At 47.2% G+C, this 70,624-nt stretch overlaps 2 protein-coding genes across 2 annotated transcripts in view; one reads left to right on the top strand and one right to left on the bottom strand.

The window, feature by feature from the left end:
* DUOX2 (dual oxidase 2) overlaps window positions 1–13,972 on the top strand; it is a 17,753-nt gene extending 3,781 nt beyond the window's left edge. The window contains exons 10-33 of the mRNA XM_012649199.1: window positions 1–101; window positions 671–834; window positions 1,429–1,604; window positions 1,846–1,964; window positions 2,269–2,406; window positions 2,611–2,724; window positions 2,877–3,076; window positions 3,359–3,532; window positions 4,814–5,039; window positions 5,123–5,216; window positions 6,881–7,070; window positions 7,580–7,674; window positions 8,015–8,083; window positions 8,563–8,741; window positions 8,901–9,131; window positions 9,302–9,401; window positions 10,091–10,140; window positions 10,418–10,545; window positions 10,797–10,950; window positions 12,069–12,301; window positions 12,531–12,689; window positions 13,028–13,183; window positions 13,430–13,558; window positions 13,850–13,972. The exon at window positions 1–101 is cut by the window's left edge and continues 2 nt beyond it. Of these exons, the coding sequence (XP_012504653.1) occupies window positions 1–101; window positions 671–834; window positions 1,429–1,604; window positions 1,846–1,964; window positions 2,269–2,406; window positions 2,611–2,724; window positions 2,877–3,076; window positions 3,359–3,532; window positions 4,814–5,039; window positions 5,123–5,216; window positions 6,881–7,070; window positions 7,580–7,674; window positions 8,015–8,083; window positions 8,563–8,741; window positions 8,901–9,131; window positions 9,302–9,401; window positions 10,091–10,140; window positions 10,418–10,545; window positions 10,797–10,950; window positions 12,069–12,301; window positions 12,531–12,689; window positions 13,028–13,183; window positions 13,430–13,558; window positions 13,850–13,972 (3,502 nt within the window). The remainder of the gene's footprint in view (window positions 102–670; window positions 835–1,428; window positions 1,605–1,845; window positions 1,965–2,268; window positions 2,407–2,610; window positions 2,725–2,876; window positions 3,077–3,358; window positions 3,533–4,813; window positions 5,040–5,122; window positions 5,217–6,880; window positions 7,071–7,579; window positions 7,675–8,014; window positions 8,084–8,562; window positions 8,742–8,900; window positions 9,132–9,301; window positions 9,402–10,090; window positions 10,141–10,417; window positions 10,546–10,796; window positions 10,951–12,068; window positions 12,302–12,530; window positions 12,690–13,027; window positions 13,184–13,429; window positions 13,559–13,849) is intronic.
* Window positions 13,973–30,769: 16,797 nt separating this feature from the next.
* Window positions 30,770–66,766, bottom strand: SORD (sorbitol dehydrogenase). The gene is made up of 9 exons (XM_012649434.1): window positions 66,572–66,766; window positions 54,211–54,244; window positions 51,128–51,292; window positions 43,148–43,307; window positions 39,155–39,273; window positions 37,033–37,098; window positions 36,197–36,372; window positions 33,147–33,268; window positions 30,770–32,219 (listed from the first exon to the last, which is right to left on the bottom strand). The coding sequence occupies exons 1-9, from the start codon at window positions 66,635–66,637 to the stop codon at window positions 32,054–32,056; spliced, it is 1,074 nt and encodes a 357-aa protein (XP_012504888.1). The 5' UTR covers window positions 66,638–66,766; the 3' UTR covers window positions 30,770–32,053.
* Between the last annotated feature and the right edge of the window lie 3,858 nt (window positions 66,767–70,624).

The raw sequence follows: 70,624 nt of genomic DNA, 5'->3' as shown, positions 1-70,624 counted from the left end.
CCCCAATCTGAACAGCACCCAGGAGGTGACTCAGCTGCTGCTGGGAATGGCCTCCCAGATTTCGGAGCTGGAAGACAGGATAGTGGTCGAAGATCTGAGGGGTGAGTTCAGAGCCAGAAATCCTGGGGTCCAGAGGCCAGGGAACGCAGGGATCCTTCCAGGTTAATCAACAGGCAGACCTGGGTTACTCAAGATGCAGGAACACAGGTACACACACAGACTTAAGGTAGCCATTAGAAGAAAATGATTTTTTTCTTTTTGCTTAATTTACAGTTTTGTGTTACTTTTATTTCAAATTAACTATGTCTGAGTATGGTGTGTGTTGGGAGGGTGGGGATGGCACCACAATCTCTCTGGTGCTTTGTTAGGTGTCTAAAGGTTTTCATCCAGCCCTGTCTTGAAGTTAGGGAGGCATAGGACAGGGAATTTACTGCTTGGTGACTAGAACAACCTTGAGTACTAGAGGAAGTATCTTATCAAAAAAACTGCCCCTGATCACACAGGGTGACATTGGCTCCACACCAAGACAAGGTCAATATGGGGTGCAGGTCTCATGTAGAGGAGTGCTGGGGGCCGGAGGAGGGAAGGGCTACAGTGCCAACAGCTGGATGCAAGGCTTCAGGGCAAACAAGGGTTGGGAGGACTGAGCCTGGTCTTCTCTCCTCCTCAGATTACTGGCCTGGTCCTGGCAAGTTCTCCCGCACAGACTACATAGCCAACAGCATCCAACGTGGCCGAGATATGGGGCTGCCCAGCTACAGCCAGGCCCTGCTGGCACTGGGGCTCAAGACCCCAAAGAACTGGAGTGATCTCAACCCTAATGCGGACCCCCAGGTCAGGAACAGTAATGATAATAATAGCAGCTAAAGCTTTTCTTTGATAATACTGCTCCAAATCCTTTGCATATGTTGACTTAATCTACATAATGTTATAAGATAGATACTGTCATTGTCCCCATTTTACTGATGACACAGTTGATAAATTGTAGAGGCAGGATTTAAATTCAGCCATCTGACTCCAGAGTATGTTCCTAACAACTACCTTTTACCATTCCTGCAGGGTGGCCCCTGGGTTGGGTGCCATTGTCCTATTCCTGCAGCATCCCACCCCATGGGTTGGGTACCTCTGAAGCTGATAGTCATTGAGGCCAGGCAGTCTGGGTAGAGATGGTCACAGGATATAGTCCTCAGATACCTCATAATGGTCTCACCATGTGTAGGGACACACTGGTCCTTCCACCAGACTTGTCACTCCCTGAGGGGGGCTTTCTAGGAAGAAGAGACCAGGCTTGAGCAATAGCTGCTGGGGTCCTATGTCTGAGGGATGGGGCAGCAGTGGCTGCCTTCACCAACGCCAAGACACACACACACACACACACACACACACACACACACACAGAGTCACTCCTTGCTTCCTGTGGTGCCCCAGGTGCTGGAGGCCACAGCCGCCTTGTATAACCAGGACCTGTCCCGGCTGGAGCTGCTCCTGGGGGGGCTCCTGGAGAGCCATGGGGACCCTGGACCCCTGTTCAGCACCATTGTCCTCGATCAGTTTGTGCGGCTACGGGATGGTGACCGTTATTGGTTTGAGAACACCAGGAATGGGTGAGGCCTGCCTGGGCCGCTGCCCGGGCCCCTGCCCCCACCTCAGACTCCACCTCGGCCCAGGCCCAGACCCTCGGTCTGGCCTTAGACAGACCCAAGGGGCCCTTGATTCTCTGCCCATCCTCACTACCCCTCCCCAATCCCTCTGGATCTCTTTTCTCATCTGGGTCCTTGGGCCTAGGATTGCTGGAGGACTGCATCCCCTTCCAATCCCAACATCTCCTACCTTTCCCCATCTTAGGCTGTTCTCCAAGGAGGAGATTGCGGAAATCAGAAATACCACCCTGCGGGACGTGCTGGTAGCTGTCACTGACATCAACGCCAGTGCCCTGCAGCCCAATGTCTTTGTCTGGCATGAAGGTGAATGGCCTGGGAGAACATAAGTGGCAGTGGCCAGAGAAGGATCACTCGGTGCTGTCCAGGGAGCCAGGCACCTTCTGCAGGGAGGCCCGAGTTAGGCTGGCTCCCACAGTAGGGACTGAACTGGCACACAGGCTGCACCCTCTGGTCAAGCGGGGGGGATGCTAAGAGACGGGATATGGAAGGGGACTTTTTGAGGGGAACAAGCTCCAGGGAAGTGGGCCTGGGAAGGATGGAGGGGAGGGAGGCCTGGCCAAGGAGTGGGATCTTCAGACTCTGAGGTCTTCTGTGCACTCCCCTGCAGGTGCACCCTGCCCCCAGCCCCGGCAGCTCACAACTGAAGGCTTGCCCCCCTGTGTGCCCCTTATCGTGCTCGACTTCTTCGAGGGCAGCGGTCCTGGCTTTGGCATCACCATCGTGGCCCTCTGCTGCTTTCCGTTAGGTGAGCTCTTCATCCCCCATCTCTCTTCAGTCTCCCACAGACTAGCCCTGCCTGGCATTACCTGCTGGCCTGCAGGGCTAGCTCCTGGTGCAGTTTGAGGCTGGGTGCAGGGAGGCTTGTGCAGGCAAGGGGCGGCAGCCCAGGCCTCAGTGAAGCTGCAGGTGAGGGGCTCCCTGCCCATCAGCCCCCTCTGATCCCCTTCAGTGAGTCTGCTTTTCTCTGGGGTGGTGGCCCATCTCCGGGGACGAGAGCGCAAGAAACTACAAAAGAAAGGCAAAGAGAGTATGAAGAAGGAAGCAGCCAAAGACGGAATGTCAGGTGAGATGGGGCTGGTGGGAGGAGGGGGGGCAATGGTGACCCTGGGAGAAAGCCAGGCTTCAGGGCGCCTGCTCAGACTGAGTGGAACTGGCTGGAGGGTGAGGGCCTGGGGACTTCTGCTGAACCACTGTGCCCAATCTTCCCTTCCCCAGCGATGGAGTGGCCAGGCCCCAAGGAAAGGAACTACCCTGTCAGCATCCAGCTGTTCCCAGACAGGCTGCAGGTCCTGGACAGGTGTCTCACTGTGCTCCGCACGGTCCAGCTGCGGCCCTCGCAACAGGTCAACCTCATCCTGTCCAGCAACCGAGGCTGCCGCATGCTGCTGCTCAAGATCCCCAAGGAATATGACCTGGTGCGGCTCACCCTGTCCCCCTGCCTGGGCTGCCCTCTTGCACCTCCCCTCTCATGAGTGAGCGCTTTCAGGCCACCCTGCCCTCAGCTGCACAGCTTACCTGTGAAGGCTGCTGCTGGGGCAAGGGACTCCTTTCAGAGGCCCCCAGACTCACCCTGAACCCTTCAGGCCACTCACCTGGCCCCAGCCAGGATGGACAGAGGTGGAGGGCAGCTCTTTTCTCCTTCCCTCACCCCAAGGTCCTTTGAGGGGAGGCTGAACAGCAGCCTTCCTCCCAACCAGGTGCTGCTATTTAACTCAGAAGAGGAGCGAGGCATCTTTGTGCAGCAACTGAAGGGCTGGGCTCCAGGCCTCCATGTGGCTGAGATGGGCGAGAAGGAGCTATTCAGGAAGGCTGTGACCAAGCAGCAGCGGGGACGCATCCTGGAGATCTTCTTCAGACACCTTTTTGCTCAGGTGCCATAACCTGTGCCTTTTAGAGATGGGCCCGGCCCAGGGGATAGAGGAAACCTGGGCTGGAGAGAACCCCCAGTGGGTGAACTTAAGCTTCCACTCTGTGGCCTGGAGACACACAGCCTTGTTTGAATCCTGGCTTTGCCACTTACTTAGCTGTGTGACCTTAGGCAAGTCACATCGTCTCTGCTTTGTATCTCCATTTCCTCATCTATAAAACAGTGATTAAAATTGTACCCATCCCATTGCATTGTCCTGGGTGTTCAGTGAGATAGTCTACATGAGTGGTTCTCAAAGATTGGCCCCTGGACCCAGAGCATTGGCTTCACCTGGGAACTTGTTAGAAATATAAATTGTTCTTTTTTTTTTTGAGACAGAGTCTCACTCTGTCACCCAGGCTAGAGTGCTGTGGTGTCAGCCTAGCTCACAGCAACCTCAAACTCCTGGGCTCAAGCGATCCTCCTGCCTCAGCCTCCCAAGTAACTGGGACTACAGGCATGCACCATGACACCCAGCTAATTTTTCTATTTTTAGTAGAGATGAGGTCTTGCTCTTGCTCAGGCTGGTCTCAAACTCCTGACCTCAAGCGATCCTCCCACCTCAGCCTCCCAGAGTACTAGGATTACAGGCGTGGGCCACCACACCTGGCCTAGAAACATAAATTCTAGGCCCCTCCCTAGACAGACTAAATCAGGAACTCTGGGGGTGAGGCCCAGCCGTCTGTGTTTTAAGCCCTGATTCTGATGCACTCTAATGTTTGAAAAACATTGTTTTATGTACAGTGTTTAGCCTAAGTGCTCGGTACATCGTAGACACTTAACAAATGGTAATTCCATATGACTTTTAAACTCTTTGCACAACAGGTAGAAACCAAATCATAGGTACATGGCAGCCCTATCTGAGTTGGCAAGAGAGCATAGCCCTAGCTCCTTCCTGCCTGTCCACTGTGTCTACTACATCTTCTGTCCCCAGTGTAAGTTCTTTCACTTTGCATTTCCCAACTTTGCCCCTCTCCTTACTCTCCCCTTCCCCACCCCAGCACCATTCCTACTGCATAAAACTCTTGGTTCTTTGGGTCCAGGGAGAAATGGGCCAGCTGCTAGAGATTCCATTCATCCCCTCTATAGGAGAGCACAGGCTCCAGTCAGTGTAGCTAAGGATCAGGAGCAGCCACCAGGCCTCGACCTTTCTGATTTGGATTTTGGGGAGGTGTAAAGGGTCACTGAACTGCTTCTACCCAAGGCCTCACCTCATTTTTCTCCCTCTGCTGCTGCCCAAGTGCAGGTGCTGGACATCAACCAGGCGGAGGCAGGGACTCTGCCCCTGGACTCATCCCAGAAAGTGCGGGAGGCCCTGACGTGCGAGCTGAGCAGGGCTGAGTTTGCCGAGTCCCTGGGCCTCAAGCCCCAGGACATGTTTGTGGAGTCCATGTTCTCTCTGGCTGATAAGGATGGCAATGGCTACCTGTCCTTCCGGGAGTTCCTGGACATCCTGGTGGTCTTCATGAAAGGTAGGGGCTGGAAGGTGGTGGGCCATCAGGGAACCAGGAGTCTTTCAACAGGAAGGTGACCTGCATCCCTTTCCTATTCCCAGGCTCCCCAGAAGATAAGTCCCGCCTGATGTTTACCATGTATGACCTGGATGAGAATGGCTTCCTCTCCAAGGACGAATTCTTCACCATGATGCGGTATGGTGTGGGCCCTTCCAATCCTCAGAAGTCCTGATGTTTTAAACAAGAAAACAGGTCAGGTCAGAGGAGGGTTGGTGAGGAGGCTTTGTGGCCATCTGTGTTGAGAAAAGGCCTAGACACTGCATCCTAGACCCTTAGAGCATCCAGCTTCAAAAGTTTACCTGCCCAGGCCCCTGCCTCAAGGAAGGTCTATATCTGCACTGTCAACACCAGCCAGAAAAGTCTCCCAAGTTAAAAAACAAAAACAAAAATATAAAAAAAATAAAGACACCCCGACACCAATATGACTACAGAAAAGTCCACCCTTTTTGGATGTCTTTGGACCTTTGTAAGCTCTCTCACAGCACGCCTAGCCTAACACTGTGCTTCCACAAAGAAACAATGGATGGATGACGTTGGTTGATCTTCCAATATCAATCACAATAACAGTCAGGAGGAGAAACATGGAAAGTTTCTCTATATTTCAACCCTTCTATCATCTTGCTTCTTAAGCCATTACTGGTTTTGGTGTGCCAATAAAGACCAGCTTTGGCATCATAGACTTCTTGTTCCTGAAGATAATGCTAACACCACCCCCTTTTATGCCATAAGGCAGGGCTCATGTCTCTCTTTGTTCCCTGTTGAATCTACCTCCTCCGCACTGTGATTGGCAGCACATAGTGGACATTCGATATGTAGCTAACTGAATAAGACAAAATGAAATAAATGAGCAAATGAATACACAGAGTGAATGAAACAGCCCAGTTTCTTTTAACTTATCTGTCCCTGTAAGCCTTTCCATTGCATTAAGTGTGTCCCTTAACTGCCACATCCCTCTTATAGCCCAGATACCCCAACTGGACATGGGCTTCCAAATGGGCAAAGCTGATTACAGTCCGTACCTGACTAGGGGTGTCATTATAGGCCCAGCCCTGGGGGTTCTGTAGGGGATCTAGGAGAGGGTCCATGCCACCAAGGGCTGAGCTCCCTCCTTCCCACCCTATAACTCTGTGGATCTTGCTTAGTCTTGCTGGGATGATGTTTTCAATGTGATGGCTGTGCTTGCTGTGCCATATGGGTCCGGGTTTTTTTCTGCTAGCCTCACGCAGATTTGCATGGTCTGTTTATTTTTGTCCCAAAGCACAGTCTAAGAAAAGAGTTTGGCCACTGTAGCTGCCACTGTGGGTGCCATCAGATTGGGCGTGGAGACACTCCTGCCTGTGCCCCAGGGTGTTGGCACAAGGAAACAACAGCAGTGCAGCTACACCCCCTCCCCACCACCCTGCTGTCTGGTACCCCCGCCAGACTGTGAAAGTGGGACCCGAGGGGTGGCCTGGAAGGCATCAACAGAAGAGAGTAGGCAGAGAGCCTGCCACAAGAGAGAGCCTGGCATACCGAGGACATATCCTTGCACTAGGTGGATATTCGTCCCAGTTGTAGATGCCCCCCTGTTTGAGGGCTGCTTTCTCTAATTGGTCAAGGTCACTTTCAGTTCTATTCTGCCTTTTGAGCCCATGGCCACCCCACCCAGCTTAGTGTCAGCTGCAGGCTGGATGAACACCCTCTCAGTGACATTTCCCAGGTCACTGGTAACCACATTAGATAATCTGGGGCCTGCCCCACCCTGCATCTGCCCGAGCCTGACCTCACCACAGGCTGCTCTGCCTCTGGTCCTCTCCCAGATCCTTCATCGAGATCTCCAACAACTGCCTGTCCAAGGCCCAGCTGGCCGAGGTGGTGGAGTCCATGTTCCGGGAGTCGGGCTTCCAGGACAAGGAGGAGCTAACGTGGGAGGACTTCCACTTCATGCTGCGGGACCATGACAGTGAACTCCGAAGCACACAGCTCTGTGTCAAAGGTGGACGTGGAGGTGTGCGAGTGTGTAAGGAAGGCTGGAGCCAGGGAGGGGTGTGTCTTCAAAATGAGAGTTCCTGGTGGACAAGACCCAGGTCTCATTCTTCTGAGTCCTTGGTGCTGGGTACAGAGCCAGGCATGTGTAATCGGGGCAGCATGTACAGGTATGCAAGTTGTGTACTGAACAAAGATGACCTGAAGTTAAGGAGCAGGCTGCAGTTCAGCCTACCCACTGCTCAGAGCCATGGGCATTGGTCTGGGATGTATCTGGCCAGAGGAAGAGGCATTATTTTCTTTACACAAAGGACCTGCAGGGTTGAATCTACCTGGAGGGCTCCCCTTTCCTAATTGCACAAAGTTGCCACATTGTCTGCCCTGTGTACAGTGGGTGCTTAGCGTGGGGAGGGTGGGGAATAAGGCTGGAACCAAAAATCTGGACAAGACCAAGCCACTGTCAAGTGCCCCGCAGCCTTCTCACAAGTGGGGCAGCCTCCCATCCCACCCCACTGCCCTGATGGGAACGCCAGTCTAGCCACTTGTTCTCCTCTCCAGGTTCTGGAGACATCTTTAAACAAAACATCAGCAGTCGAGTTTCATTCATCACTCGGACTCCTGAGGGACGGTGAGCAGGCAGGAATGGGGCATTGTGAGATCTTCTTGGATAGGTCCCCTGCGGAGAAATGAAGGAAGATGTTTGCCCTCTGAAATGAGCTCTTAGCCCATGTTCAGATCTAGCCCAAATTTCACCCCGTGCTGTTCTAGAGCCTGGCTCTCTCCCTGTCACTCCAGGCCGGACTCATTCTAAAAAACAGATGACCAGATCATATTCATTCATTCTGCTTTGCCCCCTGCCTGGTTGCAGAGGCAACCCCCTACCCCTCACCCCACCCCAAGCTCTGACCTGGCAGTTCTCCTGGCTGCAAAGACAAGGGGGAGAATAGGCTCCATTTTCCTTTTCTCAGCTCCTGTCCCGAGGGACTGGGGCTCCCTGCCTCAGAAGCCCCTGTGCTGAAGAAGAGGTTTGGCAAAAAGTGAGTGTTTCCCAGATCCCTGGGCCCAAGGAAACACCGAGAGAAGCCTCACGGTCTCTAGGCCCCACCCATACCTCCTCAACTTATAAGGAACCATCTTGAGTCTCATTCTATTTGTCCCTGAGCCAACTAGGGGACTATAATGTCGAATGATTTTCATCCTCTCCCAACCTCTGCACCCCATTCTCCAAGCACGGGACCTGGCTCAGAAGCAACACCAGGATGGTAGTAAGGGGTCCCCTGGCTCCTGCTGCTTTGGCCACAGCAGTGAGGCCTGTGTAGGGCGCAAGAAGAGGGAAGGACAGAACAACCAGGAGGAGGCGGAGTAGTGGGAGAGAGAGGAGGGGGTGGGCAGAGCAAGTAAAGATGGAGGTAAAGGAAGGGATGCGAGGCCCCCCTCATCCTGGCCCCACTCCACCCCCAGATCACCAGGTCACCTTTCGTGGGCTGGCATTTAGGGAGCCCTTCCCTTGCTGCAGGGTGGTGGGGCCCCCTTCCCGGCTGTACACAGAGGCGCTGCAGGAGAAGATGCAGGGGGGCCTCCTGGCCCGGAAGCTGCAGCAGTTCAAGCGCTTCGTGGAGAACTACCGGAGGCACATCGTGTGCGTGGCCGTGTTCTCAGCCATCTGTGTCGGCCTGTTTGCAGAGCGTGCTTACTGTAAGAGTTCCAGATCATGGGCAGTGGGCAGGGAGCAGGCCTCGACCCTCAGGGAGGAGTGGAGAGCCCTCTGATTGCTCTTCCCATCCTCGGCACGTGACGTGGGCTCAGCACTCAGGCCTGTCGTGCCATGCTGATCAACCCCGACTCCGGCCCCAGACTATGCCTTTGCCTCGCCGCCCACGGAGATTGCAGAGACCACCTACGTGGGCATCATCCTGTCACGGGGCACGGCGGCCAGCATCTCCTTCATGTACTCCTACATCCTGCTTACCATGTGCCGCAACCTCATCACCTTCCTGCGAGAGACCTTCTTCAACCACTATATACCCTTTGACGCCGCCGTGGACTTCCACCGCTGGATCGCCATGGCTGCTGTCATCCTGGCCAGTACGTGGCTCCTGGGCATCCTCCCCTTTGCTGCAGCCCCCTGGGTCTAGCTCCTTGGGTTCTTACACTTCCTCACACTTCCATCTCGCTTCCCCATGCCTCCTCCTTCCCTTGGGCTGGAGGTAGACTGGGCTCTGGTTGGCATCTCCAACAAGGTCTGTCTCTTTCAGTTTTGCACAGTGCTGGTCACGCAGTCAATATCTACATCTTCTCCGTCAGCCCCCTCAGCCTGCTGGCCTGCGTATTCCCCAACGTCTTTGTGAATGATGGGTCAGTTCTGGGGAAGGTCTCTCCCGGGACTCCTGGGGTGGGCCTGGGTGTAATAGAAAAGTAGATTGCCGCAGACACTCAGCTCCTCACTGAGTGAAGGCACAAAGCTAGTGCCCTCGGCGAAGCTGAAAGGTGACCTCTTGCCCTTAGGAAAGAAGCTGGCTGTGATTTGCCAGAAAAGGCATTTGGGAGATGAAGTCAGAGACTCTTTTACACAGCTCATGGTCTCCACCTTCCATCTGTTCACTGGGCACTTACAGAGCGTGTCCCATGTGTCCATCCAGATGCCAGAGAGTGGAGATGTCAAGATACATGCAGTCATTCAACAACTGCTTATTGAGCCTTTACTATGGGCCTGGTATTTTTCTAAACCTAGGGAAAGAACAGTGAACAAAACAAAAATCCCTGCGCTCATGGAGCTTACAGAATAATGAGCCGAGCACTCAGGGAAGCAAGGGCCAACTATAGCGAGAGAGTTCAGGGTAACACAGGAGAAAGATTGCTGAGAGTGCAGAGGATAGAACCGTGGGAGGCTGTGTGCTGTGTTCCTGGGAAGGGTTTCTGGCCACCTGGGTGGAGGCCCGGTAACCTCAGCAGTCAGGGCCAGCAGAAATGGTGTCATCCTGTGGAAGACAGAGGCAGAGCCCCTCCTGCCACAGCCAGAGGCTCAATGTGTCTTTGCCCCACAGGTCTAAGCTTCCCTGGAAGTTCTATGTGTGGTTCTTCGAGACCGTCCCAGGTAGGGAGTGGGGCCGTGTGTGGGATCTGGGGGTTCTGTCTGAGGACTTCTGCTTTTATCTCCATCTCGCCACAAGTACACGGTTGTCTACAGTGGCCATGGGATTCCTTTCTAGCCTGCAGGACAAGCCATGGCTCTAGCACCTCCAGGAAAGCTGTTCTGGGGGCCCCAGAGGGATGATAGAGGAAGGAGGACAGAGTAAGGGGATGCTCTGTTATGTTTTCAGCCTGGGCTGAACTCCTAAGACTACTCGCTGACTCTGTCCTCCTGCCCCCAGGTACGTCAGGGGTGCTGCTGCTCCTGGTCCTGGCCATCATGTACGTCTTCGCCTCCCACCATTTCCGCCGCCGCAGCTTCCGGGGCTTCTGGCTGACTCACCACCTCTACGTCGTGCTCTACATCCTAGTGAGGGACTTCTTTGGGCGTGGCCAGCCTGTGGAGCAGGGCACTCAGGATGTGGGCAGGAGTGGGGGCAGTGAAGGAGGGAGCAGGGAGAATTGGACCCAAGATCTCAGACTGAGACCCTGAGATCTGACACCCAGACCCTGGAGCCTATGCCAGCCAAATCCACCCCGCCCAGGCCTAATGCCTCGGCAAGGGGGTGCAGGGTGGAGGCCTGGCTGGGTCTGAGCGGTACTGACTGACCATGTCTCTAGCTCATCATCCACGGCAGCTACGCCCTGATCCAGCTTCCATCTTTCCACATCTACTTCCTGGTCCCGGCGCTCATCTATGGGGGGGACAAGCTGGTGAGCCTGAGCCGGAAGAAGGTGGAGATCAGCGTGGTGAAGGCCGAGTTGCTGCCTTCAGGTATCAGCCTGGCCCAGCTGGGGAGCATGAGAGGTAGACCCCTCAGATGCGGGAGATAGCTCACCAGGCCTTCTGAGCCCCCTCATTGCCTCTGACACCCACTCAGGGACTCCTGGAGCTTTGCTGATGGAAATGCAGACCCAGGAAGGGTTATGCTTGGCTCCCAGGAGACTTGGAGACTAAGAAGAGGCAGCTGAAAGTGCATTCAGAGGGTTTGAGGATGAGAAAGACCCCCACATGTGTGGCCTGGGGGCAGGGGAAGTGCAGGGCAGGAGGCCATATATCTCTCTCCCATCCCTTCTCTCAGAGACAGGCAAATGGCCTAGATTGCCAGTCTGTGGTTGAGAATCAGTGTTGGCCAAAATGTGGATTGGTCTCACCATGGAGAGTGGCAAACATGATTTGAGGTGTTGCAAGACTCACATTGTAAGAAAACTCATCTCATGTCAGTTTTATTTCAATCAAGATTACTTAAGAACAAGGTCTCAGAGTGGCGTTGGGATGCCTTTCTACGCTCCAGCATTTGCTAATCTTTTTCAACAAAGAGAGAGCGGGCTGAGGCCAAGCAAGCTGTGGCCAGGCAATAAACAGGATCTGGCTAAAATTTGGTGACAAAACATGTTGCTTTCCACTTAGAGCACATGAAAACTGGCTTTCTACTTACATTAGTGATAAAGCTTTCTGTCAAGATAAATTGAATTTAAAAAGTAAGTCAATTTAGAGAAAAACATTAGCTAAGTGATAGTGCAAGAGGTGTGCAGATATGACCCATCACAACAGTGACCCTCAAATGGTGGCGGTTTGGTGAGCCCTGAGATGGTCCCTGGGGAGCCAAAGGCCCCTTCATCCAGGAGGTTGGTATTCAGGGCAGTGGAATGAGGCCTGGACCTTTGGTGGGAAGAGGAAGGAGAGACGAGGAAAGGGGCTGGAACAGGGGAGCAGAGAAGCCCAGCTCCTGTGTTACCCAGGAAAAGGGAAAGGGACCCTCCTACTCCCAGCCCCAGGGGCCCCACTTGGTCAGACCATGTGACCACTCCTGGGCCTCAGGAGTGTGGAGAGTCCTCAGGTCCCAGGAGCAGGCCTTCTGATCTGTGCTGTTCCCTGCCCATGACCCCCAGGAGTGACCCACCTGCAGTTCCAGCGGCCCCAGGGCTTTGAATACAAGTCAGGGCAGTGGGTGCGGATCGCCTGCCTGGCTCTGGGGACCACTGAGTACCATCCCTTCACGCTGACCTCCGCACCCCATGAGGACACTCTCAGCCTGCACATCCGGGCAGTGGGGCCCTGGACCATTCGCCTCAGAGAGACCTACTCAAACCTGCAGGGCAACGGCTATGCCACATACCCAAAGGTGCCCATCACTGGGAACCCATTTTGGGGCCTCTGACATTGGCAGAGGGTCCCTGCCTTCCTCCATCCTGAGACTAGAAGCTCCAGGCACTCCAGGGGCAGGCTAGGAAAGGGCTGGGGTGCTCAGAAGAGGCTAGAGTGCTCTGTATCCTCCCTCTGCCAGTCCCCCCATTTCTGACCTCAAAACTGGGGCAGGGCTGTGCTCATCTCATCTCTCCCTCTCTTGGCAGCTGTACCTCGATGGACCATTTGGAGAGGGCCACCAGGAGTGGCATAAGTTTGAGGTGTCAGTCCTGGTGGGAGGGGGCATTGGGGTCACCCCCTTTGCCTCTATCCTCAAAGACCTGGTCTTCAAGTCATCCTTAGGCAGCCAAATGCTCTGTAAAAAGGTGAGTGTCCCTCCTCTATTCTTGAAATGGGGGACAGGCAGCCTAGCTGTGGAGCAAAGGAGGTTGAGAGGAAGCTCCTGGCTCCAGGCCTGGGTCTGAAGGGGCCATTCACATGCAGTGGTTGAGAGGTCAAACTTTGAGGGAGGGTTGGAGGTGTAGCCAGAAGAGCCTCTGCTTTGGGACCTGCCAGTTGGAAGCCTGGGGTCAGGCTGGCAGGTCCTGCCAGAGCTTTGGTGTCTGTGGGTGGTCTGGGGCTTCCCAGCGTCTCAGGTGAAGGCACCTGGGATGTAGGGAGCGTGAGCTGAGCTGGGTCTCGAGCTCCAGCTGTGTGTCCCCAGATCTACTTCATCTGGGTGACGCGGACCCAGCGGCAGTTTGAGTGGCTGGCTGACATCATCCGAGAGGTGGAGGAGAATGACCACCAGGACCTGGTGTCTGTGCACATCTACATCACCCAGCTGGCCGAGAAGTTTGACCTCAGGACCACCATGCTGGTACGTCGGGGCTGGCCAGGCAGGGCAGGTTGGCAGGTAGGCGGGTTGGCAGAGTAAGGCCAGTTGGCCAGGGCGGGTGAGTGGACAGCCAGGCTCAGCTGGCAGGAAGCACAGAGCTGGTTGCCCTGACCCTCAGCCTCCAGCTCCAAGCCGATCCTAGTCTCTGTCTTCTGGGCTATGTGTGGGATGGCTCGGGCTGGGCACTGCCCCTCATGGTCCTGGGCCTGACCTGCCCTATGCCCTCAGTATATCTGCGAGCGGCACTTCCAGAAGGTGCTGAACCGGAGTCTGTTCACGGGCCTGCGCTCTGTCACCCACTTTGGCCGCCCCCCTTTTGAGCTCTTCTTCAACTCCCTGCAGGAGGTCCACCCACAGGTCAGTCCCACCCCTCCCACCCCAGGACTCTTGCCTTCCCCCACCAGGACGTCCTAACTCTCAAGCACCCTGCATCTCTCTCCTGGGCAGAGAGCCCCCACCCCCACGCTGGCCCAGGCTGGGGTAGAGTGTTGGAGGTAGACATCAACGTCCCCCACCACAGCTCAAGCCTCCTTCTCAGGGCCTGGACGGGAAGCCCTGGTCATTCCAGCCAGGCTCCAGAAGCAGCTTTTGCCCAGAGAGTGAGCGTCCCAAGGCGGCAGGCCTCTCCTCACTCCAATCCCCTGACAGGTGCGCAAGATCGGGGTGTTCAGCTGTGGCCCGCCAGGAATGACCAAGAACGTAGAGAAGGCCTGTCAGCTCATCAACAAACAGGACCAAGCCCACTTCATGCACCACTACGAGAACTTCTGAGCCTGCCCTCCTCGACTCCTGCTTGCAGCCTCCTGCCTTGTCCCCTGTGGCCCTGAGTCGCCCAGCCCTGCTGGCAATTTCCCTGTCAGAATCCACCTAGGGCCTTAGCTAGAGGACTGGAGAGCCCCTCCCTCATTGCCCCATCTGTCCCTGCTCTGAGAAGATAGAGCAGGCCATCCCCCACCCCCAGCTCAAGCCATGGCAGCTGTGGGGAGGGGACAGGGACAGTGCCTGCTTGTGACCACTGTGAGGGTGGAGAGATACACTGGTGTTTGTGTTCAGTAGGTCCTCATGTCTCCATTTGACTTCCATGAAATCAATGTATTGCTTTGGTATTTTCTTGGATCAGGCATTTTAGGAAGGATGGGGTGGGGATACTGCTGAGTGAGAATCTCCTCAGAGCCCAGCACAGAAGCTGTGACGCTTAGAACCTCAATGTCCCAACTGCCTCAACTCAGTCTCTGAGCCTTTTCCCTCCAGCTCCAAGGAGGAGCAGCACTACTCCTACCCCTTGCTGCTCCTAGAGGGTCAGGAACCTTGAGGGGGGCACCAGGGGCCAAAGTAGCCTCCCCAGCCCTGATGTTCTTGAGGTCAGTGATGCCCTGATCCCTTGGCAGGCCCCTGTCTGACCCCACTGGAGCAGTTCCCGGGCTCTGGGACTAAGGCAGTCCAGCCCCTCTGCCAGACAGTCAAAGTTCCCTCTCAGTTCCCCACTTCCACAGGAGTTGGGTGGCCAGCTGCCCCAGTTTGACCAGCACTCTCCCAGTTTTAGCACTGAAGTCTCCGGTCCCAGGAAACCCCTCAGTTCCAGGCAGATCAGGACAACTGGCCACCTTACACAGGAGCCATGCTGGGCCGTCACCTCTGTACTTGGCTCTTTAAGACCCTTCCTTTTCCTTCTTCATCTGGCTCTTTCCTAAAAAGCTGAGCTGTAGGCTGGGCGCGGTGGCTCACGCCTGTAATCCTAGCACTCTCGGAGGCCGAGGCGGGTGGATCGTTTGAGCTCAGGAGTTCGAACCCAGCCTGAGCAAGAGGGAGACCCCGTCTCTACCAAAAATAGAAAGAAATTGACAGCTAAAAATATATAGAAAAGCACTACCCGAAGGATGGACATATTTGAAACACGGACTTGGTGGGGGGAACCAAGGGCAACACACGTAACCTAAACATCTGAACCCCATAATATGCTGAAATAAAAAAAATATATATATATAGAAAAAATTAGCCGGGCATGGTGACACGTGCCTGTAGTCCCAGCTACTTGGGAAGCTGAGGCAGGAGGATCACTTGAGCCCAGGAGTTTGAGGTTGCTGTAAGCTAGGCTGATGCCACGGCACTCTAGCCCGGGCAACAGTGTGAGACTATGTCTCAAAAAAAAAAAAAAAAAAAAAAAAGCTGAGCTGTAAAGTATTTTAAATTGAGGTACAATTTGTATACAGTAAAGTGTACAGATGTTAAAGTCATCATGTATATGTTTTACCACCACCCAGGTAGAGACATAGAACATTTTAACATATCCATCACCCCAAAGACTTCCCTTGTACCCCCTTCCAGCCAGTGTCCCCCAACTCCTAGAAGCAACCACTGATGTGATTTCCATCACTCCAGTTTTGGTCACACTGAATGTGTCTTTTTAAGACTGGCCTTTTTCATTCACCATAACGCCTTTGTGATTCATCCGTGCTGCTGTGTGTGTCAGTAGTTCCTTGTTATTGCTGAGTAGTATTCACTGTGGAGATGTACCATAGTGTATCATTTCTTCTGTTGATGATCATTTGGGGTGTTTCTAGTTCTGGGTGAATATCAATAAAAATGCAATGAACATTCTTGTGCCTATCTTTTGATGGCCATAATGCACTCATTTCTCTTGGGTATATATCTAGGAGTGGAATTGCTAGGTCTGCAGTCCCCAACCCCTGGGCCGTGGACCAGTACCCCCAGGCTGTGGCCTGTTAGGAACTGGGCCACACAACAGGAGGTGAGCAGTGCGCAAGTGAGTGAAGCTTCATCTGTATTTACAGCTGCTCCCCATTGCTCGCATCACTGCCTGAACTCCACCTCCTGTCAGAGCAGCAGTGGCATTGGATTCTCACAGGAACATAAACCCTACTGTAAATTGCCTATGTGAGGGATCAGGTTGCGCACTGCTTATGAGAATCTAATGCCTGATGATCTGAGGTGGAGCTGAGGCGGTGATGCTAGCACTGGGGAGTGGCTGCAAATATAGATTGTCATTAGCAGAGAGGTTTGACTGCACAGAGACCATAATAAATAAATTGCTTGAAGACTCATCTCAAAACCCTATCAGTGAGTGGCAAGTGACAACATAATAATAATAGAAATAAAGTGCACAATAAATGTAATGTGCTTGAATCATCCCAAACCACCCCCCCCACTCCAGTTTGTGGAAAAATTATCTTCCATGAAACCTGTCTCTGGTGCCAAAATGTTGGGGACCGCTGTGCTAGGTCATAGAGTTCTTTCTCTAGTAGGACCTGTGGAGGGAGAGTTTCAGGCCATCTCCACATCCCTGCACCAGGCTCCTCTCCTCATTGGGCCTACCCTACCTCTTCAGCAGGCTAAATGCCTCTGGGTCCCAACCCTCTATGTTGAAGGTATCCCTCTGACAAAGTTGGAAGAACACCAAATTAGGAGCTAAGAGACCTGGATTCTAGTACCAATTTTACCATAAATAGCCACAGATGAAAATCCCTTAACTTCTCTGAGCCTTATTCAAATGTCTGTGAAGGTATTGAGAAGTGAGGTAGTGATATGGGCCCAGACAATTATACAGATGAAAAAAGGTATGAGAATGGAGTTCTACTCAGCCACAAACAACAATGGTGATATAAAACCTCTTGTATTATCCTGGATGGAGCTGGAACCCATTCTACCAAGTGAAGTATCCCAAGAATGGAAAAACAAGCACCACATGTACTCACCATCAAATTGGTATTAACTGATCAGCACTTAACTGCACATATAGTAATAATGTTCATCGGGTGTCGGGCAGACGGGAAGGGGAGGAGGGGATGGGTATATACACACCTAATGGGTGCAGTGTGCACAGTCTGGGGGATGGACATGCTTGAAGCTCTGACTCAGGTGGGGCAAGGGCAATATATGTAACCTAAACATTTTTACCCCCATAATATGCTGAAATAAATAAAAAAAAAAGTGAGTTATGGAGGAGAAAGTAACATCCTCTAGGCTGATAAATAGAACAGTGAGATCTCTGTTGGCTCCCTGCTCTTGCTGTGGAATAGGCTCCTCAGTCAGCCTATCTGGATGCTCCAGAGCCTTTCTGCTGGAAGGATCTCCCTTGTCCTTTGACTGCCGCCATGCTTAAGGATGGTCAGAAGACTTCCTCTGTGGGGTTTTTACTGCGTTAGCAACCCACTTTCTGTTCTGGGGACTTGGAGGGCCACCTCAAGAACTGAACAATCGTAATCTTTGTTTGCTGAGGGAGCAATAAAGTTTGCTTGAAAAAAAAAAGAAAAAAGGTATGAGAATGCATTATACAATTGCAGCGTGCAGTGAGTATTAGTCCACTTATTTACCAATAGCTTCAGGCTTCCAGGCTTCCAGTCCTCCTACCCCTCACCAAGTACACAATCAGTGATTAATCCTGAATTCCAGCCCCTTCGGTCTTAGCCTTAGGTTTATTCCCAAATCTGACCCATCAGTGCCTTCCTATTCTTTTCTAAAAACTGCTCAAAATATTTATCTGTCCCATCCTAATCCGTCTATCCTTGCTAGACTGGAGAATGGCATTCATATTGCTGTCATGATTTTCCATGGCACTCCCTTCCCAACCCTGACCTCCCTGCCCCAGTAGGGCCCAAGTGAGGGTCTCCTGAAGACTGTGTGATCACTGAAGATATATCTCCAGCTAACTCTTGCCCAGACTCCAGGCAATGCCACGCTGGACAGAGGAACATGCCGTCATGATCTTGAGTAGCCTCGGGTAGCACTCAGCCTGCCTGGCCTCAGCCCTGACTCCACACCCCTGCCAGGTTCTAGGTGTCAGCCCTAGGCACGTATTCGCGTGATCTGGCTGCTTTGTTCAACCCTGTACAGATTCCCAGAGAGCCACTGAATGAGGGGGATAAAAGTCAAGGACTTGCAGAGAGGGCAACATTGTCTTTAGCATGGGCATTTGCTACCCTATACTGGTCCCACCTTTCCTGCGGCCTTGTGACCAACTCTCTCAGGGAAGTGGGCTGGAAGGCAGGATCATGCAGCCATCAGGCAACACGCCCTTGGGTTGAGAAAGTGAGGTCATCAAGTGCTTAAGTGTGTGCTGGTTAGAGATTAGACTCTACAAAATATGTAAACAAGGGAGGCTGCAAAAATGTTCCAGAGAAAGAGGACTGGGGGAAGATGACTCAGGAAACTAGTGGAAATTTTTATGTGAACAGTGCAAAAGAAAGTAAACCTTCTCTACTCTGGGTCACAGAGACGTTGGTCTTAGGCCCTGGGACGAAGCCCAATACAAGCCCTACTGCACAGGGAGAAGGGTGAGGATGAGAATGAAACAAGATTATAGAAGAAATCAGGTGGGACTGATGCTTATGGGGCTGGGGATGGAGAAGATGAGGATGAAGATGAGATTGGATGAACGGGCTTTGGGGCCAGGCAGGAAAGGAATGGATCAGGATAGGAGGTGAGCTCTGCAGAAGAGGAACAAAGGCTGGACCATCGTCTTTTTTTCTATTACAACTTTCCAGCCCCAACTTCTGCTCCGACTGAGAGGGAGAAAGTTGACGAGATGTGGCATCCTTCCCACCTACTTACTTAAGAGCGAGGGCTCTTGGGTGAAATTGGGTTTGAGTCCTGGCTGGGTGACCTTGAACAAAGAAAGAAAACTTGATGCCTCAGCTCGTTCCTCCATAAAATAAGGATAACATGAGTATCTGCTTCATAGGGTTTGGGAAGATCCAGTGATGCAATTCAATTCAACAACTGTGTGCTGAGCATCTATTATGTCCCAGGCACAGGCACAGTTCCTGTGGAACGTACATGTTAGTGGAAGCAAATAGACAATAAACAAGTTAGAAGGAGAAAGAGGAGGAAGAGGAGGAGAAGGAGGTCTCAGATCATAAGTATTTTGAAAATAATAAACAATCAAATAATAGTGAGTGACTAAGGGGGACTTTTTAGATACAACGATTAAGGGAAGGCCCCTAAGAAGATGACAACAAGATTATAACAACTAACACACACAGAGCTTGCTGTGTGTCCAGTGCTATTGTGTTCAAAACATATTAACTCACGTAATCCTGAGAATAACCACTATCCCCATTTTACAGATAAGGAAACTGAAGCACAAAGAACTTAAACAACTTGCTCAAAGTTACCCAGATTGTAAGTCAGAAGACTAGATTTGAACACAGAAAGTTTAACCAGAGGCCATGCCCTTAACTACCACTTTATCCTGCCTCTCAAAAGCAGGTTGCAAGGGTTCCGGCAAAGTTAACGTATGGAGAGCCTTGAACTGTGCCTGGCACCTAGTAATATTGTTATTAGTGTTACTGTTGGTAAGAGAAGTTGAGGCTCTGAAGGGAAAGCTCCATATTCTGAGGAGTTTGGGCTTGAGAGATAATAAGTGACTTGTTCCTAGTCCAGGCCTGTCCCCTGTCTGACTCCTCACCACGATCTTCTCAGGGATAAGCCCTGCCCTACCCACACCCCCAGAAAAACCCCCTCCCCCAACCACCACAATCATCTGGAAGTCAACCCATCCCAGCCTTGCCTGGAATGGGATGTGATAAGATGAGCTGACCACCTCCCCATCTAGTCTCCAGGAAGCTGGAAAGGGATTGGGAATCTCTCCAGTTGACTTCACCTATCTTCCCTGGACAGTGGCCGCAGATGAACTGTAACATGAGGGTTCTCCCTTTTTGAGAGGGAAAGTCTGGGAGTGAGATTCTAGGAATGGCTGCCCAAAAAAATGCACTGGATGCTGGAATCAGGGGACTTGGGTTCTGTTTCCAGCCCTGCTACTAAAATCACTGTGTGTCCTGAGGGAAGTCACCAGAGTTTTCTGGGCCTCAATTTTCTCACCAAGAAAATAAAGGGATTAGGCTAATACCCCTTCCAGACCTGAAATTTCACAGGTCCCCTCTGTACTCATTGTCTCAAATGGGTGGAAGTCCTATATTTGGAAAACAGCGTCCTTGGCCTTCCAAGGTTAAATGGTCTGGGGAAAGGGAACTAACATTTATAGGTTTACTTTGTATTAGGTCCTACAACGCATTTACATAAACTGCCTCGCTTAATCCTCACAACTCTTTGGAGCAGATATTTCCTCCATTTTATAGAGGTGGCACATGAGACTCAGAGTGAATGGCCCACAGGCATCCAGGCAGTAACAGGCAAAGTCAGGGTTTGAACTCAGGTCCTGTGGTATCTCCGAATCCCTGCTCTTTCCATCCTGATGCCCATGAAGGTATAAAAAGGGAAGGAGAAAAAGAAGCAATCAGGTATTTTCATAGTTTATTTCCATTGTTGATTGTTCTGAGGATATTTATTGAACAACTGCTACGAACACAGATGATACGAGGTCCATTTCTCCACTGCCTAGTATGGAGCCAGGCATCATCATAGCTCACTGCAGTCTCAAACTCCTGGACTTGAGTGGTCCTCCTGCCTCCCCCAGCTTCCTGAGTAGCTGGGACTACAGGACTACAGGCTCTTGCCACCATGCCTGGCTAATTTTTTTTTTTTTTTGTAGAGATTGGGTCTCCCTATGTTGCCCAGGGTGATCTTAAACTCCTGGGCTCAAGTGAAATTCCTGCCTCAGACTCCTGAGTAACTGGGACTATAGGCATTTGCCATCATGCCAGCCTAACTTTTCTCTTTTTTGCTATGTTGCCCAGGCTGGTCTTGAACTCCTGGCCTCAAGTGATCCTCCCACCTTGGCTTCCCAAAGTGCTGAGATTGTATAAGTGTGAGCTACTGCACCTAGCCTAAAAGTAGAGATATTATATATAATTATAGCAATAATTACACATGTACAAGGATTAGAGACCATCACAGAAAAATCCAAAGTTGATGTGTTACAGTGGTGACTGCTGTCAAATTCAATATTTTATTACTTTTTAATTATGGCTGATTGTGTCGAAACTTTTTTTTTTTTATTTAGAGTCTGGCTCTGTTGCCCTGGCTTGAGTGCCGTGGTGTCAGCCTAGCTCACAGCAACCTCAAACACCTGGGCTCAAGCGATCCTCCTGCCTCAGCCTCCTGAGTAACTGGGACTATAGGCACGCGCCACCAAGCCTGGCTAATTTCTGTCTGTTTTTAGTAGAGACAGGGTCTTCTCGTTCTTGCTGAGGCTGATCTTGAACTCCTGACATCAAGTGATCCTCCCGACTTGGCCTTCCTGAGTGCTAGGATTATAGGCATGAGCCACCACGCTTGGCGAAAACTTTTAAAAATTTAAAAAAATCAATATTTTGCCACCAAAAGAAAAAAGGTGATTAAAAGGAACCCGAAGAAGGAAGAAACAGTGGGAGAGATACTGAAGAATTACAGATATCCACTGATTTAATAGCATTTACTCTGAAAGAAAAAGAGAAAAATATTTTTGCTCCCCTACCAAGAGATCATAAGAGTGATGCTGGTAATTGTGTTAATAGCCTTCAGCATGGTATTCCTACTTTTAAGAATTCTACAGAAATATTTGCACTTATACAGAAAGATATATGTATAATGTTATATTTATATTAATAAATACAATGAATTCTTTCAAAATATTGGAAGAAACTGAAACAATAACAGGAGAATGATAAATGATATATGGTGCATCCATACAATGGATGACATGTTATGTGCAGTGGATGTTATGTACATCCATTCAGTGGATGTTAGGATAATATGTCACCATTAAAAAGAATAAACATGATGTACATGCGCTGACATGGAAATATATATAGTCATCCCTTAGTATCCATGGGGGATTCCTTCTAGGACCCCTCAAGGACACTAAAATCTGTGAATGCTCAAGTCCCCGATACAAAATGGCATAGTATTTGCATATAACCTGCACACATCCTCCAGTATACTTTATATTATCTGTAGATTACTTATAATACTTCATACAATGCCTACGCATCACTTCATTTGCATGGATTCAATGTAGTACTTGGTGCATGGCAAATTCTAGTTTTGCTTTTTGGAACTTTGTGGAATTTTTTTTTCCTATTTTCAATCCTCAGTTGGTTGAACCCATGGATGTGGAACCCACAGACATAGAGGGCTGACTGTGTAACTAGGATATGATCCCATTTTTGTAAAATTAAATCTATGTGTATGTATATGTGTGTGCGTGTTGTGTTTGTGTGTGTATACACACATAGTGTTTGGCATATATAGCTGCAAGGATATACTCCAGATTGTTGACAGCAGAGGCCTCTAGGAAAATGGGGGTTGAGGTAAGGTAGGGATGTTTTATTTTTCAGCTGACTTAAAACTCCATTAGAGAGAAGAGCAAATAATTGACAATGCCAAGAATACTAGCACAGAAGATCTCAATAGAGCCAAATTCAACAAAAAGTTGATCATAATGTAAAAATATAAAAGCCCTGATGAGTCTAGCAACTACACAAAGAGAATGACAAGGTACACAAGGTGTGTGACAGCATCACAATAGAGTGATGCTGAATATCATGAAGAAAATACAGTGTCATCGTGGTTGAGGGAATGGCCTTTGGAGCCAGCAGCCTGGAGCTCAGATCCTGATGTGCCGATTATCTTTATTTAGGTCCCATTTCTGCCCCGAGCCTCAATTTCCTACCAAATGTGAGGGTAAAACAAAATGATGTTTGTAAAGCTCAGGAACCAATATGATCCTTCATGACACTTCTCTACATACCCACTTACCAACTCTGAGAATTCAGAGGTGAGATCAAATAGTACCATGTAAATGTGAGTCTAGTACTTATTGAGCAGTTACAGGGGCTGGAAAGAGACCTTTTAAGAGGCTAGAATAAAATGTCTTTAGACATCACTTCTCAAGCCTTGGAAACGAGAGTAGTGTGAAAGAAAAGCCCATAACCTGAAGGAAAAGAAGCGAGCAACATAAGGTAAGTACCTGTGTTGATTTTTCCCCTTTGGAAGAATACATGAAGAAACACAAGCCTTGAAAGAATTCATCAACAAAAGTCTGCAGGTGCAGGAATCATCATTAGGAAAAGTGGGGTCAAGAGCACAGAGAAGTGATTGGAAAGACTAGCTGAGGGCTTGTCTCATGGTGTGAGGTCGAATTAAATGGCGGATCAGATGCAAGGCTGCGATGACTACTACAGGAGCAAACAGGCAGCGCCCATAGGTCGTTAGACGGGTTAACCCCAAAGGGTGAGTAAGGCTGGAGGAGGGAATGCTTAAATCCATATTTCCCTAAAACACGCCTAAAAGATAATTGTGAGTAGAAATTCATAGTAGAAATGATAAAAGATATTGTTAAAGCTTCTTATGGTAAAAACCAGTTCAAACACTAGAAAGAAAAAAAATCGATAAAAAATAAAAATAAAACCTAGAGGCCGGGAGTGGTGGCTCACGCCTGTAATCCTAGCACTCTGGGAGGCCGAGGCGGGTGGATCACTTGAGCTCTGGAGTTTGAGACCAGCCTAAGCAAGAGCGAGACCCCGTCTCTACTAAAAATAGAAAGAAATTGGCTGGACAACTAAAAATATATAGAAAAAATTAGCCGGGCATGGTGGTGCATGCCTGTAGTCCCAGTTACTTGGGAAGCTGAAGCAGGAGGATTGCTTGAGCCCAGGAGTTTGAGGTTGCTGTGAGCTAGGCTGATGCCACAGCACTCTAGCCCAGGCAACAGAGTGAGACTCTGTCTCAAAAACAAAAAAGAAAAAAGAAAAGAAAAACTAGAAAGATGATGTAATGTTTTCTTCTGACCTAATTTAAAAGGACCCAGCAAAGAAAGTTCTCTACAGAAATCACATACAGGGGAAAGAAGGCAAAATAAGGAAGTAACAAAAACCAGTCGAAGAGTTGGTAGAGGTACAGATATCAGAATAACAGCCTTAAACGAGTACCGGCTGAATTCCTCTGGCTTGATTCAAAAACAAAACTCACTGACACAGAGTCCACAAAACACGGCTAAGACTCACAATGCAGACACACTAACCTCAAGGGAGGTGCCAAGGTCTGCCCTGCTGTGGGTATTAATAGTTTACCTGCTGGTCATCGGGTAAAGTGGAGGACTGGGTAAAAAGGCCGAGAGCTAGTGAGAGGATGCAGCTGACTTCTCGGAAGCAGTGTTTGCAGGGTCTGTTTTACTGTCCCCCGACGGTCCTTGAGGCCTCACAAGGGTCCTGTGAGGTCCATGATCTAACAGAGCGCCCTGTCCAGGCATTGTAATTGTGAGCAGGTGGGTCCCTCCCTCCCACTGTTCCTGGGAAGTGGCTACACGCAAAGGCTTTCTGGGAATGAAAAGTGTCCTCTGCCTTGGGAGTCGGTGTCACCAATTATAGTTTTCTGCATTCGAGCCTCAAAGCCACAGCGAGTTGTGACTTCCTTATTAATTTTCTTAACTTATAAAAGTGACACATGATCATGGTAAAAAAAATAATTTTGAACGGTAGAGGAATTTATATTGTAAAAAATGAAAGTCTTCCTGTTTCCCTCCCCTCAAACATGAAACTTCCAAATCCTTTCCTCCAGAGTTAACCATCATTAACACTTTGGTGTCCATCCTTCTAGACATGATCTTCCATGCATTTTCAAACATATGTATGTGCGTGTGGAGGGGTGGTATCTGGGGCACATTTTTAATACCTTTGTACCTCAGTTTTCTCAGCCTTAAAATAGGAGCAATGACATTACTCTCACAGGGTTACTGGGAGGGTTAAATGAGGTAAGACGTCTACATTCTCACAAGCGTGTCTGGCCCATAGTAGGCACTTGGGGTTAGCTGTTATGACTGTTCCCTCATTCTGTCCCACAGAAGATTGGTATTCTACTGTGTAGACAGATGACAACAATTCTGAGAGAGGTTTTACTGACTCCCAATATGGATGCTGAAGAACATACACAAATTAAATGGCTCCCCTGAAACTAATGGGTAGGTGGGTGGGGAGCAGCCTGGCCCAGAATTCAGAACTCTGCCTCTGGCCCGGCATTATTCTTACCACATCCCGGGGTCCCCCACAATTTGCCTCACAAGCCAAAGAGGTGTCAGGGGAGCAGCTGGCCCCACTCCTTGCTCCCCAGGGAGATCCAGCTCGGTTGTCCCATCTTATTTGGCCCTGGGCCATCTCTGATGGGCTTCTGGGGTGGGGGCTCTAGGCCCAGGTGACCCCTCCTCTTGCTGCAGTCTCTGAACATGCCCCTCCTGGTCCTTGAGGATTGCCTTCCCCTTCCACACAGTAAGTCAACAGGTATAGAGACAGCTCCCTGAGGACTCCCAGCCACTCTGGGGTTAGCTCAGGTTGATGGGCAGGATGGGAATGGTTCGGCTGAGAGCGAGGTCTGGTCGTTTATCAGGCTACAGACATTTCCAGAGTTCCTTCTATGTGTGCCAGGCACAGTGCCAGCCAGTGAGGGCTATTTCCATAATGTAGGTGTGAGGCTTCGCCATGGCTTCTGGGAGTTCCCATCCATTGGGAAACAACCACCAGGGCTCCTAGGTCCAGGGGCTTCTCCGGGTGGCCACAGGGGGCAGAGCAAAGCAGGCAGGTAAGAGGCAGCTCCTGAGTGCGGTTACCTGGCTCCTCTCCTCCCCGCTGCCTGGCCTCCAGGTCTGGTGCCATCTCTCTTGCCCTGGTGGGGTTTATGGAAGAGCTGGGATATTGGGCCATGGCCAGGCTGAGGCCTTTTCTGCCACCCTGACAACTTCCCACATACTTTCAAGCACCTTTGTAGACTCAGGGCTCAAAGATGGAAAAGTCTTAGGGATCATCTATCCTATTTACTTAACAGGCAGAAAGATAAAGTCTGGTGAGGGAAGAGCAGGGCATGAGCACTTAATAAGCACACTCGGAGTGCCATTTGCCATACTAAGAACTTCAGAATTCTTTCATTCTGTCGTGACAACCCTGAGGTAGGCATTATTTTTCCCATGTGAAGCATAAGGAATCTGGGGCTTGAAGGAGTCAAGTGAGTTGCTCAAGGTTGTAGTGAAGTGGCATAGCCTGATGTGGACCCACCTCTTTCTTACTGTGGGGAGCCCAGGACAGCCAACATCCCACTGCTGCCTCCTTTATAGCGCCTTTTCCAAATGCAGGTGAGCTTTTCCTCCAGTCAGCCCCTGGCGGTGGCAAAACACAAATTGATGACAGAAACTTCCCAGCCGACCACCCCAGCAACACCTGTCTTCCCCTTGGAAACATCACTCCCTCAGGAGCTCCCGTTCTGGGAGAAAGCAGCATGGCCAGAGCAAGAGCCTTCTTGAGGTCCTAGGTTTTTTTTTTTTTTAATTTTTTAAATTTCGGAATATTACGGTGGTCCAAACGCTTTGGTTATATATATTGCCTTTGCACCGCCCAAGGCAGAGCTACCAGATCCTACTTTTGCCGGGTGTGCAGCAAGGTGTGGGCATTTAGTATGTGGTACAGGGGAAGCCAAGTTGGGGTTGGCCGGGAGAGCTCTGGCGAGAGCCGTCAGTCCTCGTGCTGCATTGAACGCCTGCCTCGCTGCTTCTCGGAACAAGCAGCCCGAGTTCCCAGAGGCCACGGCTGAGTCATTTTCTTTACTCTGCCCTAGATTACTAGTTTCTTGCCTCAGCTTTTTCCTCATTCACTCTCCCTCATATCATGTGTTATCTTCCTTCTACTTACTGATAACAGGTTTTTGATAATAGAAGTTCCTGGGAACGATTATATGGGAACTATATATGCTGACAGACCCATACCATCACCAAGCAGATAGCATAAATATGCAAGCACACTCAAAAATCTATACAGTATAGGGCCGGGCACAGTGGCTCACCCCTGTAACCCCGACACTTTGGGAGGCCCAGGCTGGACGATAGCTTGAGCCCAGGAGTTCGAGACCAGCCTGGGCAACATAGCCCAGTAAGTTGAGGCTACAGTGAACTATGGGCCACTACATTCCAGTCTGAGCAACAGAGTGAGACCCTGTCTCCTTAAAAAAAATATATATATATACATACATATATTAAATATATATAGTATTGTTAGGCTATATAAGCACAGCAGTAAATATATGTATGTGGCGAGACAATAAAATAGCAACATGACAATTGCATTTGAATTGCTCAGAAGACAAAATCCCTTAAGGGTCCTACAAATTGCCAGTTATGTGTCTCTTGGGGTCTGAGAATCCAAGATTTGCACATTAATACCTGCTATGGTTTGAGTTTATCCCCACCATGTCTCATGTTGATACTTGATCCCCAGTGTGGCAATGTTGGGAGTGGGGCCTAATAGGAGGTCTTTGGGTCATGAGGACAGATCCCACATGAATGGCTTGGTGTCGTTCTCATGGCAGTGAGTGAGTTCTTGCTCTGACAAGACTGGATTGTTCTTGGGAACGGATTAGTTCCACAAATGTGTTGTTATAAATCCAGGACGTCTCTTGAGTTTTACCCCTTTGCACGTGTCTACTTCCCCTGTGACCTCTGCCATGTTATGGTGCAGCACAAAATTCCTTGCCAGAAGCCAGGGCCATGCCCTAGAACTTTCTAGTCTGCAGAACTGTGAGTTAAATAAACCTCTTTTCTTATAAATAGCTCAGTCTCGGGTATTCTGTTATAGCAATACGAAATGGACTAAGACAATATCTAATCCAATTTTTTATATGCCACATGGATTTGTACCTATTTAACAGCGGCCAGAGCCAAAAGGGCACATTTCACACACACCATCCTTACTTCTTCCTGGTGCTTACTAAAGTTTGGTGAAGAGCACTCAGCATCCCCTGGCACTGAAGTGCAGGGAGGCGTCCAGCACAGGTCCACCGATGGGGGCCCACTGCTTCCCAGGAGCTGGGCCACAATGCCCTAGGATGTCCATGCCAGCCCTTTACAGGGGTGTTTTTTGGTCATATCCTAGAAGTAGTCCCAGAGCTGAAAGGGACAACCAATTTTACTAATAAGGAAACTGAGGCCTGGAAAATTTGTGACCTGCTGTCCCAAGGTTGGCCTGAAGGCAGAGAGACAGCGGCTTCATGGCCTCATCTTCAGCAGTCGCTGAGAACTCCCCTGACCCCAGAGTCCTCCCACGTGATACGTGGCCTGGGGCCCTCCTGGAGATTTTCTTAGTAGATTTTCTCAGTATCAATATTTGTCTCACCAGTCACACTTAAAATGTATATACCCTTTAACCCAGCTATTTTCATTCTAAAACAGAACTTCAGGAAATAAGCCAGGAGCACAAAAATGTATGTGCAAGGGTAGTCATTGCAACGTCATTGTAAGTGCAAAACACTGTAAACTACCCAAATATCCAAAATATTTTGATGTGCTTTATAAATGATAGTATATCCATACAATGGGATATGGTGTTTTAAAGTAATGATGTGTATAATCATTGACACAGAAACAAATTTAGCCACTTATTAAATGAAAACAAGCAGCATTGCAAAACAGTATCTACAAGACAAAGAACTCAGTTTCTTCAACATAATAAAGGCACTTAAACCAAAATGGAGGGGACCTATAATAGATTTAAAGAGGCTTAGGAGACATATCAACCACATGCAATGTGTTTAGATCCCGATTCCAGCAAACTGGGAGTAAAAAAGTAAACTTTTCTTTTTTTTTTTTTTTTAGATAATTAAAGAAAATTTGACATAGATTGATTAGGTGTCAGATGATATGAAGGAATTATTAGTTTTGTTGGGTATAATAATGGCAATTATTTAATAATTGTGATTTTTAAAAAAAGTCCTTATCTGGCCGGGCGCGGTGGCTCACGCCTGTAATCCTAGCTCTCTGGGAGGCCGAGGCGGGCGGATTGTTTGAGCTCAGGAGTTCGAGACCAGCCTGAGCAAGAGCGCGAGACCCCGTCTCTACTAAAAATAGAAAGAAATTAATCAGACAACTAAAAATATATAGAAAACATTAGCCGGGCATGGTGGCGCATGCCTGTAGTCCCAGCTACTCGGGAGGCTGAGGCAGAAGGATCGCTTGAGCCCAAGAGTTTGAGGTTACTGTGAGCTAGGCTGACGCCACGGCACTCACTCTAGCCCGGGCAAAAGAGTGAGACTCTGTCTCAAAAAAAAAAAAAAAAGTCCTTATCTGTTATGAGTGAAAACAAAAAAAAGCAGGTGAAGTACATTCCCATTTATGTTTATAAATACATGCACGTTTGCTATGTGTAGAAATGCATGGAAGGGGCTGCAGGAAGCCCAGGAATTCACTCCTACCACCCCACCACCTCCACTAGGAGCTCAATCAACATTGATTGACTCAACGAATCAGTCCCGGAACCAAGAATATGAATTCCCCACAGCTCCCCAACCTTGAGAGGCTGGGCTGCCTGTGTGCTCTGTCACCAGTTCCTGGAACCTTGTTCGCTTTTAGTCAACACTGAGGGACCCACCCAGCCAGTACTACCAGCACTAGGGAAGGGGTGTAAGGGTGGAGAGCTGGGAAGGACCCTGCAGGAGACCTGGAGGGTAGAAGGGAAGGCTGCCCCATGCACCCCAAAGGACAAAGGAGACACACTGGATCCTGCAATTTCCTCCTGTGGTCCACGTTTGGCCACAGCAGATGCTGGTGTGAAGTCACTTCTGGACTCAATTCCTGGTTCTCTGGCCATCTTCCCCTCCCAGACTCCCTTGCAAAGCACAGTTCTGCCTTTTCTCTCCCGTTTCCTATTTTGTGCAAAGGAGACTTATCAGGGAGTTGGTAGAGCAAGAGGTCAGGAGAGGTGGAGGCAGATAGGACGTGTATTAGATATTTGCTTTTCCCCAGAACTATCTTCTGCTCATGATGTCAGCCTAGGCTCAGAGCTCAGAGGCCAAATGACAGGGAAGCAATGCCCATCTAGCCCTGCTCAGATAGCTAGGACCAAGACTGGGCCTGGCTACAGGTTACAAGGTCTGGTCAAGGCTATCCCTGGGTGGCAGGCAGGTCTCCGCCATCCTCGCCCCCCTCTACACACTGAATTGTTCTGAGGGCTCAGGGAGGAGCAGGATGGAGAAGGGGCAGCAGTGAAGTGGCTTGGCGAGGAGTTCAATGCCCACTGAAGTGCCTCCAAGACATGAGATGTTCCCTGGTGCAGCTGCTGCCCCTTCCCTCTCCTCTACTGGCTCAGACACTGAACTCCTTCCCTGGGCACCTGAAAGCGGGTACATGGGTACAGGTGTGTGGATGGTGAACAGTGCTCTTGCTGAGACTGCTCAGTGCACCTTCCAGTCAGGAGGAGCTCCTTGGTGGGGACGGTGGGGTAGGGAGCAGGCTTTGTCCTGTGTCTGGACTCATCAGGCTTGTGAGAGGCAGCACGCTGTCAAGGATCTGATGCCAGGATTCCTGGGTTCTACCTAATCCTGAGCCAGCCACTAATTTACTGTGTGATTTGCCAAGTCACTTCCCCAGTCTGAGCCTTGGTTTCCTCCCTTGTTAACTGAAGGGGTTGTGCTAGACAGTCTTAACTTCTCTTCCAGCACTTATATTTCCCTTATCTGCAAAATAATCATACATTTGGTTTCCTATGAGGATTAGAGATGATTCATGTAAATTTCCAATAGTCGATGAAATTATATTTGGTGTGGAAAATGTGTCACCTTCAAAAATCCTGGGATCCTTCCCTTTGTGAAATAGGTAACGTAAGTCCTTTCTTCCTTACATAGGGGCATAAACGGCAGCAGGAGTCAGACACCACTGACAGAATTTATTACCCAAAGCAGTTTGCGAAATTCCAGGCACAGGTCTTATCCAGTTACAAGAAAACCAGAACCTCTTTAAACTCACCCTCCACCCGCAGCTGAAGTGAGGGATTAAAGGCTACAGCCCAAGTTATGTCACGGCCGCTATATCCTCATTCTTGATTAATAATCTCAAAGTCACAAGTGGGCGTGATGTAACTTGGATCAAAATTTTACATAGACAACTCCAACAATTAAAATAAGACAATTTCAGAGGTATCATTCCGACAACAGAAAGATACTGAGAGCCTTAACTGGCTATGAGAGGGGGAAAGATTTTCTGTTTATAATAACCAGAATTAAATGGAACTGTCTAATAATCATCAGAGAGTGTGAGCCTAATAGGGGATGTTAATCCTGCGGGGTGGGGAAGTTTATGAGCTGACCAAACGCTCCTGAGCTAGTCACAGGCACTATTTAAGGTCTTCCCACAGATGTCCTCAGCTAGGAGATTTCTGGCTGCCTAGTGACAAGGGAAGGTGCCTAAGGGTAGGAGTGGGGGTGTTGGGTGGGCAGGTGGCTCTTCACCTGGCAAATGAAATAACGACTCTCAGCAGCTGAAAAGGAGGCGATCTTTAAGAAATGTTGAGAATTCCGCTCATTATTTCCACATTTGGGGAATGCAAGATTTGATCTCACATGAAATTTTGGTTTTATTCATTTCATTGTTTTTAAAATTATCCTAGACCCATGAAAGTTAGTCCCTTTTCTTATTCTCCTTTTATCATCAAACCAAACAGCACTTATCTCCAGAAACATTGCGCTCTAAATTAAAACTGCTGACAAGCCCTCATCCCAGACACTGAGTGGCAGATTTTTATGAAAATCAGTTTCTGGGTCAGTCAAGTCTTGACAAAGTTGTCTCTTCATAACTCAGCCCCCATGTGCCTTCTGGCCAGTTGCGGTGGAACCAGGAACCAAAAAGACCAATTTCTCCCGTTACTCACGGAAGGCACTCCAGGAACAAGGGCATTTCCCAGCACCTGCCTGCCAGACACTGCTCTATTTGCTGACCTTTCCTCAGCATGAACAGGTCATTCAGGCTGTAAGTTCCCCAAAACTATCCCTATTTGTGTCTTTAAAGAACACTAACTCCTCTGGATAAGGCCTTCTGTTTATAAAGAATTATAATTATTAATTATTCTCACCATTCAAAAGAAACTTCCGCATCAAAACCCACACCTACCCCTGCCCAGCCTGTTAGCCCTGAGGCGCTAAGTCCAATTAACATCAGGGATTCTGGTCACTGGGGTCACACTTGATCATGACTTTCAACCCCAACCCCTTTTTGGATGTTTCAAAAGCCTCCAGAGCTTTCTCCAGAGGAAACCTATGGGTGACTAAGGGCTTTACATTCACAGTCTTGGATGCCAGCATCGAAATCGCCATTGGCCACCTGGAAAAGATCACAAACATTACAAATTCAGCCTTCAAGATGACAAAGACAAGGTTCCCCAAAACTACCAGGCACAAGATCAGCTTCGCCGTATTTATTTACAGCACTGTGGTTCTGCAAGGCCAATTTTACAGGCCAACAATGGAGGAAAGGACCTCACGGCTTGCAGGGGTACAGAGCCTGTTTCCATTGCCCCCACTCCTTACCCCGCCATGTTTGCTGTGGAGCCTACAATTTCTTTGGCATGAAGGCATATTACGGAGGCCACTGAGAAAAGGCAGATAAGCTACAGGGAGGTGGCGCAGGATAATCCAGTCATACCCATTAGCAGCTCTGCTTGGCAGAGTTTGCTGGAAAACTGGCGCTCTGCTGAGGGCATGGAGATACAGACTCTAACGCTGGGAGTAAGGGACACTGCTGGGAGGGATGTCCCAGACAGAGAGCCCCAGCAGGGGAGAGGGTGGAGCTGCAGAACATAGGTGGGGTGAATTAAAACCCCCTGGCTCCCCTGGGTAGGCCCTGGGGCTCAGAAATGGGGGCCACGGGGCTTCATTTCTTGCTTTTGTCCTCTTTTCCTTCTTCCCTTTAAAGGGGGAAAATGGAGACCTGGCCATTCAAGGAAATGGAAAAGAGAGGGCCTGGGTGATGAGTGGTAGACACTCAGTAAGAGCGTGCTTCAAAATCTCCCTCCCTCCCTCTCCTTTCCTTCCTCTCTCCGTCCCTCCCTCTGTCCTTGTGTCCCTCCCTTTCTTTAACCAGGAGTGAATGTTCTCTCTTTGGATCCCTATCATATCACATGACTGTCAGTGTGGCCAAGGAGTGACCCTCATGAATAAACAGGCAGAGACTCTTGGTCCCAGACCAGTGTGGGGCCTGCCCTGGTCTGGCTGGAGGCTCGCCACGCGGGCTCACCCACAGCGTACTCACGTGTTGCAGTATCGGAACACGCCCTTGATATCCACCTCCCGGACGGCTGCGTGCAAAAGGGGTACAGTGGCCATCTCAGAGCCCAACCCCACAAGCACCAGGGTCCCACCAGAACGAGTGGCCTGAAGAGGAGGTCAGAACAAGAAAACTCAAAAGATAAGAAAACACAGACTTCCCACTTACAATAGCACACTGTTGTCACACAGACGTCTTCTGGTTGCAGCTGTTGGGTGTCCAAAATTCCAGAGAATAGGATTCTTGTTGCACTGCTGAATGCATCAGCAAGTCAACCAAACCCACCAGAGCAGCAGAATAAACATAACTTTCTTTAAAGATCCTGAAATAACACACTTGACCAATGGAAAACTAGGCACAGTGAGGGCACCTTCCAAAGCTTTATAAATTCAGTACCAGATACCGGCTTCAGCCACTTCCACGTCTTAGCACCTGCTGCTCCCGCACAGCGCCGCTCCACAAGGCAGGACTTTCATCACCTCTAAGGAGCCACCCTTTTAGCTCACCAGTGGGGAGAAAACTACGGCACCATACAAATGGGGAGGGCTACTGGAAGTCTGTGGTTTAAAAATGGCTTTATACGTGCAGGTTGGCAGTTAGAAATGTTTTTGTTCCAGAGATGTTCATCCCAATCATAATGGATTTTGTCTTCCTGGAATGTTTATCACCTTTTCGGTTCTCTCAGGGGTGGCACTGAAATTTCTCCTGACGATTTCCACATAACTCCATGTGAATGTTGTCCCTGCTCCAGAGCTTTCTGGGTATCACCATGCTCGATGTTGTGAGAGACAGAAAAATGGGCAATTTGTCCATGCTATTTTCATTATAGTCAGCAGCAACAGCAAGCACTTATCGAGACCATTCCAAGAGCTAAAATGTGGAGCTGTGAAAAGGTACCCGTCACAGCCCCTCTCTGAGAGGAAGCATACGCTGTGGGGAAAGTCCTGCAGTACAAAGCAAAGAGGCAAAACTCAGGACATGAGTAGTGTGGGGGGACTCCCGGCATTGCTCCTTTTGAGCTGCGGTACCCTGGACTTGCCCTCTCTGTCAGTTTTCTAGGGAAACTGTTTCCCCATCAGCACTCCCTCTCTACCTGGGGATGAGGAGGAACACCACCAACTGGCCATCCCAAGCTGCCAGGAGGCCAGCAGTTTGCTAACTACAGGCCAAGGAATGCTCAGGCTACTTGGCCATCATCCTGTGGGTGTGGCCTCTGCACCAAGGAGATGACATCAGTTTGAGCCCAAGGCATCTGCCACGTCTCCTCACTCACAAACACTATCCTGTCATGACCTGGCAGGAAGGTGATGCTCGGATATGTCCATATTTGGTGCTGCCTGACCTGCCCATTGGTGGCCAGTAGCATTCTACAGCACCTGTTATGCATGATGGCTCCACTCCCCAAGTCAGGAGGGACGCTGCTTCAGGCCCGGTGAGGCCCTTGGGTCACATTCACCTCCACACCCACCTCAGGTAGCCTGGCAACTGGGCCCCCATCATCAACAGCTAGAGATGCCAACTGTTACAAATGCTCCAAGGGAAGGGAAGAAGAGGAAGGAAAGCTATGTCCTTTAAGTCCTTCAGCTTATACTGCCTCTCTGTGGAATGGAGGTCACTGACCTACCAACCAACAACTTGAAGAAAGCAGGCGCACCTCATTCATTGCCATAGCCCTCAAAGTGCCCAGTTCAGAGCCTGGCACGCTGCAGGTGCCCATGACGTGTCATGGGTAAATAGATCACACATAGACCCACCATACCTCTCTGAGTTTGGGGTTTTCTTTGCCCCTTCCCACATGGTGGCCACTGTCTGTGACAGTGGGGCAGAGGGCTGGCTGGCTCTAGCTGAAACTCAGAACAGGGCCAAAGTGTCACCTACTCCCCAACCTCTACCACTTCCTCAGCCCCTAGTGCCACTGGACACCTTGGTAGGAGGAGGCCAGGCAGCTCTGTGGGTGCCAAGCCTGAGGGAGTGCCACACAGCTCGAGGGCTAGCGTGCCCGGATGGCCTCAAGTGTTGCAGAGTGTCCTCGAACATGAGCCAGCTGTGACTCAGAAGGAAGGAGGAAGCCCATGCTGCTGTGGGATGCTGCCTGGGAGGCAGGGGTGGGAGTCCCCTGTGGTGGCAGCTGCCTGCTACCCTGCCCTGCCCAGCCCTTCCCACCATTGCACAGTTGTGGCTGGGGCTCAACTCCTAAGCAGACAGCTGGGGAAGCTCAGGCCCCGGGGCCAGGCAGGGTTGGGCCTGAACCCAACTCAACTTACAGTGGTTTGCTCGAGGCAGAGGTTAAGGTCATGGTGACTTGCCTCAGGCAAATCACAACTCTTCTGGTATAAAATGATAACTGATTTTCAGAGCTATTGTGCAGATTAGGCATCATGTTTACAAAGTGTCCAGCAGAGCAGCCGGCATACAGTAGGGCTCAGAACCTAGAAGTTATTCTTTTCCCCTCTTTTCCTCATACCTTGACCTGTCAATGACACTCCCTCCTCCCACCTGCAACTCCCTGCCAACTTCCCATAAATTGCTGGTGGGCGGCTGGGGAGCAACTCAAGCATCGGCACCCCAAGCTATGAGAGGAAGCACAGCAGTAGCCAGCCATGACCCTGAAAATTCACCTCACCTTTGAGACTAACTGAATCAATAGCTGTCATTTTGTGTCATGACTCAAAGACTGCAGTTTTCCCTAATAAAACAAGAGGGGATTTCCCACATTCAAGGGAGGCATGGTTTCCAGTTCTTCCTGTTGTCTTATCAAAAGCACTACACTTTTATGATCGCGGCTACAGTCATGAAAGCAATCCCATCCCAAAGGTGTGGGCCACTTGGCATTTTTCAAGGCCCTTGTTTGAACAACAAGATAACCCATGAGGATGTGAAGTACACAGGAGATAAGAAAACAGGGCGCCAAGAGAGAATCAATTCTGCTCCAGGCTTACACAGCAGTCAGTGGAGAAGCTTCCTTGCAGAACTCCTTATTCTGCCCTGCCCACTCCCCTATTCTGGTTCCCTAAAGCTGCCCTTGTCCCACTCACATAGATGCCCGCCTGGATGCAGGCTTCCGCCCCGGTGCACTCAATGGTGACTTCCGGCTTGCACCCCAGCAGACCTTCCACTTTACTGGCGACTTCCTGGGGGGTCTCCTTGGAGATCTGGAGGACTAAATCAGCCCCGACTTCCTGAGCTTTGGACAACCGAGAAGCAGACAGATCTAAAGGTGAAAAAAAGTTTTTTTCAAACCTAGAAACCAATGACAGATTAGGAAGAAAATAAAATGGAGGTGCCGGATCTGACGGCAACAAAGCTCTGGTGCAGTGAGTGGTGTTGGTGGGTCCAACACACATGTGCTCACACCCTCACATACTGCCATACATACCACACAGCCACACACACACACACACACGCTCACAGGTAACAACTCCTCACACTAAACACACACTCATACCTTCCACAAACCGCACGACACTACTCATGCCCCACTTCTCACAAACTCTCCTGACACGTACACACTCACGTCCCTCTCACGTCTCCCACCCATACCACACAACACCCCACCTCCATCCATATCACACACACCACCACCTCCACGAGGGCTGAGCCCCCTCTTAGGACCAGCGGGCAGTATGGGTGCCTAAGGACCACCCAAAAAGAGCCACGGCCTCTTCTCCACAGCAGCCAGTCCCACCCATCACAAAAGAGCCTCATCCCAAGCCCTGAGTTGGTCATCCCCTGGGTGGGCTTTTCAATCCTGGGACCAGGAGGGAAGAGGAGGAGCCCCTTTAGAAATCCAGTACCTCATGCCCCTGACCCGAACTGTAGGTCCCGCTGTTTGCCCCTCAAAGGAGATTTAAAAAGAAGAAAACCTTCTTACCAGTCACCACAACTTGAGCTGCTCCCATTGCTTTGGCCACAAGCAAACTGACCAGCCCTATTGGCCCTAAAGAAAGCAGAAAATGGGACATGTTTGTGAAATCTTAATCATCAGCTCTCCCCCTTGTCCAGGCTGCAGACAGGAACTGTATCTTTTGTATGTCTCTAGCATCTATGCCAATGCCTGGCACGTGATAAGACCTTAACAACTGTTCACTGAGCGCAGAAGAGAATGAATGCATGAGGAATTACTCTCTACATAAAATACGCTCCTAGTGCTGGGTTCTTTTTAAACCTCTCAAACCTCAGAGCTAGAAATTTTCCACTTACTCTTGGGTACTACTTGGAGATAATCTCAAAGAACCAGAGGATTCACGGAAACATACTTATTCAGAGAAGAAGCCTCAGAAGGTCTGGCCTCGTTTTCCTGTTTTCTCTCTGAACCCTACCTTAGTGAGAACCTGTCACACCTGCCTAAGGAGAGACGTATCCTTCCTGGGTGCCCTCTGAGGATCACCCTGGAGGGTGTCCTTAAGGGAGCTGGCCCCTTGGGTTGACCCAGCTGCTCAGGCAGCTCCGGGATACCCAGGTATCCAAGAATTAGCCTGAGACCAGCTACTTTCCCACAGCATCTGCATGCTAGGTGACACCATGGTCTTAATATAAAACCCAGACCCACAAAATGAAGCAATGTAGAATGTATTTAGGGATTTGCTTTTTGTACACACCCCTTGAAAACAATTTTGTAAGTTCCCCCAGAAAACAAAACACTGGAAAATAATACTTCAAATGTCCAAAAAGGGTGATTAGTTGAACAAACTACAGCGGGATACTACACAGTTATTGAAAATTATGCCATAACTCTTAATCTATTGACATGAAAAAATGTTCACAGTATACTGATCTTTTGTATAGAGTAGGTAAAAGGAAGCATATTCAGCATGGTCTCATTAAAAAAAAAAAAAAAAAAAAGGGATTCTATACTATTTTTTTTTTTTGGGGAGACAAGGTCTTGCTCTGTTGCCTGAGCTGGAGTACAGTGACGTAACTCACTGCAACTTCAAACTCCTGGGCTCAAGTGATCCTCCTGCCTCAGCCTCCCAAGTAGCTGGGACTACAGGCACGTGCCATGACACCCGGCTAATTTTTTTATTCTTTATAGAGACAGGATCTTGCTATGTTGGTCTTAAGCCAGGTTGGTCTTAAGCCCCTGGATTCAAGCAATCCTCCCACCTCTGCCTCCCAAAGTACTGGGATTACAGGTGTGAGCCACTGCACATGACTCTGAACCAAAATATTAAAATATTAACAGTAGTTTTCTCAGGGTGACATGTGTATGTGTGCATATGTGCACATGCATGTGTATGGTATGTATGACTTATTTTCCTTTTCTATGGCAAAAAGGTACTACCTGTGCATATTTTTAAAAGCATCTGTCACCTGAGTCCTGCAGTCTGCTGGCTCATTGAGGCAAGTCTACTCCACATCCAGGGCTCAGGAAGCCCTGTGATAACTTACTTGCCAAAGAAAATCACTCACAAACATGTATAGGAACATGGATCACATCCACAGGGCATGTGAGCTACTGTCTGGGTCACCAGCAGTTCGAAGCCTAGAATGATTCGGTCTGTGGCTACCAGGGCTCATTCCAGGTGGCTGGAAATAGGCAGAGAAGGCAGCCAGCCACAGCCCTGCTGCAGGCAGAGTGACGGCTCACAGTGGTCTGGACTGCACACCTCCCACTGGCCAGGAGCAGGGTCTACCTCATCATGGATGGACTAGGCCATTCACTTCTTTGATATGATATCAAAGCTCCAAAAGTTGCCCTTCCCTTTACTATGAAAAATATTTCCCTAGTTTCTGTCAAGGGTTGACAAAAAAAATCACAAGATTCATTCTTTAAATGAACAAAAGGGTTATGTTGCTTAGGAAATGTAACATTAGTCACTATCGTGTCTGCAGATATTCGTGTCTTTAGCTAAGTGCTGGATACTCAGGGAAAGGGACATTGTAATCCTCCCCTACTCAGAAGGATTCTAGAACCAATCCTAGCCCGTGGAGGGGCTAGGAGGGGTCCCTGTATTCCCAAAGACCCCATAACCAGGATGTTGTCTGTTTCTTACCAGCTCCGCACACAAGGACCTTGTTCCCCAGGGTGACTCCAGCTCGCCTGCAGGCATGGATCCCCACAGAGAGTGGCTCAATCAGGGCCCCCTCCTCAAAGGTGACATTGTCAGGAAGCCTGGGAGTCATTCAACACACAGTTAGAGCCTCTGAGTTAACTATAATACTGACAATACTATTGTATATGCCCCAGGTTACTATTAATATTATAGCTAACGTTTACTGAGCATTTATGTGCAGGGCAATGTGCTAAGCAATTTACATACATTCACTCTTTTAAATCCTTGGAACAGCTCCATGGTAGGCACTATAGTTTCCATTCTACAGATGAGGAAACTAAGGCTCGGAGGGTTAAATTAACTCGTCGCAAACATTCAAAGCCAGTGAGGGGCCCAATGGGTTCAAATTAGAAGCCAGATATGTCAGATTCCAGAATGGATGCTACACTGCCCCCCTCTGAAATGGTTTTCTTTGGAGAGATCCCTTCAGTGAATGTGAACACATTATGTTCTCTTGAATGTGCTATCCAAGCTAAGGTATGGTGGTTGTCATTAATAAATGAATTTTCATTTAACAAGGAGTTAACATAGCCACATTCCAGCATTTCATCTGCTTCTCAAACTCACAGCCTTTCTGGTTTCCCTTTAGCGAACAACCCCGACTACCAGCAGCTTTACACAACAGCGGTTTAGCAGTGGGCATCGCTTTGTCCATTGTCCTCATATTACACATTCCAGAAGAACCGCATCTGATGATAGAGCTGCCTAGCTGTCCCAGGACTAGTTAAGATGGGAAAAGGGCCTGTTCCACATAGCTGACTAAGTGCTGTGTCATCCTCACCACTGGGAAAAGATGGGTTTTTGCTTCCACTGGCATCTCGACCCTACCAACAATCCCATTGGTGATGACAGCAAATGTCTGCATAAGGCTTTACAGATTAGGGAGCATTCTCATCCATTATCTCATTTAATCCTCATGAAAGCCCTGTTAGGCAGGAAGGGCAGGCTCTATTTTTAACTTATTTTACAGAAGAGGAAACTGCAGCTCAATGACATTAAGAGATCTGCCCAAAGTTACGAGTCTAGGGAGTGGAAAAGCAAGACTTGAATCCACATCTCCTGATTCCACATCCTCTGCCTGTCCCACATTAGCTACTTCTTGGTACAGGCAGCTCTGTAGCTAATGTCCAATTTCTGCTAGTTACTCACTGTCCAGTGTTTACCCAGTGCTCCCCAAACTCCACACACCAGAACATGACAGCCCTCAAGTTCCAGAGAGCAATAAAGGGGGCAGCCAAGCCATGTGCTCATGTCCACAATCCTGTCATCACTGTTCCCAGTCCTCGATGGAATAACTCACAGGGTCCACCTGTCACTGTCCTCAGTCAAGGCCTCCAGTGGCCTGACGCCCACCACCCTCTTCTCCCCTCCCCTTTGCTTTTCCCCCATCATTTCCCCCTCCCCAATCCACCCTGCAGGCACCAATCCTATATAATGGAAAAAGTTTAAAATGAAATAATGAAGCTTCCCAAACTCTCTCCAGGACCCCCACCACAGGCTCTCAGACATGCCTGCCCCTCCACACTGGGGCCTCCTGTGCAGCCTGTAATGGCTCTAGGCTGAGGGTGGCGTTTGAACTACACCAAGGAGAGGTGGGATTGGGAAAGGGAATGAGAGAGGATTGTTATCTGGGAGAGGATTCTACAGATTAAGCAGATGCTGTCTCATTCTACCTGCACGCAACACAGCCAACTGTATGGGAAAGCCTCCTGGCACAGAGGCAGGAACGTGGACAAGGAGTCCTGGGCCTGGTCCCTCTGCTACTGACCTTCATAGAGTCACTGGGCCCTCCCTCCCCAAACTTGTCCAGTAGGGGTGACAGGGATGAGAAGACTCTAAGTTCCTGCACAGCCCCAACCTTCCATGACTTTATAAACACCAGGGAATGACAGGACAATGTGGTGGTTTTTACGACAGGGTTCAGGGAACAGGTAAAAATGGAGTAAAGGATGCACAAAAAGCCAAGGGGGAAGCAGGAAGGTAGAAAGAAAATAGGTGGGGCTGGACACGGTGGTTCACACCTGTAATCCAGTTCTCTGGGAGGCAGAGACGAGCTGGGGGATGGCTTGAGGCCAGGAGTTCAAGGTTAGAGTGAGCTATGATGTTGCTGCTGCACTCCAGCCTGGGTGACAGAGTGAGACTCTGTCTCTTAAAAAAAAAAGAGAGAGAAAGAAAATAGGATAGGTGGGTAGGAAAATAAAGAGGCTGTGATAGTGTAGGAATCCAGAGAGGAGGGATTAGGTCCAAGGCTGGCCTGGGAACATAGGCAGAAAGTACCCTAGGAGGAGAGGAGGCAGGGCTGCATGGCCCCCAGAGACCCTCCTTGGCCATCCTCAGCCCTCCTACTGCCATTGCCAACCAGAACATCCCCCCCCAACCCCACCCCCACCACTGTTCCCTACAAACTGCCAGCACAGTTCCCTTTCAGGCCTGATCCTGTACCTCCATGCCCCCAGACCACAAGACCATGGCTATACACAGCTTGGTACCATTTATTGAGCACCTACTGTGTGCCAGATGTCATGCTATTTGATATGCCTTCCTCATTGAATTTCATCAATACTTCTGTGAGGGAGGTGCTGTTATTATTGCCATTTCATAGGAAAGGAAATCGAGGTCACAAAATTTAAGTAACTTGCACAAGGTCACACAGTTATAAATGGCAGAGACCAGTGGTTAGCCTTGGGCTTTACCACGATGCTCTTGTGCCTTCCATGAAAATGTCGGTCGGTACCTTGACTTGGAAATGGCCCAGAAAAAGATGGGCTGATTCAGGAACCACTTGCTGAAAGGTGGGCTCTGCCCACGTAACCTGCTGTCTTCTAGAACAGGTTCACTTGTTGACTTAAATGCATCACAAGGTCTCTGGCCTGTGACTTCTCTCAAGGCTTCCAGTGGGCACTAGAAAAACTCAGATCTGTCAGACTGCTCCTATGACTGGCACCTGGCCTCCATCGGACAAGCCCCATCCTGGCTGACAGCCACCACCGGGCCAGCCGGGGGTGGGAGGAAAGCACACTAGGGTGTGGTCAGAGGGAGCACAGCACGTCAGCACCCCAGAGCTCCATGGCTGGGCCCACACAGAAGGTGCGGCACTTTGCTCCTTCCAGACACAACTTCACCCCAAAACCATTTCGTGGGGACAGTTTGGTAGGGTAAGGTGCGCAGGAGCTTGAGAATCACAAAGAACCCAGTTTGACTCCTGGTTCTGCTCTGTGCCTGAGTCAATTAGCCTACTTCTGCCTCAGTTAACCCTTTCATAAAAGTACAAGAATGGTGCCCACCTCCCCACTATTTGTGTGAAGGTTACATAAGATAAGACATGCAAAGCACTTATTAGCATAAGGCCAGGCCCATAATAAAAATCATCATGACTTTACCTGCATTGTTGTATTTAATATTGTGGTGGTTAAATGAAATAGAAGCAGAGGAAGGTTAGATCAGATCCCCAAAGTCATTCATTAGGAGGGAGTGGATCCAGGGTCCCAGAGCTCATGCCCTGGCACCACACCATGCCTCCTCAGTAATCAGCAGTCGTTGCTGTCATTGTGTGTTATTACTGTTGAGGACAGTGTCATTATAGATCCCCTCTCTGGTGGATGCAGTGGAAACCAATAATGGAGGATGAACCATGGTGATGTCTTTCCAGGATGGCTGGAAAGGGTGAGTGATTTCAGCAACAACTTTCTGTTGTTGCTCTAAGTGAGGGAAAGTTAGACTGAAAGACGAAAATCAACCCCTGTGAGTCAGTCTTATCCCTAGCAAGGCTACCCTCCATCAATGCCACCAAGAAGGGCAGCCTGCAAGGGGGATGCCTTGAGTTTGGAATTATGAGCCACAAAGACTAACGAAATCACCATGGGAAATTAGAAGAAAGTTCCCCAACCAAACAGAGGGAAAGAGGTCCCAGGTGGCACAGCCATGGGTACTAACTTGTAGCAGAAGTCTGCATTGTGCTTGTAGAACCAGCAGAGGTTCCCGTCATCGGGGGGTGTAGCACAGAAGAAGATGGACGGTGACAGATTGTAGCGGCCTATCTTGCAGAATTCATCGGTTTCTCGGGGAGCCCCAGGCTCAATGGCAACGCGATCACCTGCAGTGGAAAACAAAGTGCTATGTCTGAGTCAGGGAGTAGAGTCTGCCCCCTCCTTGGCCTGATTCTGGTTCTTTGTTTTCCAACCTTTGAAAACTAGAGCAGAGGCAAAGATGTTGTGAATGCATGCATGCTCACGGGCACGTGCCAGATGGGAGAATCCAGCGGCTAGAGTCTAGCCCAACGAGCCACCCTTCTTCTTGGGGACTCAGGGTGCCCCAGGCAAGCAAGGAAAGTCAAGAAGCAGCACAGACTCACACTCTGGGAGAAAAGAACCAGCCCACTTCTCCACAGTCAGGTTTGGAATGCCCTTTTGCCAACTGAGCAACAAGCCAGCCCACCACTCCAGCTCCGCAGTCACTTCCCAGCTTGCGAAACACAGAACCATCCCCGTCTCGAAGGCAAGCCAGCTCCAGTTCCCATCTCACACTGCGGCAAAAGAGGGAGCTAGTGCACAGAGTTTGCAGACATCTTTTCTTCACCTGTTTTAAAAATACGGGGCAAGGCCCTTACAAAAACAAGAGCTATGGCCGGGTGCAGTGGTTCATGTCTGTAATCCTAGCACTCTGAGAGGTCGAGGTGGGAGGATTGCTTGAGCTCAGGAGTTCGAGACCAGCCTGAGCAAGAGCAAGACCCCATCTCTACTATAAATAGAAAGAAATTAGCCAAACAACTAAAAATAGAAAAAATTAGCCAGGCATGGTAGCGCATGCCTGTAGTCCTAGCTATCTGGGAGGCTGAGGCAGGAGGATCGCTTGAGCCCAGGAGTTTGAGGTTTCTGTGAGCTAGGCTGACGCCACGGCACTCTAGCCCAAGGAACAGAGTGACACTTTGTCTCAAAAAAAAAAAAGAAAGAATTACTCTTAAAAAAAAAAAAAATTAAAAAAAAGAAAGAAAGAAAATTTTCAAACACATAACAAAGTTCAAAGAATTATACAGCGAATACCAGACACTCTCCACCTAGATTCTTCAAGGACCATTTAGTGATGTTTGTTTTATCACATATCTACCCATCTACTCCTCCACCCCATCTCTCTATTCATCAGTCCAACTTCTTTTCTGATGCATTTCAAAGGAGGCTTCGGACATCAGTATACATCACCCTTAAATACTTCATCCTGCATAACATTAACTAGAGTTCAACATTTGTTTATGGTTCTTTCTTAAGGTAAAAATGAAATGTACAGATTCTTAAGTGAGCTGTTAGGTAAATTTTAATAAATACATTCACCTTTGTAATATAAACCCCTATCAAGACACAGAACATTACCACTGCCTCAGGAATCTCATTCCTTTGTGTCCCTTCCCAGTCAATTCCCACCCCCACCCTAAGAGGGTGGGAATGTTTTGATCTTTTTCACCACAGATCAGTATTACCTGTTCTAGCACATCACAAAAATAGGTTCATATGGTATGTACTCTTTTGAATTTGGCTTCCTTTAGTTAGCATAATGCTTTTCAGATTGATCTATGTTGCTGTGGTATCAACAGTTTGTTCCTTTCATATGGAAGAATAGTGTCCATTGCAGGAGCATGCCATACTCAGCTTAGGCATTCTCCTGTTGAAGGACACCTGGTTGCTTCCAATATTCTAGCTGTTTTTATGAGTGCCTTGACTGCTTCCTCATCTAGGATGGGAGTGCCTCAGGATTTGCCTGTCTTTTGCTCCATATTTATTTCTCCATAGTGCCTAGCATCAAGCTAGACGCATTTTTATTGCTCAACATAAAATTTGTGAATTGGGGGAAAAGAAACTATGGGACTCACAAATGTCACTAATATCTAGAAGGGCATTACTTATTGGCAAGAATTTCCCCTGGAAAGTGACAAGTAAAAGCTGTTGGTTAAAGACAAAGTAGCATTTTTCTTTTGTAAAAGAAAGGGAGAAAGATATGAACAATTTAAGGCAAACAGTTATGCTGAGGTTTGGAGATGGTTCAGATGGTTCATCTTCATGCTGGTACCCAGCCCTGCATAGGAGAGATCCACTTACACCATCAGTACAGTGGACAGCCTCCATGTTTGCAGAAAATAGAAAACAGAATTACATGAGGTTTTTAATACCACGGGTGTTGTTGCTACACATCAAAGAAAGTCACAACTGCATTTAAATCCCATCTGAGAGTGACCCATACCAGCTAATCAGAGACTAGCCTAGAAACCCTGGCAGACCCTCCTGCCTGAGCCAAGGCTCCAACTCCGCAGTCTGGAGCAGAAATCTCCCCTTCTGCCATCCAGGAACTAAGCTGGAGACCAACAAGGCTGGACGCCAGCGAGGCAGGAGGCTATGCGGCATAAGCCCAGGGGATGACCTCCAGGCCTTATCCTGCCACAGTACCTGGCTGTTTGGGAACGACCTGATTGACAGACTCCCCAGGGAATAAACACTTTAACCTGCTCCATAGAATAGACTGTACTAATGGTGGTAGGATCAAGACTTGCCATTTATCAAGTGCCCACAGTGTGCCAGGCACTAGGCAAAGCACATCACAAAATCTCCCTTCTTCCTCACCACAAACCAATGTGGCAGTATTATCTTGGCTTTAGAGATGAGGAAGCAGAAGCTCTCAGGTGGTCACATAGTCATAAGCTGTGGAGGTTCGACTGTGCATTCTCCTCTGTACTAGTGTCAGGGGACCTTGAGCCTGGGGAGGGTGCTAGCATCCTTGTAAGGCCTAATGAGGCCATGGGAGGTCCTGTCTGTAATCAGCAGAGACACGTTAAGCTATTTTTAACATCTTTTTGTGTTGAAAGTACTCACAGAGTAGTGTAGAGTCCTGGGATATAGGTAGTGCTCATTAAATGTAGTGGTAGTAATGGTGATAGTAATAGTAGTAATATATAATAATAACTCTTTTTATTGTATTTATTATTATTATAATTATCTGAACTCATTATTGTAGAGGAAATTCAAACCATAAGACAGACAGCCAGACTGTATATAAACTAGGAAATTTCCATGCCTTAGATTTATTGATTTATATGTTTAAATTGTGTAAACAAACATTAAGAAATACTCAATGTGTTTTCTTCTTTCTACCTTAGTTGATTAGAACTTTATGTCACAGTTAACATATGACACGCTTCAAACAAAAATTTTGTATTCTTAAAAAAAGCACCCACAGAAATCCCTGTGACCACTAAAATGGGTCTGTATATTTCTCTTCCTTCTGTCTCCTCTGACTCCCTCTACTTTCTCTGCTGCCCAGTGAACTTCCTGAAAATTATACCTATACCAGGGGTGAAGAACCTGTGGCCTTCTAGGTCCTTAAGTGCAACCTTTTGACTGAATCCAAATTTCACAGAAAAAATCCTTTTATTTTTATTAATACATTTTTGTTCATTTTGTATATTTTTATTTTTAAAATGAACATATTTAAAATACCAAAGAATAAATAAGTTTCAACGAAGTAATCCTCCCAGATTGACCAGTACAATTAGAACATTAGTCAGCCATAAATGTTAAATTGTCAGCTGCTATGTTCATGATTTAGTTATAACTTCCCCCGCCTGACTGGTGCCACTACCACATGAGGCTGGTTGGCGAGAGTTTATGGTTGTTGAGTATGCCAGTCTATCAGCTTTTGCCAATGGTACACTGTGTTTCTGTTTGAATTGGAATTGGTGAATAGTTACAGAGCTCGACGATATTTTTTAATTTTGTCTGCTTAACATCCCATCATGTCAAAGAAGACCAGGAGAATGCTGAAGGAAGAAAACAGATTTTTAAATGAGGATTGGGAATTGTAATATTATCTTGTTCCTGTTAAAGATAAGATGATTTGCTTGTTTTGTGATACTGTAATATCAACATTAAAGAAATTCAATGTTCACCAGCATTATACCACCCGTAAGGACCACAAATATTTTAAATTAGAAGAAGAGGCACAAAAGGTTGTATTGCAGAAATTATAAGATGAAAAGCAAAAGCAAAGGCAATTCTTTCAAGCAGCAATAAGACCTGGAAGTAACGCCACTGAAGCAACTTTTAAAGTACCTTATGTACTCAGGAAAAAAAGAATGCCATTCGGTGATGTAGAAATTGTGAAAGAACACATTGTTGAAGTTGTAGGATGCTTAGATTCGGATAACATTTCTAAGTTCAAACAACTGCCTCTTTTAAGGAGAACCATAACTGATTGGCAGCATAAATTAGCCTTCAACTTAACAGAGCAACTCCATGCAATATTTCAAAAGGAAAATATACATTATTCAATCACTTTGGATGAATCAATTGATATTACTGACTCAGCTCAGGTTTTATACTTTATTATAACAGGTCATAACAGAAGATTTGATTTGCTATGAAGAGTTACTTGCTTTGGGCACTCTTGTGAACAGAACACAGGGAATAGATATCTTCAACAATTTTCAAGATAAATGTTGTGAAGTTAGGCTGAATTTGGTAAATTTAGGGATGTATGTACAGATGGTGCACCTTCCATGACAGGAAAACATGAAGGGTTTATTGCATAGTTAAAAAAATTATTAACAGATCTAGATGCTCTCATTTCTTTTCATTGTATCTTGCATCAGCAAAATCTTTGTGCTAAAGCTACTATTTTAAGTGACACTTTGCAACAAGTTATAAGTATCATTAACTATATTTGTGCAAATGCAACATGGCATTGTCAGTTTTGTCACGTTAAAGTTGAACGATGAGGTATTCAGTGTAGATTTGCTGTATCATTCTAAAGCGTGTTGGCTATCATAGGGACAAGTGTTAGCCAAAATTTTATCTCTTCAAGAACAGATAATTAAATTTTATGAAGAACAAAATCAGCAATGTGAATCATTGAAAGAAGATTTCTATAAGAATGCATCATTTCTGCATGATATGTCAAATCAAAAGGACTTGAATATTTCTTTGCAAGGTATAACTGAGTCTATATATGTGACAAAAATCAAAGCATTTCCAAAAAAGCTATTTTTTTTCAAAACAATTCTTCTTCAAAAGAAAATTTTAATGAACATTTTTCCCAGTTAGCAAAGGTCATTTATGAGCAGGATAATATATGTGAATCATTTGAAGAATACACAGCTGTTATAGCCCTATTAATTGGAGAATATAATGAAAGGTTCACTGACTTTGAGAATCGTCACATCACACACAAGTTAGCATTTCAGCATCGCCTAGTTGATATCACTAAGGCACCTAAAGAACTACAGATGGAATTGATTGAGCTTGCAGTAGATGACATTCTAAAGTCATTGATGCTAAGAAAGATCCAATTGAAATATGGAAAAATGTAGTACAATACCCACACCTTCAGCAACATGCCCGAAAAATGCTTTCTTGCTTTTCAACCACTTATTGCTGCGAATCTGCATTCTCCTACCTAACCCAAATCACAATGCCCTTAAGGTCACAAATGACTGATACCCATCTAGAGGATCAACTGAATGAAACTGCAGACCTCCATGCTGCAACCAAATATTCAAATGCTTTCCAACAAAAAGCAGACACAACAAAGTCATTAGAAGGTTAGTTAACTTTAAAATTAACAAATGGTTTTCATTTTTTGAAATTACTAAGTACATAGCAGTTAGATTTTTTACAAAATAATGTACATTTTTAAGTATATCTAATTGAAGTTTCTTAAATGCGGCCTTATTTGATTATAGCTAAATTAATGTGGCCTTCCAACATGAAAAGTTTCCCCACCGCTGACCTATACCGTTAAGGATGAATTCTTCAACCTGGCATTCAAGATCCTCCATAATTGGGGGCCGGGCGCGGTGGCTCACGCCTGTAATCCTAGCACTCTGGGAGGCCGAGGCAGGTGGATTGTTTGAGCTCAGGAGTTCGAGACCAGCCTGAGCAAGAGCGAGACCCCATCTCTACTAAAAATACAAAGAAATTAGTCAGACAACTAAAAATATATAGAAAAAATTAGCCGGGCATGGTGGCACATGCCTGTAGTCCCAGCTACTCGGGAGGCTGAGGCAGAAGGATTGCTTGAGCCCAGGAATTTGAGGTTGCTGTGAGCTAGGCTGACGCCATGGCACTCTAGCCCAGGCAGAAAAGAGTGAGACTCTGTCTCGAAAAAAAAAAAAAGATCCTCCATAATTGGATGAGTTTTATATTATTCAGTTTTATCTTCTAATTACTATCACATTAAATAATGTAACAATTCACAGCTGTACAGTGCTTTTAAAAGAGGGACTTTTATACAGATTATGCATTTTTATCATCTCCTCTAACTTCCTAACACAGAACCTCTGCTCCAAGCAACATAGACTTATTAGCAAACCAGAATGTTATTACCACCTCTGTAATTTTATATTTCTATTCCTCTTAACTAGAATGTTATTAATAGCTTTTGACCTTTTCACTAACTCACATACAAAACCTTTCTAAAGTATGAAGGTGCTGGGAAGTCCACTTGCTCTAGAGTCCAAAAGACCAGTGTGGGCATCCCAGCTCTTAGACTAACTGGTGTGTGACCCTGGGCAATTACCAAGCTTTAATTTCTTCATCAATGAATGAGGATAAAAATGCTTATCTCAAGAGTTGTTTCAAGAATGAAATAATTATATGTGAAAATGTTTAACATGGAGACTAACACAGCAAATCAATAAATATTAGCTGTCTTATTATTATTATTATAATATTATCACTGTTGAATGTCCAGCTCAAAGACCTATCTCCTCCATGAACCGTCTTTAACCACTTCAGTCACAATGAATGCCCTTTTTTCAAACTCCTAAAGCCTATTTTTCCCCACACCTGATTGCGCCGTATGGTCCTGTTTTTTAATTGTTGGTATTTATGTAGGTCTTGATGTCTGGTCTTCCCAGTTAGATCTATAAGCATCCAGGAATCATCTCATTTTTTTATAGCCCTCAAAGCAGCTGGCACAAGACTGGACTCATTGTAGACAACTGAATAAGTATTGTTAAAACTTACATTTAGAGAACCCACACCTTGTTATAATTTATATTTAGAGACTTTGTCCCACAGGTAAGAACCATCAGTGACTGTTGGAAGCTACAAGCCTTCCACTTTGGGATAACTCTGCAACACTATAGGAGCTTTCTTGATTTCACTAATGATGAATGGAGGTCCTGACTTAACCTTCCTAAACAAGACATATGTTTAAATTCTCCAGAGCTGGTCAATCCCTCTCCATGTGGCTGGTCTCAGTGAGCCTTATAACTAACATAGCATGGTGCCTCCTGTCACCCCTCACCTTCCCCCAAATAATCTGACATGATCTCCAGGCTGTACAATGGCCTCTTTGGCAAAGGAAGGTTAAAGCCAACAGCTAACTATACCAAGACAGCTTGGATTTAATTCATTGTGTCAGGGAATAACATAATCTGCCACAGATAAGAATTCCCCACTCCAGGAAAATGAATTAAGCAAATCTAGGAAAAGTATTTGTGGTTTCCCAGCTATCTAATAAAAATCAAACACTGCATCCAAGGCCCCCATGATGGTTCTCAGCATGTGAAGGCAGTTTGTGGTTCTGTGTCTGGAATGTTTTCTCCACCCCTTTACCTGGCTTATTTCTTACTTGCCTTCAGATGTTGGATTAATCATCTCTTCCTCAAATGAGCCAGGGGGTCTGGGTAAACCAATAACACCCTGCATTCTCCTTCACTGCCCTTAACACATTGTGACTAAGTAACTGCCTGTCTGTCCCAGGTCTGTCATCCCCTGTGGAAGGTAAGACCCATGCATGTAGGGACCATGACTATCTTATTCACTGTTGTACCCCAGAGCTTCACAGAGGGCCTGGCCTGGAGAAAGCATGCACCAATATGTATGTTGTTGAATGAGTGCATAAATCAGCTAGCTGAAGGACTTTGCTGACCTGGTTTGAGGTGCTTTACCAATGATCCCACTTTTGCAACTGTTCCCGAAGCTTCATGTCCCAGCACCATGGGCTTTTTCACAACAAAATCCCCAATTCGTCCATGCTGCCAGTAGTGGACATCTGAGCCGCAGATTCCAACAGAATGCATCTTCAGTAGTACCTCTGATAAGAGAAAAGAGGAGAAAACCAGTGAGGGAAGGAGCAATCCCTCTATCACTCTGAGGTACCCCTGTGATTTCCTTCTGGACAGGGGAGAGGGCTGGGTTTTCAAGGCCAGGTACAAAATTTATACCGCAGAGGAAAACAAGCTGTACGGCAACCCTGATTAAGTCTCACAAAGGGCAGGGCACAGTGGTGGCTCAGGCCTGTAATCACAGCACTTTGGGAGGCCAAGATGGGAGGATCACTTAAGCCCAGGAGTTTGAGACCAGCCTGGGCTACATAGCAAGACTCCTTCTCTACAAAAAATTAAAAAATAAAGATTAGCCAGGTGTGGTGGCACATGCCTGTAGTCCCAGCTACTTAGGAGGCTAAAGTAGGAGGATTTCCTGAGCCCAGGAGTTCAAGGTTGCAGTGGGCTATGATCATGCCACTGCGTTCCTGGGCAACAGAGCAAGACCCTGTCAGGCAAAAAAGCTTCCACACAGGAAATTAACTTCATGTGATCGTTAATTTTATGTATCAAAATGGCTAGGCTATAGTGCCCAGCTGTTTCGTCTGACACCAGCGTAGATGTTTCTGTGAAGGTATTTTTTAGGTGTGATTCACATTTAAACCAGTAGACACTGAGTAAAGCAGATTACCCGCCATAATATGAATGGGCCTCAACCAATCAGTTTGAAGGCCTTAAAAGCAAAGACTGAGGTGTCCTGAAGGAGAAGGAATTCTCCTCAAGACTGTAACATCAACTCTTACCGGAATCCTGCCAGCCTGCCCTACAAACCTCACACTTGCCAGCCCTCCAAACCCCCACAATCACATGAGCCAATTTCTTAAAATAAATCTCTTTCTTTCTGTCTCTCCCTCCATATACACACCCACTACTGGTTCTGTTTCTCTAAAAAACCCTGACCAATATACTGGGTAAACAAGATATGGTTAGTAGTATGAAACGTACCAATCAATTAAGAGAACGAACTGTTTTCCAGGAGATAAATGTTTCCAGACAATGAATATGCTCTGCCTGATTCTCACCTATTCATGGGAATGAGTCTGGCAGAATCTCAGTTTGACAACACTTTGTGAGCTATCAGGCTGGGTTCTTCACGCCTGTTGTTTTCTAAAAAGGTACAGCTTTATTTAAACTATCCAAAGATTTCAACTGGTATCTTCCCTTCAAGGGTTTAAAGAAAGTGAGATTTGGTGGTACTGTTGTCAGTTTTCCAAGTTTGAAATAATGCTACTGAGCCCCTTGCTGAAATAAGTACTAAAGGATTACGGGCCTAGTCTGACTGAGATGACCATGTTACAAATAACTCCCTGAGAAAGCACCCTGCCTCAGAAAGACAAAGAGACCCAAAAGCTCTGCTATGCACTCAGACGTCTTACATGCTGCCCTTGCCACAGACCACCAGCAACCCACCAGGTGTGGCTCTGTAGAACCTCCTTCCTCCTTGGTTTTTGTGAACAGAGTGAGAAGTGGCAGATGAATTCTGCGATCAAAGGTAGGGAAAGTCATTTGAATTAGGGAAATTGTCTCAGAGTTTCCTCTCTTGCAGTTACCAATTTGGTAGTAAGAGATTAGATTCGACTTATTAGAACACTCGTGGAAATGTACTCTTTTCCCCTTCCAATTCAAGTGTAGCAAGAGACAAGAAAGTGAGAGCAGAATGCTGTTTCAGAAAAAGAAGCTGTACCAGGATCTTTTGGGTCCAAGATAGCCTTTGTTTGGCCACTTCTGGAATCAACAAATAACTTTTCAGGACACGGTGAGCCTCTTTCACGTCTCTGAACGTCATCATGATTATCTTGGTGCAAGTGCGTAAACCCTGAACATACATTACTTGCTAAGCGCTGATAGGACACCTATATTCTATCTAGTCTATACTTTTATCACTTATAAGTCAATAATCCAACTGAACTTTGAGTAGCAAAGCTCTGGAGCCACAAGCAAAGCTGCCTTCATCTGATGTTCACACAGAAGCTACAGTTCTGGGGTGAGGTAGGGCAGGGTGGGAAAGGACATCCCCAACTTCTCAAGGTCAGAAAGGGGACTTGAGTGGCTGGGTGCTGGATGGGGAAGATGAACTCTGCCCAGTGCCCCCAGCCTCACTTCCGGGTCCTATGGATTATGAAGAAGTGGGATTCCAGGGATACGAGGGATTGAAAAACTGTCAGCAGGGATCTGCCCTAGCCAACAGGGCGGTGTGTCCTCCCTGGGAACAGACGCCACCCCAGGGGTCAGCATGTCAGCTGAATCTGGCAGGCTCACCCAGTGAGAGTGCTGGAAGGAGTAGAGCAAAGGTGTTAGGAACCCTGCCCCAGTGTGCTCACTCACCTTCTGTGCTTGGTGATTAGGGTAGGAGGCAGGGCTCCATGCGGTGCCCCCACCTCTGCTGGACATAAGGTCCTGGGCTGCCCCACTCTTTGGTCTCTGGCCTTCCTAGGGAGTGGGGGACGGTTGACACTATGCTCCCTTTGCTAATTAAAAGATTATGTTCTGTAGACTCAATCCTTTTCAAAATTTGGGTTAGTGTTAAGACATATTTGGCAACTCCAATAGCAGCTTATAGTAGATGGGATACTCTGTCGTTAGGTCCAAAGAAGAATAATTCTGCTTTTGGTCCATACACTTTACATCAAAAATTCTTTGCGACAAGTCAGCATTCTGTTACGGTAATTTTTCTGGTTCTATCACTATTTCTTTTATTTCATGTAGCAGCCAAGATAAACCTACCCACCCAGTCATGCTGTGGACAATGGACTAGGACTGGGTTCTCAGCCTAAAAAAAGCATAGTTGTTTAAGGTAGGAACATGTAATAAACAGTAGGAAAAGAGGGATAAGAGAACAATACACACGTGTCTCTAGGGAAAACAATAGGAAACAGTAAAATATAAATCAAGTTTCCTAAGAACCTACCATTTGGGCCTGGTTCAGGGATAGGATAGTTCTCCTAAAAGAAACAAAATAGAAAAAGTCATTTAGAATGCATAATAATTTTGCCTTATTAACATTTTTCACTTTTAAACAATTAAAATGGAGTTTCACTTAAATATTTCTTCTTAGAATTAACACAAGCTCAGATCAAACGGCTGCTGGGAATATTCCTGAGCGGGTACACTAAATGCACGCTGGAAAAGCCTGCCTAGCCCTTCAACACTTTTCTGTATAACAGAGCAACTGACACAAACAATGGCATGCACATACATACTCACAAAGTGCACAGAGGACCTCGCTGGTTGTCACTAGAGATGTGTCACAGGGTGAGATAAATTTCTGAAGCTGGGTCTCTCCCTGGGAAACTGCTAACTGCCCTACAAGTCAAAAGCCCAATCCTAGCCCAGGAAGAGCTGACTCAAATTGCTGACCCCATCCCACCACTGGTGCAACTTGCCCAGGGCTAAGAAAAAAGTATGCTCCATGTACCCCCAGGCAGAAAAGGTATTTGGGTCTCTAGATTTGCCATCCATATCAGATCCTTCCCTCTTGGAAAAACACATTCTTTGATACAGATTTGGATGGTCTGCCAAATTCCTCCAGGGAAAGGATGAGGGCTTTCCTCTCTAGACAGGTGGAAGACGTATTGGTGCTGCCGACCTTTTCCCCTTCTATCAGCACAAAGACTGATACCTGGTCCTCTCTTCCAAAACCTCCCATGTGGAGTTTTAGGGGCCCCTTGGGAACACATAAGACCTGCATTTTGGCCACTCTCACAGGTTCAACAAGCAATCTGAGCTATTCTGGTGTTTATATCTAGTAGTAGTAGCAGTGGCCGCAGTAATAGCATTGGTTTAGTAAGATTTTTTTCCTAGTTGCCAACTGGCTAGGAAAGTCCTGGTGAAAAGGAGAAAGGCCACTGAGTGGCCAAAGCCAAGTGGTTGTTTCATCCTTTGAAGGTAGTCAAGAAGAAGAGGGAGAAGGACGTAAATGCCCACAGCGCCTGCTCTGTGCCAGACAGTAGGCTGGGCTTTATCGCCACAGCCCTCGGTTCGTACATGGGAAATCTGAGGCTGGGAAGTTCAATAACTTGGTCAAGGTCATACCACCAGAGGGTGGATGAACCAGGACCCAACCCAGGTGTGTCTGACTCTCAAGCCTGTTTCCCGGGTACCCCACTGCTCTCCCAAGGTGGAATGTGTCTTTCTCCTTCAGGAGTGATGCAAAGAGCCGTGGATCAGGTGATGAGAATATCAGAGCTGGGCCTCATGAGGAGTGCTCCAGGAGGGGGCACTGCTCAAAGCTTGCCTCCTTCCAAAAGGACTTCCCCAGCTGCTCTTATAAGCAGCATTAAACAACACTGCAGAGCACTAGACAAATGCTGCTCATTACCATCACCGTGCTGAGTGATCAGTGGCTTTTTTGTTAACAAGATAATAAACTCCTGATGTCAAAGACAATACCTTCTGTCTCTTCAGAACCAGACACAGTGCTCGGCCCCAAACCAAGTGTTTGCACTTGTTACATAACCACCCTCCAAAACAGTGCTTCCTCGGAAGGTCTGAGGTTCTCACTCAAGTTACCAGCCCTTTCTGTGCTAATTTGAACTCCTCCTCTCAAGAGAAACAAAGCCCAAAGTGCTAATGCTAATGCCAACTAGCTGACATTGATCAATGGCTTCTTTGTGTCAGGTACTGTGTGCTAAGTGCTTTACAGGCATCACCTCATTTAATCGTCACAAAAACCCTAAGTGGTACATTCTATTATTACCCCATTCTCCATATGATGAGACTGAGGAATTTGGAGATTTAGCAACCTGCTCATGATAATGCTAAGGTAGTAAATGGTAGGGCTGTATCCGAAGCAGCCTGATGTGGGAGAAGGCGCTGAAGGCAGTTTTTTACCTCTTAATAATCTAAACTGGCTACATCTGGAAGGAAAGAAGGACAGGCGAAAGGGAGGAAGGAAGGGAATCCACCTCAGGATAGCTGGCTGTCACCAAAACCTTCCTCACAGAAGTTGCTGGTCCTACATCTGACATACAACATCAGGGATTGCTGTGTAAGGTTATGTTTCTGTTATACCAGGTAAAATTTTAAACTGCAGGTTAAATTGAAACTAAAAGCAAAGGCTTTTATTTCAAACATGGAACAATACCCCCATCCTCCCTACTGAAGGCTCTAGTGGGCAAATTCCCAGGCACTGAGAGGCAATTCCAGAGTATACTAGCCATACGCTTGCCTCCAGCCAGGCCAGCCCTGAACACCCCATTTGGGGATGGAGGTGTGGTAAGATTCAAGTTCAGGACAACAGTCAGGTACATCAAGCAGTCCCTGGGTCACTAGAGATTACTATTGTAAATGTTTGCTCAAGTTAACAGAACAGAACAACTTTGCGTAAGAGCAGGCAAAACTGCAGTGACTCTTCCAGACACTAGAGGGTGCTGTGCCAATAGCCGTCTCCACACATTTTGTGGAGAACTTAAAATAAAATACCTCTCCCCGCACTCCAACTTTCCTTTTCCCTTCTTTTTCTTGCTGACTCTAGTCACCCTTACAACTCAGGCTCATCTCCTGCCTCCCCTCTCTGCAGGAGATATGCCACTTGAGCACAAGACCATTTTAAGATCAGCCCTGACTTTGTAAATATTGTCCTAAGCACGGCTGTGGCGCCCACAATGGTCTAAAAGTTGTTACAGCATGGTTTCTAAAAAACCTTGCTTTTTATTTGTGGTTCCTTGGTATGATGTTGGCTACAATCCTCTGTTTACTTAATCTTCTTTTCCGTCTCAGATTTCGGTGATCTTCTTTCATTTATCCTGTTTCTCATCTATCAAAGTTCCTTAGCTTCTCTGAGATCCCAAACTTTCACTTGTATCCCTACAGCCCCTTTCTTCCATCTCAAAGGTTTCATCATCTCAGTCATATTCAACGTTCCCTAAACAGAATTTCTTATCTTTCTATAAGTCATAGTGACAAGAGGGTAGAGGAATTGAGTAACTTTCTCCTTCACTGTAAGTATGTCAATTGTCTAGCATTTTTCACTTAAAGTCAGACAGACACATCTGAATCACATACATACTTTCCCTTCTTCAGCCCCTCCACTTGCCTGCCCACCCCTGAAGCAACTCGTGGAAATACTTCAGGAAATACTCTCCGTGGGAACATGGAATCATCTCACATACTTCTCACATACTAAATGTTATCTTGCTTTTCCGAAATATATTTTCTTAAATTAGCCTAAATATATATATCTCCTAAATATTTCTTCATTGGCCCCCTTTCCTCACTTCCACCTGCGCAACTGAGTGCATACCTTCAACATGTCTTGCCTGAGTTACAGCAACAGCCTCAATACAGAGAGAAATCAGAGGAAGATGCCTCTTTCTCTCCTCCAGCCAACCTGAGTGGTGCCGTGAAGAACTCCGAGTCTGGAATTGCCAGTCCTCATGCCACCCAGGCTCCTGTCCACTGGCTGTATGACCTCAGAGTTGTTGCATAAACTCTCTGTGCCCTCAATGTCCTCCTCAGTATAATGAAGGTAATCAATCATAAAAGGCAGTATCAACTCATACAAGTAAGTTATCACAAAAATAAAATCAAAGTTATTTTTCCATAATTAGCTCATACTATGGTCGAACCAGCTCTAGACAACCTTGTCCTTTTGAAAAGAGTAAAGTACATTAAATAAAAATTATAGGAGTCCATTGTTTTGGACTAAGCTCCTGGACAAGACCCCAACAGACCAGAATAAAAACCAAAATGGAGTCGCTCACACTAAGTTCCACCTCACCAAACCACAACTAAGTTGTTACCTGGCCTTCCGAGAAACTGGGAGAGAGATAATAGCCAAATTTCCCAAATAGGCCAGTCGCAGCATAATAAAGTTCCCTCTGCTTAATCCTTACCCAAAAAACTAACTTGAAGTAACCTGATTTTAACCAATCAGTTATTTTTCTATTGTTCTATTTCCCTGTTCCTGCCCTTACAAGAAAAGTAACTTTGAAATGACCGATACGCTTTTGTGTTTCTGCTTTCTTCAGCCCTTTTCTGTCTATAAAACCAAACTTCTCTACTCAGCTCAACACTTATTCTATTTTCTGTAATAGAGTGTTTCCTGGCCGGACACAGTGGCTCACACCTGTAATCCTAGCACTCTGGGAGGCCGAGGTGGGTGGATCGCTTGACGTCAGGAGTTCGAGACCAGCCTGAGCAAGAGCGAGATCCCGTCTCTACTAAAAAAAATAGAAAGAAATTATCTGGACAACTAAAAATATATATATAGAAAAAATTAGCCGGGCATGGTGGCACATGCCTGTAGTCCCAGCTACTCGGGAGGCTGAGGCAGGAGGATCGCTTAAGTCCAGGAGTTTGAGGTTGCTGTGAGCTAGGCTGACGCCATGGCACTCTAGCCCGGGCAATACAGTGAGACTCTGTCTCAAAAAAAAAAAAAAAAAAAGAAGTGTTTCCTGATTCTAGAATCACAAATAAAGCCAATGAAGAACTTCAAACTAAATCGTTGTAATTTATCTTTTGACAGTATTTTAAATAGTTTTGTGGAAAAGTTTGTAGAGTTGGCCCTCCATATCTCATGTTCTGCATCCACAGATTCAACCGAGGATCTAAATATTTTTTAAAAAAACAATAAAAAATAATAATATAACAATAAAAAGAATACAAAGTAAAAAAACAATACTGTACAGCAATTACTTACATAGCATTTACATTGTATTGGGCATAAGTAATCTAGAGATGATTTAAAGTATACTGGAGGATGTGCATGGGTTATATGCAAATACTATGCCATTTTATAGAAGGGACTTGAGTGTCCAAGGATTTTGGTATCCATGGGGTTCCTGGAACCAATCCCACTCAGATACCAAAGGACGACTATATTCCCAGTGTTTTCATGTCAATATTACAAAATCTGACTGCTCTTTGAAAGGCTGGAGTTTGAAAGAAAGTGAAGTAGGATTCCAGCAGTGTTTTCAGGCCTGATTCTGTCAGTTTAGGAAAGGGTGTAAAGCTGCCCCACTGCCTCAGGGTGAGGGACTGCTGGCAGTGTGTGGGGAAGGTGGCTGGCCCCACCCCAGGTCCTCAGCAGCCACCTGCTCCTGCCTGCCAGGCCTCTCCTATGAACCTGAGGGGGGCTGCCCTGCACACCTACAGAGAACAGGAGACCCTATTTTTGCTTCCTTCCCCCTCCATTTTCCCTTCCCTTTCTCTTGAGTACATGAAGGGTGTTTTGAGGGTGGGAGAAAAATCCAAAGGTTTCCTAATTGGCCACTTTGTCATAAGAGATTTTGTTCTAGCCGAGTTGGTCCTGGCAAACTCCAGGCCATAGTACGAGGTTCAGTGCTCTTCCAAAGTCCACCGAGCTGGTCTCCAGCCCAGGCTCTCCTGGCTCCATCCAGCCTTTGTTCTGTTGATAACAATCTTTCTATAATGCAAATCTGTTTAAAGTCTCCAGTGGCCCTGGAAAATCCTAACCGGCCTCAGATGGTGGCCACCATGCCTCCATCTCACCTCCAGCCACACCAGACTCATCCTGCACTCACTCTTCTCACCACAAGGGGACCATTTTTTTCCTGGCTAATCCCTCTCCATCAAGATCCCACATGAGGTGGGAAGTGAGGCATCTGGGATGACTTCCTAATTCTTGTGGGAACTCGGGGAGATTTAAGTTTGGACATGTTGGGACGGAAGTGTCTGGAGACATCCAGATGGGCTGTCCAATAGGCAGCTGTATTCCTGGGACTGATGCTTAGGCATCGCCTCCTGCAAAAAGCCTTCCCTGTCCTCACCAGGCTGGGGAGGTGACTCCTTTCTCTCCTTTCAATTCCCCTAGCATCTAGCACTGAATCCACACAGGATAGTTAAAGGACTATTTAATTCTTAGCACTAATAAATATATACACATTTCCTCCTAATTCAAAATATATGACTATAACCATACATGATCTTATTAAATGGTTTTTTATATTAAGCAAAAATATGAAGTCTCTGATCCTTATGGGGTGCTTGTCTGTGAGTAATCTTGATTAAGTGCTCACCGTGTTCAGGTCTATGTAATTGAATATTTACATTTTTTTTAATTGTTGAGCTGAATATCACTTTGCAAAATTTGAATGTATTTTCCCCAGTAATTAATGTTGTTAGTGTAAATCTGGTTTTGGGAAAACTGACAACTTTAACAGCCACCCTAAAAGACTTCTAAATTGGATCCCAATACCATATATGTGCACATATTTCCCCTCCTTCTTGATTTCTCTGTCATGTAATTTTAAAAGAGAAATTTCCCCACACCCATAATTCTAGTTTCTCCCCTCCGAATAGGGTAATTTTCACAGAATGTTAAAATCCTATTTGTGATTTTTTTTTTTTTAGCCATCTTATAAACTGCATGTTTAGGTATCACAGAAAATATTAGGAGACTGACACACAGATACAAATAATCATAAAAATGTTACTCTATATATGATTACAAATAAGCACATTATTTACATAATAGATTTTATATTCATGTCTTATGCTGTATTTCCAAAAATTATAAATATCTCAGATAAATTCAATAATTTTATATTATACTTTAGCTAAGGAGAAATAAAAATATATATGATAAAAGTTTGACATTAAAGCTGACTTTTCATACTTAGGACATAATTTTGAAAGGAACACTTCAACTGAAACAATATTAAAGGTAAAGGATATGTCTTAATAAAATGAAATCAGTAAGAATTACTTAAAAGACTGGAAAAAGCCCCCCTAATAGCAATCTTTGCAAAAAACTTTTAACTGTTCCCAATTCTGTCATTTTAAGATTGTTATCTAGGTGAAACATTTAGAGTACATATGTACTACTTCCAATGTTTTACTAGAAAAGGGTCTTTTGTATCAGATCTCAAAGTAAAAAATAATTTTAATCCACTTTTGTTCAATATTTAGGTCACACCTCAAACTAATGTGATAGATCTTACTTTTTATAAGGTAAAATTGCCAACATGAAAGCTTTTAAAATTCTTTAGTTTAGGATATTTCTTTCTCCAAAATCTATAAAATAAAACTTTAGGTTTACTTTCTATGTATGAACACAACTTCAACTACAAAATTCAGTTCAGTTCTCTGTATATGGCAGATGACTGAGAAGCTTGCTACAATTCCTTTGTATAATATTTCTCTTACAACTATCTACCTATGAAATGAGAAAAAAATTTTAAAATAAAGTCCCTGATTGGCCCCAATAAAATCCCTGATTGGCTCCTGCTGCCCTGAAGGGAAAATATTAGCTTTGTACCTCTTGGCCTTTCACAGATGATGGCAATACTTGCAAGATGGCAGTATTTGCTGGATTTAATTTCCTGTTTTGAATCTGAAGTGGTTTATCTGGTTTGGATTTTGTTTTGTTGTTGAAACATAATTAAGATAAAGGCAAGGAAGGTATTTCTTTGGGCTATTTGCTACTCCCTAATTTCCCTTTTTCTGAAGGAGTTTTAGAGTCTATTTTTAGTCTTGGGTGCCTCTGACTGGTAAGTAACCGCTATCTCCTATCAGGGTAATCTCCCTGGTTTAATCCAGCTGCTCCTTCAAGACTGTCAATGGCCTTTACTCTGATCATATAGAAGCAGCTGGCTCTGCCACCTGGTGGCAAAACTAACCAGGGAAAGAGACTTGATGCCTAGCACAACGTGAGCCGCCCGTGTTCATGCTACCTCCTTGTACAATCTCCTTCTCTTTACCCAAAAATCTTAACAGTAAAGTATGTATGGCAAGGAGGGGACATTTTGAATATGTTGTATTACAGATATAGAATTATCTTGTTCTTAAAAATATTACTATCAAAGCAATTCTTTTGACCTAGGGTATAAAACATTGACTCCAAAGAGCAAAATCTCAAGAAATATCTTCATTAAACCCTGATTAATGTTTTTTGGGTTTTGTTTAGAGACAGAGTCTCAATCTGTCACCCAGGCTGGAGTGCAGTGGTGTGATCATAACTCACTGCAACCTCAAGTGCCTGGGCTAAAGTACCTCCAGAGTAGCTGGGACTACAGGCACACATCACCACGCCCGATAATTTTTTTTTTTTTAAGATGCAGCATCTCGCTATGTTGCCCAGGCTGGTCTTGAACTCCTGGCTTCAAGCAATCCTCCTGCTTTGGCCTCTCATCAAAGTGCTGGGATTACAGACGTGTACCACCATGCCCAGACCCAGATTAATGTTTAAACTTGATGCTGATGCATTATTTTCTGTGCCCTTCATAAATTAAACATCAACCCACTATTCAAAAATGATTATTTTTCCTTCATCTTATCTCCCTGTTGGCGAATCATAAAACAAAAATCTGACAACATCCCCTCCCTGGTGTTTAGTTCCCTGGAAGTAGAGGCTGTTTCATCCCTATTCTTCTCCCTGTTCAAATGCTCATGCCTGAAATCTCAAAGAGCTGGCTTTCAAAAATAAGGGAGATAAAATGCACTCAGAGGACAGTCGATGAAGTGTTACTTATTTGCGATACAATAAGGACAGAAATTGAGAGGAGCATTCAGAAATGTTTATGGCATTTTGACAGCACCAAGACATCCACATGTAGCGATGCAAACATATCCATTCATGGCCAATTGGAAATAAAAATAAAATTGGTCCTTCATGATGGATAGTTTGTGAAGCACTGTATTAAACTAGCCAGCACATGTCTGGAATGAAGTAGGCACTCAATACATTAATTCCCCTCATTTCCTTACCATTCAAGTGAACCCTAGAGCACTAACAAAATAAACTGCTCCCACCCCTACCCACCTCCCAACCAAATATAGCTTCTGTGCAGAAAAACTAATTTGACTGTTTTATATCCCAACATCATGACTAGTAATTCATTCCCCCATCTAGAGACTGACCAAAGAGGCATAAAGTAATTAAACTGGTAATACAGTCGAATACAAGATTATTGCTGGGGCAACATTACAATAATTTAGTTAAGAATTGTCCATATGTTTGAAGGTCTCGGTCTTTATCCATCTTTTTCTATCCTGAGATGGTTTAAGTGTTCAGTTCTCATGGGCTCTGGCCTCCTGCTTCACTGTACAGTTAGCATGTGCCATCAGCGGTGCGCTGGATGTTGTGCTGGGCCTTTTACATACACGATCCCAACGAATCCTCATGCCACCAAAAGATGAGTACTACCATTGTCCCCATTTCATGGGGAAATCGAAGCAGAAAATAATGTGTTGAGTCATACAAGTAGCAGCAGCAGAACTGGAACTAAACTCCACTCTGGCCCCCCAGCTTGGCTTGTGACCTTATTACTATTGCCATTTAAAGAGGACCTCAGCAAGCTGACAATATTTGTGGATGGGCTGTTTGCTTCTTTATGCATCACCTTGGTCACTTCTCCCGCTTGCTCCTTCAAACTCCCAGATTTTCTCTATATAAAATGAGGGGGGAAAGCAGAAGTCCTTAAGGCTCAGATTTTCGTTCTGTTTTGTTTTCCTCATTATAGAAGAAAACTGCCAGTCGCTCAGTGTGTCTGTATGTGTGTGTGTCTGATTTACCACCCAATTTATAAATGCTCCCTCTCTTGCTGTGGTAGAGGTGATCACTAATTACCTAGCAGGGGAGAAGCTTAATTTTTTGTTCCCTATAGCCACAGCATCAAGAAAGCAAAGAATCATGCCTTCTCTGTGGGCAGGAAGGAGGCTGCGTATTAGGTTCTCTTCCTGCCAGGTAGTGGACAAGCAAAGTGGACCAGGTCACATTTTCCCACAGAACCACTGCCCTGGATGCTGGCTGGTAACTGACCTCCCCTGAAGCAGGAAGGCAGTACTAGGAAGGGCTGAGCCCTTGCTTCCCGATTCAGAAGCCTTCAGAATCTTGCTTCAGATTTTAGGAATGGGAGTTTCCCCAAACAGCTCCCTTCATACTAGTTCCTAAGGCAATGACCATTTTTGTCAGCAGAGCCTGCCTCTGGTCCACCTTAAATGGGCCACAGCCTGCTGGGCATCCACAATTCCCAAGAGGGCACTATTTGGGGCAGGACAACTCTTTGCTGTCCAGGATAATGCTATGAACTGAAAAGTCTGCAGTTATGTCCTTTAGCCATTGTGACAACCAAACCTCCCTGACACAGTCAATGCCACCTTGGGAGGAGATGCAGTGCTGCTCAGTAGAGAAACAAAGGACTCCTGAACCTACATCTCCAGCCTACATAGCATCCCTGCACTCCACACCCCTGGACCCAAGGGAATTTCCCAAAGGCACCTTGTGTCCTTCCTCAGAGACATCTTAAACCCAAATTTTAAAACCTGATCTCGTTTTAATCTACCCTGTCTATTAAATGACCCCACCACCTCCCACTCTCCAACTGAATCTAGGAGTCCTCCTGAATTCACCCCTGAACACTTTTACCCGGTTAGTGTACCAGTTCCACAAGCACAGGTGAAAATTCTCTAGCCCATCATATTTTCTAGATCCTTTAGCATACAGCCACTCCATCCCAGCCCGTGATCCAGCCAGAGAGTGGCTTCTAATACAAAGCTGAGGAGATCAATTTTAAGGAGAGCTCCCCCTATCCAATCTTCAAGGCTTTGTTCTACACAGACACAATAAGGAGAGGTAGTCTGTCTGAGTAGTGGGAGAACATGAGTTTAGGAGTTAAGAGAGAGCAGAATTTAATTATAGTTTTCCCACTTATTAGGTACATGACCTGAAGCAGGCCCTGAGCAGATGGAGGGCCAACGGCCCCTCCCAGTGAGGCCTGTACTCTTTGAGGCCTATGTCAAAGCCCTCATGCTGTGTCTTAATTGTTTACTTCACCTGTCTGTCTCCATTGGGAAGCTTGGGGACAAGGACTTTGTCCTCTTTCTCTCTAGGCCCCAATCCCCTAACCTAGAGTTTGGCATATAGTAGGCACCCTCTCATCTAGTGAATGTTTATGGAATGAAGGACTGAGTTGGAAATCACTCCATAAGCTGTGTAGAGCTATACTACTTTCTCTTCCTTATAATACCATCTGGTGTTCATAGCAATAAACACCAATAGCATCACTTTAGTTCAGGATCTTGGGCAGAGGCTCCAAGGTGAGCAGAAAGAGCACTATAATGGGAGTCTGAACTTCTGAGTTCTTGTCTTGGCTCTGTTAACTAACCAAGCCTATCATCTTGGGTATGGCACTTTCTTCAACTGAGGAAATGGAGCTTTGGCTTGGGACAAGGGTTTTTAGTCTGGGGTCTCCAGACCCCTAGAGGGTCTATAGAGGGGCTTAAGGGGAGTCCTTGAACAAACTGAGCTGCAAACTCAGTGTGTTTGCATTCTGTGAGGAGACCACAGATTCCTGCTAATCTAGATAACCTGAGTTCCTCTATTTTAGATCCTGTTGTGTGTTCTTTGAGGGGACAGAGGGTCAGGGGAGCAGCAGAGATGGTTGGCACTGGCCCCACATACCCACGACCATCTCAGGCCTACCTCTGAGGGACTTTGTCAAGGGACCCCTGGCACGACCACAGGGCTGACTCAGCAGCTCCCTAAACCTTGGCTGTACGAGCCAGGAACCAAAATGCAGGGTGCGAGGTGAGGCAGAGGAGACATATACAGAATGCTCCTAAAGTCCTAAAGGGACAGGGCCATGGGATCAGAAAGGAAAATGGCTGGAAAGTGAACCAGATGTGGGCTGAGGGAGATAAGAAGATAAGCAGCATTAGAGACTTGGGGACTGTCAAGATCCAGAAGTCTGGTGCAAACAAGGGGGAGGCCAGGAGTTGTGGAGATGGAGGCCTGGACTGGAAGGAAAGGAGAAGGAGCTGGCACTTTCTGAGTACTTCCTAAATGCTGAGTACTCTTGTGATCATAATAATCCTGCAAGGGAGGTTTTATCAGTCCAAGCAAGGGGGATTAAATTCCATAGTTTTTAAGTGTCCTCTGTACCCATCCACCCCCGCCTACCTCCCACCTCCACCCCCAAGCGTCTGCCCAGAGGTCAGGGCAGGTCCTAACCCAGGCAGTCTCCTTAATATCTTTTCTGAAAGGCTCAATGACAAGAGGCTGGACTGTGAATCTGCAGCTGGCAAAGGAGGGGGAACGCTTCAATTAGTTTGCAACTACTGTCCTGGGCGCCAGCCACGTGCCAGCCACGGGCTAGGTTCCAAGAGGCACGCCACAAGATCCCCGCCCTTAACAACAACCGCCCACGGCCACCCACTCTTTGCCCCAGGGCAAAGAGCTCGGATCCCGGCAGCCAGGGCTGAAGGTGCGGGCCCGCGCCAGGCTGGAAGAGGGAAGCGGGGACCGCGGCTGGGCTCTGAGCGGAGCGACGCAGGGTCGGGTAGGCTTCCCACCCTCCTTCCCGTTTTACCAGGCGCAGGTCCCCGGGGCCGTGCACCACCAGGGACAGGTTCTCGGGCTTGGCCTTCGCCGCCATGTCGCTCTTTCGCTCCCGGGTGCAGTGTGTCTGGAGGCTGCGGACCTGTGGTGGCTCTGGTGGCAGCCCCGCCGAGGGTCCGGTGTTAAGGGGTGGGAGGCGGGGCCTGGGCTGGGCGGCGCGCGCGGGGCTGGGCCGGAGCGCACCGGTTCCTGACGGTTGGAGCCGGGCTCGCGCGGGGCGGGGCGGGGGGGGCGGAGCTGCCCGCCCGCTCCGGGGTTGGCGCGCTGAGGAGGCGGCGGGCAGGGGCCTGCGAGGGGCGAAGCCGGCCCCGCCTGTCTGCCTCACATCTAAGCAGACACAGCGGCCCTGAAAGTAGCCTGTAGAAGCAAAAGCTACCAGCCCGGCGTTCTCAGACTCTAGCCGCAGAAGCATGGGGATGCCCAGGACCAGCGCCCGGAGGCCCGCACAGTAAGTCTAGTCTGAGGCGCGGCCCGAGCGTCTGTATCTCTAGCAGCGAGAATGCCGAGGTTGCAAGCGGCGCCACAACGATGCAGCGTCCGTGTTGCCCCGCGTCCCCAGCATCCAGCAAAGGTCCTGGCCCTGGCACGAGTAGGAGTGAATGAACTCGCTCATCATCCCATGGGCCTGATGCATCAGTGTAAAGAAGCTGTGAAACGGAGTTTGTCAACCCCTTTCTCTTAACCGCCTCTGCTCCTTCTATTAGACGCAGGGTTTCTACCCAAACTCTTCCTTCAAGCCTCGCTCTACCCTGCGACAAACACTATGAGATTTTACTCTCTGGGAAAGGAGCCGCTTCTCTAAAGGCCCAATCCAGTAAGGGCCCCTCCCTCCCTTGAGGGCAGTGCTCAAGGTTTCGTTCCCTACAGCCTCTTCCCCTCCCCCAGCCACACTGCCGATCCTCCTAGCTCCTCCAGGAGACTTTCCCCAGCGCCCCCAGCCCTTGAAGATGTCTTCCTGTGGCACTGCATGCCCAACATATGGGACACAGCATGTACTTTCGCTAGTGATTGCCCCCTCCCCGAATGCACTGGAAGTCCTCTGAGGGCAAGGCCTCATTTCTTAACCAGAACCCCGTAAAATGTTCTGTACAGTATAGGAGCTCAAAAAAATATTTGATGGCGAAGGTGGATCAAGCTCTGGAGCCCCAATCATGACAAAAAGGGAAGAGTGTGTATCGGGTGGGGGTGGGGGGCCTGGGTGCAGGGTAAGGGGGTGTTACCAGGTGCAACAATACAAATGAGATGGATTTTTGCAGGGGACTAAAAGAGTCAGTCAGGTGCTTTGGTTTGAGACACCACCCACAGCTCTTAGCTGTGCATGGCCTGTTCTTCCAATAGCTCTGGCGCTTGGCTGCTGAGCCAGCCTTGCTTGAAGAGATGAAGCACCTGCCTTCACTCATGCACTGAATTTAAAACCTAGTTTCCCCTCCTTGCCCTGTGGGGTTTCCTCATGGTCTCCCAAGCATGCTGAAGGAGAAGGCACCAAGAATGGCTTAAGAGCTGAGGACCTTTTGAGGTAGACACTTCTTGACTTTTAAATTATAAAAACAGAACGACTAGAACCAAAGCAAAGGTCACTGAAATAATGACATAATGGTCACGTGGAGTGATACTTGTTTCCTCTTGAGCAGTAATACTTTGAAACTGTTTTAAAGGTTATTGGCTGAGGACAAAGATATTTGGGGGGGGAGAAAACTTTAGAAATATATTCTATGACTAAGGCTCTTTATAGAAAACGTAAAAGAGTGAGTCAAGAAGGATTCTTAAGAAACTTACATTTTTGAAATAAAAAAAGCAAGTTTTTGTGCTAGTATTTAAACAACTTGTTGTGATACTTCTACATAATTTCCTAACAGAGGCCAGCATACACAGTGGTGAGGAGCAGACTTTTCTAGGCATTTTACTTAATAAGCAGTAAAATGCTGGCTTTGCCTTTGTGGGTGGCCTGCTTGGCACAGCTTCTCTGGGCCTCTGCTCAACTTTCCCAAACAGCACAGCACTTGGAGATAGTCTCTCCACTGGATACAACTTTAACAAGTTGTCAATAAATTTCTGCTATGAAAATTTATTTGGAATTTAAAAATTAAATCACAGGGTACATATCTTCTCAGGCCACGTTATCTAGAAGGGAGACTTTAACCCATCACAGATACCGGGTTACTACAGGTCTGGATTACACAGTGTACTAACAAGAAAAATAGGCCGGGCGTGGTGGCTCACACCTGTAATCCTGGCACTCTGGGAGGCCGAGGCGGGTGGATCGCTCAAGGTCAGGAGTTCGAGACCAGCCTGAGCAAGAGTGAGACCCCCGTCTCTACTAAAAATAGAAAGACATTAGCTGGACAACTAAAAATATATAGAAAATATTAGCCGGGCACGGTGGGGCGTGCCTGTAGTCCCAGCTACCCAGGAGGCTGAGACAGGAGGATCGCTTGAGCCCGGGAGTTTGAGGTTGCTCTGAGCTAGGCTGACGCCACGGTACTCGAGCCCAGGCAACAGAGCGAGATTCTGTCTCATAAAAAAAAAAAAGAAAGAAAAGAAAAATCAGCGTGTCACAAGTCCTTGGTGTTCCAAAGGTCAGAGCAGTTGCAAAATGCTATTGCTGGCTTTCTCTAACAGGTCATCAATCATTCAATTACTCAAGCCTAGTTATTCATGAACAAAAAAAAGAAAGAAGCAACAAAAAACCATGAGGTTTCTTGAACAACTTGGAAATAAGATTATCAATGAAAGTTAAACTAGTAAAATCCATTTGCAAGGGTGAGATTAATAGAGACCACCCTGAGGAACTATTCGCATACTTTCCAGTATGAAAGCACTAGAAGAAACTATTGGAAGGGTTAGGAAACCAGAAGAAAGCACTAGAAAGGATTAGAAAAAGAGTCAGAAAGCAGGAATTTTAGTTTAGAACTACCCAGGGGAGAGAGGCATTTGGTAGTAGTGGTGGCAATGCTGGTGGCACAGGAAGAGTGGAAGCAAGGAGGCCAGTTACAGGTTACTGCTATATGCTAGCTGAGGATGGTGACTTGGACTTGGATAAATGGTGGAAGTAGAGATGGAGTGAAGTGGACAGATCCAAGATTTATTTTAGAGGTAGGTTCCATGGGACTTGGTGAGATTGGTTTATGGAAGTTGAGAAGATAGGGGAAAGGTTGACTCCCAGATTTCTGACATGACTAACTGGATGGATGAAGATGCTATTATCTGATATGGGCAAGACTGGGGGAGGAGGAGCAGATTTGTGGGAAAAGAACTTGCATGTAATTTTGAGTAGCCCAAATTTGAGATGCTGTATTTGTCCATTTTGTGTTGCTATAAAGGAATACCTGGCCGAGTGGGTGGCTCATGCCTGTAATCCTAGCACTCTGGGAGGCCAAAGCGTGAGAATCACTTGAAGTCAGGAGTTCAAGACCAGCCTGAGCAACAGTAAGACCTAGTCTCTACTAAAAATAGAAAAATTAGCGGGTGTGGTGGCACGCACCTGTAGTCCCAGCTACTCGGGAGGCTGAGGCAGGAGGATCTTGAGCCCGGGAGTTTGAGGTTGCTGTGAGCTAGGCTGATGCCACGGCACTCTAGCTTGGGCAAAAGACCAAGACTGTCTCAAAATATGCTTATGTAATTAATAAATTTAAAAAGAAAATAAAAAGGAATACTCGAGGCTGGGTAATTTATAAAGAAAAGAGATTTGTTTGGCTCATGGTTCTGCAGGCTGTACAAGAAGCATGGCTCTGGCATTTGCTGGGCTTCTAATGAAGACCTCAGGCTGCTTCCACTCATGGATCAAGGGCCTGTGTGTGCAGAGATCACATGGCAAGAGAGGATGCAAGATGTGGGGGGTAGTTGTCAAGTTCTTCTGGGAACTAACAGAGTGAGAACTCACCCACTCCCCCCAACAAATTTCAACATGACATTTGGGGGGACAAACACCCAAACTCTATTAGATGCCTATGAAACATCCAGGTGAAATTACCAGGTAATATAAGGCATACTTGATATCAGAGTCAGGGAAAGTCTAGGCTTGAAA

Source organism: Propithecus coquereli, unplaced genomic scaffold, assembly GCF_000956105.1.
Source record: "Propithecus coquereli isolate 6110/MARCELLA unplaced genomic scaffold, Pcoq_1.0 Scaffold3, whole genome shotgun sequence".
In the NCBI taxonomy this organism is placed as follows: domain Eukaryota; kingdom Metazoa; phylum Chordata; class Mammalia; order Primates; family Indriidae; genus Propithecus; species Propithecus coquereli.
This window is presented reverse-complemented; position numbering and strand designations above follow the sequence as displayed.

Bases quoted from the DNA above. Each gene is read 5' to 3' on its own strand.
- SORD (XM_012649434.1), bottom strand. From the start codon at position 66,637: ATGGCGGCGAAGGCCAAGCCCGAGAACCTGTCCCTGGTGGTGCACGGC. The intron at 37,099-39,154 runs GTAAGAAACAGA...TGCTTTCTTTAG, and splicing joins GGTCCTTGTGTGCGGAGCTG to GGCCAATAGGGCTGGTCAGT. The intron at 33,269-36,196 runs GTGAGTGGGACA...CCTCCTCTTCAG, and splicing joins GCATCCAGGCGGGCATCTAT to GCCACTCGTTCTGGTGGGAC.